A 72,089-nucleotide genomic window follows, 5' to 3' on the forward strand; every position below is an offset into this window, starting at 1 on the left:
TCCCCTTACATACAGTAACTGATTAGAAGCAGATGCCAGTCAGGGATGCTGTTCATCAAAGAATTGAGCAACACGGGTTAATAAAAAGGCCATGAGCATTCAGAAATGAGGGACTAGAACTTCTGGAAAAGAAGCCCTTTCTCCCCCCCCCCCCCCCCCACACACACACACATAGGAAATGCTAGTGGCAGGAAAGGGAAGAGTCTGCTTGTTTACCTTGTAGATTCAGACACACTACAGAGCAGGTTATGGGGAGGGCAGGAGGGAGAGATAACATTCCATGACAGTCAAATTAGGATTTATTTGATAGATGTTGTTTATACTAAAGCAGACCCACTTTGGGAAAGCTGCTAGTAGGCCCATGCCACTTTGTTTAGCTAAAGGGTCTGTAGTCATGAAGCTTCAAAGCTCCCATTCACTCGGGTACACCATTTTCAGCCGGGGGAGTCATGGGAAACAGTGTGGGCCCAGGCCGCCACTTCCAGCAGCTCCCCTTGTCTGGAAAGGGCAAACCGGAGCGAATGGGAGACACAAGGCTATGTGGCTATGGACTCCTAAGGTAAAGAAAGTGGCATGGGCCTGGTAGTAGCTTTCCCAAAGTGGGCCTTTGGCCCGCTTTGAGAAATACTGTACTAAAGCATTTCAACAGTGGTAAGATGACCCATTGAAGAAACCCAGCAGGGCTGTTACCTCAGTGTAAAAATTTCTCCTTCTCTCCCTTTCACCATTTTCATCTTAAATTTACAAAACAAAATAGAATTTCTGAAGAATTCTTTCTCCTCACAGTAAAATCTAGGTAGCTGATTCTATATTAGCAACAACAGCAGCAGCCCTGTAGCCAGATGATAATGTTCTGTAACCTGAGAGTGATAAATGTTTGTTTTTTCCAGGCAAGTGTGATAATGGCTAATCAACAGTGGTTTTAGGTTGTGTGAGGCTATAAGGGATCAATAGTATGAAATGCTTTCCAGAATCACTGTTGTTTTATATTGACAGAATTAATGTCATTTTCTGTCTCACTGGCATGAACATATTGCAGATGAGTGTCAGTGTGTGCACGCAGGATACCATGTTGTGAGTTTGTTTGGAAAGAATTTGCAAATGTTCACTTTATTCCTTTATTGCTTTCAGATTGCTGTAGAAAAAAAATCAACCCTTGGTTGCAGAGGATGGTGATCCAATGAGAAGACCAGGCAGCTAGATGTCTGGATATGTGGTTTCTACTTTGAATTTGACCATGATTTACTCTATGGTGCTTGGTAAAGCTCCCTACTTTACACATCAGCTGAAAGTCTACTCAACATGCCCACTTTGATTGACAGACTGGTCTCCTGCGATTTTGAAAGAGATATCCCTGTTCCTTTAAAGAGGGAGGTAGTGTAGTGGAGGTTCATGATCTGTGGCAAGTGAAGTCCCACGTATGACTTTCTCATCCTCATTGGTCACCAACTGTCCAGTGTCAAGAGGAGTGGTTTATTTAATTGGCTATTGTTTTTCCCCTGAAATGAACTGGGAAATGGTGCTCTTTTTTTTGGTCTCATGTAAATGGCTGCTCTCGCTCTACTCTCACCATTGTTGTTTTGCACAGTTTGCATATGGTGTTTGCTGAAGGATCACATGAATTGCTGTGATGTTTGGTTGAATTGCCATTTGGGGTTAGAAGGGCATTTTCATACCAGGCTCACTTGTCAGAAGACCCATATGGATTTTTTAGACTTGCTCGCCTCTCCCAGAAGGGCCTGCTTGTTAATTGCAAATTTTGCTTTATGAAATTCTGGCATGAGTTCATTGCCAACTGGGGTTCTGAGTCCCAGCCTGCAGACCTTTAGTGAAAGTGATCAGGAGGATTGAGAGTTGGGTTGTAATTCTATGCACAGCACAGCACTTCATTTCATATATATTAGATTTCCTTTCATTCCTTTCCAACTCTACCCTTCATAGTACCTCCTTCTTACTGCCAGCATATACCAAGCCGAAAGGTCATTTTGCTTCCTTTTGGCTTTGTTCCTCTTCCCTCAGTATCTTGTGCACCCAGAAGCTCAGCTGTAATTAGTAAAACTGGGAATTATTAACAGAGAAGACTCACTGAAGAATACAAACTTGTGGCTGCATTTGTGATGGCACTGTCATTGTAGACCAGATTGGTAGACAGGCAGTTGGTCATAGTGTATGTTCTGTAATCAGGAGGGTAAGGTAGGACTGTGGTCTGTGCTATAATCAGGAGGATAAGGTAGTACTGTCAATTCAGAACAGAAACATTCACACCTTTGCTAATTGTTCTGTTTTCTAAAAACAATTGAGTAATGATGCATTTGTTCTCTTTAGGAACCTCACTTCATTTGCTACAGATAAAAGGTCTTTCCACTACAAAAGTATACTTGGTTTGTTCCTTGTGTGTTTAAATTCCACTTAACTCAGGGTCTAGGTGTGTTTTCATCTTAATTAACCTACATAATCTGTTTTTACATAATTTATCTCTTCATTTACATTTTAATTAGAGGGTGCAAAATGTCACGTTTTAATTGGCTCAGGAGCACTCAGTACAACAAAGCTCTGTGCTCAATGTAGCAGAGGGCTTTGCACCGAACAGCTGGCTCAACATTTAGATTAGGGCTACAATAAATATGAAGGACATTCCCCATGTAGGCTCCTATAGCTAAATGTATCAATACTAAGATACTCGCTGAGAATGAAAATGGAAGGATTCATCGACCGTCTGTCATAGCAATAGAATAGCATTCACCCATTTGCTCTTGCACTCTTAGTTATCAAATGCAAGCATGCCGCAAATATGGGGTCTAGAGGTCCTCATTCAGTTTTTAACACAGCCCATTCTCAGACAAAGTACCATTAATAAGCCTGGAACAGACGGAGAAGGAGAGAAGCAACTTGGTAGATTCCCTATAAAGTATTGGCAAACAATAAATTATCCTTTCCCTTCTGCCTGACAGATGGCATTCAGGAATTCTCGCTTGGGACTGCTGGCTTTGGGCCATGCTGACCCGTTCAACCTCCCCAGTTGTCATTCTCTGAGAAGACACCTACTCCCACTCACACATGTCATCTGCTAGCATCTCTGATGCCATATATAGCAATCACAATGGAAGGGTCATGGTCTTCACTCTCTTGGGTGGTGGTGGCAGAGGAAGCAGTTGCATAGGAACTACATTAATGTCCTGGGGGAGAGAAGGTCTTTTGTCACTAAAGAGCTGCAGGTCTGGAATTATTAGTTCTTAGTTCTCATTAAGATTTTTTTCATAGCTCATTAAAACACACAAATAAGTTAATAAACAAACCTGTATGCATCTAATTCAGGAGTCAGCCTGGTTATGTTTGTCTCTTTCCCACCCATCCAGTTCACTACTTTTTTTTTCGTTCTTCATTTTTTTTTCATTTGCTATTTTTGACATCCAAAATGAAAAACTTGTCATAGCTTCGAGTACATGTTGGAATAGAGCCATCCTTTCAACTCAGGTATGGCAAACACAGAGGGATTGAAAGATATGAAGTCTTCAGAATACAGCAGTGAAAATATGTCGTGGATTTCTTTCTGCTAGACGTCTCTCAGATGTCCAGAATGAAACATTCTGAGTGTAGCTGAGAAGTACAGACACATTTAGTCAAAGACAGCTGCTCTCTTTTTTGCTGTTAAAACATTTCATTGAAGGCTGTTCAGGCTGAAAAGCCAGCCTGACACCCACTTATCAATACAGTATTGAGTCAGAGTTTTGTTTTGCAATGTTTTCTCTTTAGAATATATTGTTACCTGGTGAGAGCAAATTAGAAAATAAGCTATAATACCGCCAATATTTCAACTCAACCTTCAGTCTCACTGTATTGCATTTTACAATTTTAAAAATTAAGGGATAGATTTGCATCTCAGTGTGAGGATAAAACTCCTATAAGACTTCAAGGGAAGTTATATATATTTAGAGAGATCTGCCTGGTCACTGACTTTACTCCCTGGTGAGCAAGCTATGTAGTCCCTATCAATGAATACTAATACTGTAGAAGCAGATAGGAATGTATGTACAAGCCTTATATCATCATTGAATTAACCCATTAGTACATGTCACTGAAAATACACAGATTAAATGTCATTGGCCTGTTGATAAAATATAAATTGAAGGCTAGATAAGGTACAATGCTGTGGGCCAGATTCTATCTCGTGGTCTGATTAGTAACTTTCCTCTACTTTTATAATCAAGTGTAGTGTGGCAGAGTTGCATTCAACTGAGTCAGATGAGGAGGGACCACTCTCTGAACCAAGGTGGGCAGAGCTTGGTCATGTTCACCCCTCCCACTAGAAGAAAGGATGCTGGACAGGAAGGATAAAAGGCAGGTGCAGGAGCTTAATTGGTCTGCAGCTGTCAGAGGAGACAAATGCCTTCAGGCCACTCCTGAGACAGGAGACTAAAGGGGAGCTCCACTGAGCTGAGGACTGGTCAGAGAAGCTGAGGTCTCCAGCAAACCAAGACACTGAGGAGTTGCTCGGGCTACCACTAGTTACCTAGCCTGAGGAACAGGAGGATACCCCAAAGATAAAGGTACACCCTGAGGGGAGTATTAGAAAGTGGATCAGAGTATCTGAATTCAGTATGGCTACATCACTGCCTAAAAAGCAGTTAGCTTCTTGTGGCTGGATTCCCTGTTGACACAGTGCTGGGAAGTCCCCCTACCTCCTGCTACCCCACCTCTGGTTGTCAGCTTCCACTCTATAAACCTGTGTTTATACAACTGCCAGAGCTAGGATGACAGATCCTTTTATTGCTCTGCTCTGACTGTGGGTCTAGACTCACAGGACGTTTACTGCCATGCCCTGATTGCACACCCAAAACACCCAGCTGTTTGCTTCTCTGCCCTCACTGTTGGCCAAAGATATAGACTCTTTGATGCCCTGTCCTGCCTGAGGGCCTGTGCTCAGAGATTCTTTAGCAGCTTGGCCATGACTGCAGGACAGAGCCATAGATTGTTCAGTGCTCTGTTCACTGTGGGTGATGTCCACTGATTTAATGAGGTGGAGTGGCCTCCCATTGAGCCAGAATGGGAGAGACCACCACCAACCCACTGTATGAAGCATCAGTGATACAGAATGCACTCATCATAAAAAATATAATTCAGATCATTTTGTAGCTTCAAAGCCGCAGGTTGGATATTTTATTTACTTACAAAGGAACTAATGTAATATCAATGTTTTAACCGCTTGCTACTCTTTCTTAGTAACCTTCATAATGATTAGTGTTTTTCCCCTTATCCTAAGAAATGCTTGTAAATAAACACAATAGCATAGTTACCAAGTTTAGAAGATAATTATCTGATTTATAATAACCTGTCTCTGGAGTACACTCTGGGTTATTTTCCTTGGATTGAATGGAAGGAAAGAACATAGGTGCAAAAAAATACATTGTATTTAAAATACAAACCCTCCTGGTTTTGAGAGAGAGAGAGATCTAGTCTCAGACAGTTGGATGCAGCCCATTAAATATAAATTGTGGCTGAGAAAACATATTACTGGTCAAAGTTAATTTGTCTCCTTGATACCTATTTATTTGATAATTATGTTTTATTCATGACATAAGAGTGGTATTGCTAGTAGTTACAGATTGTAACAGAGCTGCTATGATTATAGTTAATGCCATTTAAAATAGGCAACAAATTAGTTTTCACAAAATAATCTTTCTTTAGTAAACAGCTGTATCGTAAGAACATAAGAATGGCCATGTTGGGTTAAACCAAAGGTCCATCTAGTCTGATATCCTGATTCTGACAGTAGCCAATGCCCCAGAGGGAATGAGCAGAAGAGGCAATTATCAAGTGATCCATTCTCTGTTGTCCATTCCCAACCCTGACAAACAGAGACTAGGGACACCATTCCTGCTCATCCTGGTTAATAGCCATTGAAGGACCCATCCTCCTTGAACTTCTCTGGTTCTTTTTTTTAAAAAACCATCTTATAGTCTTGGCCTTCACAACATCCTCTGGCAAGCAGTTCCATAGGTTGACTATGCATTGTGTGAATAAAAGCTTCCTTTTGTTTGTTTTACATCTGCTGCCTATTGATATCATTTGGTGACCCCCAGCTCTTGTGCTATCAAAAGGAGGAAATAATACTTCCATATTAAGTTTCTCTCCAGTAGTCATGACTTTGTAGAACTCTAGCATGTCCCTTTTTAGTCATTTCATTTCTGAGCTAAATAGTCCCAATCCTATTAATCTCTTGTCATATGGACGCTATATCATACCCCTAATAATTTTTGTTCCCCTTTTCTGAATCTTTTCTAATGCCAATATATCTTTTTTTAGATAGAGTGACTACATCTGCACACAGTATTCAAGATGAGGGCATAATAAGGATTTATATAGCAGCAATATGATATTATCTATCCATTTCTTAATGATTCCCAACAATCTGTTCACTTTTTTGACTGCTACTGAGCATGCTGTGGATGTTTTCAGAAGACTATACATAATAACTCCAAGATCTCTTTATTGAGGGATAACAGCTAATTTAGACATCATCATTTTATATACATAATTGGGATTATATTTTCCAGTATGCATTAGTTTGCATTTATCAACATCAAAATTCATCTGCTATTTTGTTGCCCAGTCACCTAGTTTTGTAAGATCCTTTTGAAGCCCTTCACAGTCTGCTTTGGACTTAATTATCTTGAGCAGTTTAGTATCATCTGTAAATTTTGCCAACTCACTGTATGCCTTTCTCCAGATCATTTATGAATATATTGAATAGAATTGGTCCCAGTGTGGATCCCTGTGTTAGACCAGGACTGAATCCTGCTTATTGGGACACAAGTTCTACACCTGCACCATATCTGCATCATCATGCATTAATCAAGCCAAACAGAAATGGCTGAAACAGCAACTGTTTTATTTAACAACATACTAAATTTAGAAAGCAAACATAAAATCTGGTTGTCACAAATGAAGCCTGGCATGAGGCCAGAACCCAAAATAGGAATGGTTTAAACAGTCTGTCTTGATGTCTGGAGAAAAGAGATAGGTGAACGTCTTCAGGCTGAGAAAAAGGAGCAAGCAGAGACAGGACAGAGTTGCAGTGACCCAGGTAAGTAGACAGTCTTCCTGCTTATGGTCTTCTTTCTTCCTTTCTTCTATACTTGACACAGGGTATGTCTAGACTACCGCGTTTTGTCGATGGAAGTTTTGTTGACAGATACTGTCGACAAAACTTCCGTCGACAAAGAGCGTCCAGACACATTGAGTTCTGTCGACAAAGCAAGCTGCTTTGTCGACAGAACTCCGTAGTCTGGATGCAGTGTTACAGGCAATAACAACTTCTGTCAACAGAGTTCTGTCGACAGAAGGTGTTATGCCTCGTAAAATGAGGTATACCAGCGTCGACAAAACTGCTGAGTTCTGTTGACGTTATGTCGACAGAACTCAGCGGTAGTGTAGACGCTGGTATAGTTTTGTCGACAAAAGTCCACTTTTGTCGACAAAACTAGGTAGTCTAGACACACCCACAATGTCCTGAGTGCTGTGTGTGAGCTGGAGGACAAGATGGTACATATGAGTGTGTGGATAACTGGCCCTGCTGCAGACTCCTAACTAAACAAAATAAACCCTGCACTAGCAGTTGTTTCAGCTATGAAACTGGATTGCTGCACCACAAAGGGCTGTCAGCAACCAGACTGGCTTCTTCCCAGACGGCCTACAAAGCCAAATAGCCTGCTAGCTAACGCCCTAGTACTGCTGGGTTGTGCTGATGACATGCACGCAGAGAGCCCTGAGAGGAGGATGAACTCCCCTTAAAAACCCTCTGGTTACTGGGCAAATTAGTCATGTGACCCACCTTTTCTCTTTCTCGCCTTTCCTCTTTTTCCTACTCTTTTCTGACTGGAGATGGTGACCAGAAGCCTGGACTCCATCTTAAAGAGGAAAACAAAATGGATGACTTAAAAAATGGTGCCCCTCCCCCAACATCTGATGGACACCACTAGTTACCTCTCTCCATTCTGAAAACTGGCCGTTTATTCCTACGCTTTGTTTCCTATGTTTTAACTAGTTATTGATTCATGAGAGGAACTTCCTTTTTTATCTCATGACAGTTTATTTTACTTAAAAAGAACTTTTGGTGCTGGACCTTGTCAAAGACTTTCTGACAATCTAAGTACACTATATCATCCACTGGATCCCCCTTATCTGCATGCCTTTTTACCCCCTCAAAAAATCCTAGTATAATAATGAGCTATGATTTCCCTTTACAAAAAAATATTGACTTTTACCTATCTATATGTCTGACAGTTTTGTTCTTTATTATATTTTCAACCCATTTACCTAGTACCAAAGTCAGGTATACCAGCCTGAGTTTCTGGGATCACTTCTGAAGCCCTTTTTAAAAACTGGTGTCACATTAGCTATCCTCCAGTCATTTGTTCCAGAAGCTGATTTAAGTGTGATAGGTTACAAACCACAATGAGTAGTTATAGCCTTCAGATTTTTCTTGTCACAAACATGTGGAAGGAAGAACATCACAGACATTGTCAATAGCTGGAGGGTTAAAATGTACTGGAGGATTTTCCTTAAATATATTCTCTCTTCTTTTGTAGTGCAGGGAGACTTAGGCAGTTGCTAATTTCAAAGGAATGTCACAAGTGACCTCTCCAACAGCTTTAGAGCTGTATAGGTCCATATGTTTTTATGATCTAATGCAAGCAACCGAATCAAAATGAAGTGTTTGTGTCATCTTTGGTCATGGATATTAATCTTAGCTGAATAGGGCTTTCTTAAGGCTACAGTCTTTCACTTGCTATATTTAGAGACTACCAGCTGGGGACTGGCAGACAGCTCCTTGCTGCACTGAGCCTTCAGGTCTAGGCCTGGTGCTTGCTAACACATAGAAACTGGTCTGAAATTCATTTTGTGGGGCTTGAATCATTTGCCCTTTTCTTATTGATGATAGAATTCCTTCACTGAAAAGGTTAAGCTATTGTAACAAATGCTGATATTTGTTACATCTGTCAAAATCCAGAACAACTCCAGTGAAGTAAATAATTTGATGGAATTATTCTGGATTTATAGTTGGATGAGTCCAATATCTTTAGAGTTAACATTGCCAATAATCAATGTAGTTCAACTGTAGACAGAATGCAGCTTTATTTAAATGTGAAATGGCCATAATGGTAGAAACCACTCTGATACTTGGCTGTAAATGAGAGTGGTTTTTACTAGTATAAATCTGTATGCAAAAGCAAAACTAATTCATGGAAAATCTGAACATCCACCAGGGAGAGAATGTACAGATTCTATGGATCCAGAAATATTAAGAAACATTCTCTTACTCATTCCTTAGATTCTGGGTAACAATCTATTTCCACCATTGTCTGCTGCTGTTCAAATAGGTTTGAAAAATAAAACTGTTTGTTGCAGTGCTGTTACTGATGATCATGTTTTGCCATTTGTATGGTTGAATAGACTTTGACAATTCACAATAAGTACTATAAAAAAATGATATACTTCTCCTACATGTTAGCTACATTTATGAAATACACTTATGTAGCAGTAGGCAGGGTTATTGGAATGGATGTGTAGCTTGATAATACAATTTCTACAGCTGTCATTATTGAAAGAGTCTCATTTTGAAGCTAACTGGGCAAAAATCCCCCCTCCCCCCACCTTTATTTCTTTCCTTTCTGAGAGCTACAGAAAATTTTGTAGCATTTGCCTCCTACAGCACATTTTCAGCAACCACAAGAGATCCATCAAGTATCTTTGCCATTTCTGCAGTGTCAGCCCAACTGAGTTCCTAGTTTCTGTACGGCTAACAGTAAAAAAAGTAACTGGTTTGTTCTGTCAAATTCCTTCTTGTTATTTAAATCTAGTTCAGACTGGCAATCAGATGACATGTTTTTTTTCTTTTTTACATGGCAGTTTCTCAAATGCCACCACAGGTAAAATGATGATAAAAGTTTTCATATGGTAGAATGAGATGCTAGCTTTTAAAGACAAGAGATTATTGTCAGAGAATCACAGGAATTTATGCTACTAAAGATAAGGTCATCACTGAAAGATAATGAATCCAAATATTATAGAGATGCTTGGTAGTTTTCCTAAGACTGTTTCCTTCATACTTCCTTCCCTTTCCTTTCCATCAGTTCTTATATCCATTTTTGGTCTTGACAGAATGTATGGTCATCAGGGTTGGAACATGACATCTTGTGATTGATGGTATTGTACAAAATGTGGCACTACTCCCCTGGGTCCTTCTGAGTTTCAATAATTGGATAATAATAATACCTCATAGAAGGAGTTACAGTCTATGTCCAATAAATAAATTAACTTGGTCTATAAAGTCTTCCACAGTGTTCTACCTCTAAAACTTTAAAATATTTACATTTAAAAAAATCTTTATTTGAAATGTTGGCAACAACATATGATTATTTTTTAGGTACTTTGCATAGATACAAACATTCTGAAAAACTACGGTATAACAACTCTAATAATTTCTACTATTAATTATATTATTGTTTATTCATTGATAGGCTACACATAAAGCCATCTGTTATGTAAACATTTGCTCAGTGACATGTACCTTTTTCAATGTGATCAACTTATGTTAATTTTTCCCCAGCGATCTGTAAGTTTCAGTATTAGGTACTGAAATAATAGATGCAGATCCTCAGTATAAATTAGCAGTATCCCTTTTCACTTGCTAATGATCCTGACGCCCCTATGTTTTGCATGCTGGATGTAAACATTATTCATCTGCTAAATTTTGCATTTGAGTAAAATATTATTTGACAGTTTGAAATTTTAATAAAAAATCAATACACAGGAAAGAAATTAACATCAACATTTTTAGATTGAGAATTAGGGATAATTATCAAACTTTCATTTTACATGATTGATATTCTTGCTACAGTAGCACAGGTATGTATTAAACAGATACAAAAATGTTTGTATAGTGGTTGTTCTTTCTTTCTTTCTTTCTTTCTTTCTTTCTTTCTTTCTTTCTTTCTTTCTTTCTTTCTTTCTTTCTTTCTTTCTTTCTTTCTTTCTTTCTTTCTTTCTTTCTGTTGTATTCTCTATATCCTTTGCTGCCTCAGTGGACCTCCTGTCCTGTTTCTGTGATTTTTTTCTATTCCATGAGATGTGCCATCTTTTTTCACAATCATGCCCCATTTCCTTTCTGATGCTCCCCATGCTAATTTACAAGTTCTTCATACCCACACTGTCTAATAATTCATCTCCTCTGGAACAGATTTATTCCTGCTGAGCTCAAGAGATAGGCGAACTATGGAGCGCTGTCAGAATGTGCAGACACTATGATCACTTAAATCTTTAGAACCTAGGACAGGTGAAGGTGACCAGCATCAAAAGAAGGGGGGAAATGAAGGCAGGAGACTTTGAAATAAGAGACAGTCAGCTGAAGCAGTCACTTCACACTAATGCAGCAGCTGCATAGACAACAGCATGCTTTAATGGACGCTTGGTTAGAATAAATACAGTCAGTGGTGTAGGTTATCCCACTCATGGCTGTTTTGTGCTGCTCAGACAGTGCATAACAACTGTAAAACATCCTTAAGAGGGCAGGCTGAAGAATGCCACAATGGTATATTACAGATAAAACTAGCTTCAGGCCATGACTTCTTTCCTTCAGTGAATTGGCTGTACCATTTCTGAGATATTAGAGAGAGTCCTATTTTTGGTTGCATCACATCTCAGAAACCCTTTAATCTAGAACCTTCAAATGTTGTACACGTTAACTTGACCTATTGCCTTCCAGAGACAGTTTTATACATTTTTGAAGATATTCACTGTGTCATTAGGAGTCAGGCACCTCATTTGTATGCTATGGACTTCTAGGCTGTGTCTAGACTACATGTCTCTGTCGTCAGAGGCATGTAGATTAGACACATAGGCAAAGTCAAATGAAGCCGCGATTTAAATGATCGCAGCTTCATTTAAATTTACATGGCTGCCGCACTGAGCCGACAAACAGCTGATCATTTAAATCGCGGCTTCATTTGACTTTGCCAAAACAGCAAGTCTACATGGCTCCGCTGACGGAGCCATGTAGTTTAGACGTACCCCTAATGTCTAACCACCCTGGAGAAGTTTGCAAATGGTCTAATATCTGGGCTTTGTCAATTGTTTAATCAGCAATACATCTACTGTGAAATTTTGCAAGTACTCTAGAGAATATAAGAAGCCATATTTAAACTGTCTAGACATATTTAGACATATTTACACTTGCTCGATGTGGGGATGGGAAAACCTGCAGAACACAAGTATTTAAAAAATTAGAAAATTAAAGGTTAGAGTATTTACTTGTAAGGGTACATGTAGGCTATTTACTTGTAAGGGTATATGTAGGCTTCATTTGCATAATCTCATCATGATTAAAAAATGAGGTTTACAGGATCTTTCGAAAAAGTCTGCCATTTTTGAAAGAACTGCATCTAGACCGTGGTTTTACTTTTGAAATGGAGCTTGTTTGAAAGAGCGTCATGACGCGATTATGCAAATAAAGCATGAGATATTTAAATCCCGCTTCATTTGCACTTTCGAAATGCTTCATTGTCAACGGAGGGATATAATCTAGACATAGCCCTAGACTGGAGTGCTATTTCAGTATACCAGAAGTATCCTGAAATAGCAACCCTGTGTTTTTAAAAACGCCCACTATTTCCCAAAATTGCGGGCGCGCTATTCTGGCATCCCTGCAACTCTCATTCCACATGTACACAGCACCAAATTTCAAAATAAGGTCTTTCAATTTAGACTTGGAATAAGCTATGCAATTTGTGTAGTGCATGTTGTGTAGCTTATTCTAACAGAAGGCTGCTGTCCCTATCTATGAAAAACTGTTCTTTTTTATGTATTCTCTAGTCTGCTTTAAATAGGGCCAGCAGAACTATTTCAGGAATACCTCAAGGTTTTGCCCTTTTCTAGGAAGTAAGCAGGCTCTGAAATGTCTGTTTTTTTTTTCTTTCTTTCATTATCATTCTCTTTTTTTTGCATTTCTGGATTCTACAGCTTTGGAATGGAAAGTGATGTGATTTTTCAAGAAAGGCAGTTGTAGTATTTTCATTCTATCTGGAAGTAGGAGTTCCTTGATATAATTCAGACCCTGAGCACTTAAGAACATGATTAAGTTTAAAGCGATGAGTAATCCCATTGAGGTCTCTGCAAGCCTGCTCTAGGTTACACTGATGATATTGTCCCCATGGAACTTGCTCTGCCTATGTGATCTTGCTGCAACCTTGGTGCAATGGCTCCAGTACTCCCAGGGACATCCACTAACCATTCATGAATGGGAGCAAGAGATACAAAGGCTCTAGTCCAAAGAACCTGAGACTTCTTTTTCAATTTTAAACATCTTTAGAGAATGAACTTCTACCATTTGTCTCCAAGGACACACTACATCACAGTGTAATGTATCTTATTAGTATTTGTCCCTGATATTCAGTTTAAATTTCTCTTTGCTTTTTTCATCCTATTATTCCTTGCTACAGTGAACACTCTTGTCTTGTCTATGAAGAAACAAGTGTTTGTGAAGGAAGGCTAGTATGTAATCTATGCTGACATTCCAGCTGTAAATAGCATTGCATTGACAAACACATCATGCAGCAACAATTCTTTTAAGTTCTGCTGTCTTCTTTAAAAGATATTTCTCTTTCTGCATTTTTCTGTACAATGCGCTACCCACACATGTTGACAAGAAAACCTTCAGTGACTACAGATAAGAAAAATCCTGTTGCCACTACTGTAGGCTTTGAGGTATCTCTTGCCAAGACAAGAATTAAATAAGGATAGAAATATGTGCAAATAAAAAGGCTCCCTCTCAACTCCCCCCATATTCTGTGCCCTTTTTCCAGAACAACTACTGCTTATAACAGATGCACTGTCTTAAATCTCAGTGTCTTACAGGAAACACCTGCAAGGCTTCCCAGTGAGAGTCAAGTCATTACCAGAGTGTGTTAGAATTAAAATGCCAATGCCAGCACAATTAAGCAATTTTCATGGGCAAAGCATAAAATCATTTAACACATACCAAGTTGTTTATATTCAATACATTATGTTTTCCTGCTTAAATTCCTTGTTTCTTCTACCGTAACTGCATATACAGGCTGAACCTTTGTAGTTCGGTACACTCAGGACATAACTGGTGCTGAACAAGAGAATTTGCCAGAGAATGGGAGATCAATATTGTCCAACAGCATCACCAACACTTCCACAGCTTACTGGGCTCTTAGAAGACATGTAGTGGAAAATTAGAGCTAAATAACAGCACAGAACACTGAAAGCCAGGACTGGTAGCAGCAAACAAACAGTATGGGACCATGGGAACCTTGGCTACACCCATGATAAGTGGACACCTAGCTAATTAAAATCATGCCAGATAATGGGTGTGGCCGGACCAGAGTGTGCCAGATTAGAGACATTCAACTTGTACTTCAGAGCTTTTTTTTTTTCTTTTTTTTTTTTTGACTTGTTACAAATATAGCTTGACCTGATAGTGAGAACCTGGAACATGGGAGACACTGGAACTAATTCTCATTGATGCATTTAATTTTTTCCCCCCACTTTAAGTTCTCTACACTGTCAGAGCACTTTAAAGTGGCCTTAGTGAAATTAGTGAAATTAGAGAATTAGCCTACTGCATTTTGGAGAAACATCTGGAAATAGGTATGTATAAAATAAATGGTAACTTTCCCACAAAATGATTTAACAAATTCATCGTGCATCCTAGAACCCAGTTTCTACTTATCTTTTACCTACATGATCAAATTATCATGGATTATATATTGGAATGTTTGTGAACTGGTACCTTGATTTTTTTTCATTTTGATTGTTTGATGGAAACCTTCCATACCTTAAGTACATTCTATCATCAGGACTTTATCTACTGTCTTCATTTTTTTTTCTGGCACAGTGAAAAATTTGCACATCACTGGCATAGTATCAAACAGAACCACAAGTAGAATTCAGTGTCCGTATTTATCTTTTCAGATTAAGTAGTCATCTTCATTTGTATTTATATTTATTGCACAAGTGTCATATGTCAGAGAAGATTTGCTGCATATTTATAATGAATGCAATAAAAACATAATGTGTTTCTCCCATGCCCAAGTGCCTTCATTCATGCCAGAGAAGGAATTTCCTAATAAAGGAGAGGGAACTGAGATGGAGGGGGAAGCAGAAGAGATCCATTATAAGCAGGGCTTGACAAACGGCGGCAAAACCTACTCGTCAGCCCCACACTGTGCATGCAAAAGACCCACATTGCGCATGCATGCACCGCCGGTGAATGGTGCGACCGGCTGAAATCTACTCGCCATGGGCGAGTAGATTCAGTGATTTGTCGAGCCCTGATTATAAGCATGTGGCAGGTATCCTGATTGAAAACTTAAGGTAGGAAAAAGTTACCATTTGCCCATTTGTTGTAGCCTTTCTTTGAAAAACAATGGTGCAAGCCCATTCTCTAAATCAGTGTTTCCCAAATGGGGTTCCGCGAAACCATGGGGTTCGGCGAAGTGAAAATAAGGGTTCTGTGAGAAAATTCCATGACAATAACATTTTATGATTTCAAAAAATAATAATATTTAAGAATTTCTGAATTTTATTGAAAACAATTTTCATTTGGGTTTGCCACAATAAGTGTCCCTGTGTAATGCCAGCTTAGCCAGAAAGTGGGAACAATGATGTCACTACTCAGCGCTGCGCACGCAGTCAGTCAATGGTCTGATCACCTGTTATATATCATATATAAGACTCTTATCAGAGGTTCCGCAAAATTCCTTTGAATTTAAAAGGGTTCCATGGCCAAATAAAATTGGGAAACACTTCTCTAAATACCTTTAAAATTGAAATAGGCAAATCTTATACACATATATACTTTGGCTCTACTTACATGAGTAAAGTTACACACTCATTTAAGAATTTTCAGGAGAAGGAACATGCCTGAAAGGAACCTTGCAAATCCAGAGGCATCATTAATAATCCAAAATAGAAAAGCAAGAATTCAGGACCCCTGGGTTCTATTTCTAGCTTTGCCAGTAATTTGTCCTTTTGATCTTGGGCAAATCACTTACAGTATTTTAATTAAAAAACACATAAGTCTCATTTTGAAAAAAAAATGACCTGGACATTGGCACAGAAATTAAACATTTAGAGCTGGCCTGACATGTGCTTCCTGGGCTTGTGCTATGGTGCTGCTTACGGGCAGTATAGACTTTTGGGATCTTTCCACCTCCCGATGCAGGCCTGTGCTTGAATGTCTGCACTACAGTGGAACATCCTTATGGGCTGTACTTGTAGAAAAGTAGGGACTGATAAGGGCCACTGGTAGATGGAGCCCAGGTGGTAGAGGAACTGGAGATAGGTTTATAAAGAGAGGAGATTAAGAGATATTAAAAGGAGGGACTATAGGCAGGGCCGGATTAAGAGGGGGGGGACTAGATGGGCAGCTGCCTGGGGCAAAACCTATGGGGGGCACCTGATTGAAGTGGTAACCATGCATACGCCATGCTCCCGGGTGCATGGCCCCCCTTACCAGTTAAATCAGGTGCCCCCCATAGGTTGGCACTGTGACGTAGTGGGGGTGCCTTGTTCATTGCTATGCTGGGCAGGGGGCGACCTCTGCTGTCTGAACCATGACCCAGCAGGGCAGGGGGTGAGTCATTATGCAAAGGGAGCTGACCAGCCACCCCCCAGGGAGAGAAACAAAGAAAGGGGGAATGCCTTGGCTGGGGGCAGGGCTGGAAGAGGGTTGGTTAGTTTCTGTCTGGGATCATGGAGGAGACAGCCTAGGGAAGGGGGCTGGAATTTAGGGGCCCAGTATCCCCCATCTCAAGGGGGGCTGAGGCATCCTAGGCCTGCCTTGGAACCAGATTACATCTATGCTGTGCTGTATCCTGGAGAAGCAATAAACTCCCTCTGGTCTACTGGCTGGTGGAGAGAGTTCGTGCCATTTCGGGGGTGCAGGAGGCGAGGGAACCCCAACGCATCGTCACAGGTGCATGGCCCCCCTTACCACTTCAATCAGGTGCCCCCCATAGGTTGGCACCCGAGGGCAGGGCCACAGCCATGCATGTGCCACTCGCCTGGAAGCGCGGCGCCCCTTACCATGTCAATCAGGCACCACATGCCTGGGGGAGGGGCCGCGCATCCACCGCGTGCCTGCTGCCCGGGACATAAATATGGCTCGGTCTGGCACTGACTATAGGGAAGGCCTTTACAATTACTCCCTACAGAGAAAGGGAGTTGGCTAGGTCTAAGGGATATTCTGAAGTGGGGGAGGGGGGGCGAGGGAGAGGAGGGGAGGGGAGGAAGTGTGTGATTAAAGATATAATTACATAGTTCAAGAACCCTTTTATTGAAATGAAAAGCTCACAGGTGAACATTCAGTATTTTCAGATAATCTATGATTGTTAGACCATAAGCCCGTTATCCTCTGGATAAAGTTACTACTTTAGCTAGAATTCCAGCCATTGAGTAGTGTCCATTTACTGCTTAGTTCTTTCTGACTGCTAAAGAACAACTATAGTACACTTCTAGCTAATGAATAATAAATACAACATAAATGTTGCCTTTTAGTCATATAATTATTCATAAAAATACCTAGTTGTGATAAGCAACAATCTCCTATTGGAGCAAAAAAATATTACAAATAATGAGGGACTGTCTTAAACACGCAAAATCTGGGAAGGACTCGAGTACTGTACTTTTATCTCACTTTATCTCATCTCATTGTGTTGGGCTATTAGTGCCTCTAGAATGATATATAAGTTTGCCCACAGTTTTGAATAAAGCCTGAACATAAGCTATAATTTCTTACCTTGATGATTTTTTCAGTATGACTGTTCTTGACCATTTAAAACAAATACATAATATTAAACCGTCAAAATACAGATGATTTACACCTGCAGAGCCTTCATGAAAATCTGGTAATTGCATGCACAAGTACTATTTGCATTTGTAATTACACGATTTGCTACAAATGCAGTTTGTTTGCATGCATCACGTGAATAGACAGATTTTGCAGATGCCACATAAGCGCTTGCATTTGGCCTTTGTGCAGCGGAAAAATGTCAAACTTTCCCAGGATTAGGAACAAAAAGCAGATGCTGAAATATCAGTGATATTCAGAGAGAATCCATTTTATTGTAACATTGGGACATCTGTCTTTGGAGAGTACATGAAGGAGTAAGAATTGAAGAATCAATTTCAGAGGTTGGTAGTTTGACCCAACTCTCCGCAGCTGATTGTGCATATCGTTACATATCTTTCAGTGATAAGTTTATCAGGGAAAATAGAGAAAGGGGTAAACAGTGAGCTGGCAAATTTGCAGATGATATCAACTGTTCAAGATAGTTAAGACCAAAGCAGACTGTGAAGAGCTTCAAAAAGATCTCACCAAATTAAGAGATTGCACAACAAAACAAATGAAATTTAATGTTGGTAAATGTAAAGTAATGCACTTCGGAGAAAATAATCCCAACTATACGTAAAATATGACAGGGACTAAGTTAGCTACAACTACTCATTCTTATCACTCTTATGAGCTGAGACTGAGGTCAAACTTGTTTACCGGTTAGTGATAAAGCCCAGCTGCTGTTTGCATTTGCAGACTCCAATGATGTGTGCTGCTAGGATGGAAACTTCCATCCTGGGCCTGCTAATCTACATGCCGCACATATGAGTTTTTTATGTGACATTTTCCAGGAGAGTATGTGAGAGTGGTGGCTCTGTCTGAGTACTCTGACCAGTGGCTAACGTCCAACTCAAGGGAGACAGATTTAGGAACCAGGCGTTAGTGGCTATACAGGATTTGATTCTTACTGATATCTTGGTGGAGGTTTACAAAGTGGATGTGCCTGGCCAGGTTAATGTGATAACCAGATCACAAAAGGAATATGGGTCTGAGGCTTATATAAAGGAAGCCTCCTCCCTTGCCCCCCCCCCCCGCCTGCAAAGGAGGATGCACTCACAATCAAAAATTCACAGACAGCTAGTGATACCTGAAGCTTATTGCAATGAATTGTTGAAATTGGCTCATGATGGTCCATTTGCAGGACATCTGGGTGAATGCAAAACTTGTGGCAGGCTAAAGCAGAACTTCTACTGGCCCCACATATTCAGGTCAGTGAGGGTATGTCTACACTACCACTCTAGTTCGAACTAGGGTGGTAATGTAGGCAACCGGAGTTGCAAATGAAGCCCGGGATTTGAATTTCCCGGGCTTCATTTGCATATTGCCGGGCGCCGCCATTTTTAAATGTCCATTAGTACGGACTCCGTGCCCCACGGCTACACGCGGCACGGACTAGGTAGTTCAGATTAGGAATGAGGAGTAATGGTAGTTCGGAATAGGAAGCATAATCCGAACTACCTAGTCCGTGCCGCGTGTAGCCGCGGGGCACAGAGTCCACACTAGCGGACATTTAAAAATGGCGGCGCCCGGAAACATGCAAATGAAGCCCGGGAAATTCAAATCCTGGGCTTCATTTGCAACTCTGGTTGCCTACATTACCACCCTAGTTCGAACTAGGGTGGTAGTGTAGACATACCCTGAGAGAGTATTGCAGAAACTGTGAATTGTGCCAGAAGCATAACGCATTTTGCTTGTGAGTCTTGCAGGTCAGAGTGGCAGTTGAAGTGATCTGTGTGATTAGTTTGGTGTCTTATAGGGAAGGAACCCAGTCTTGGGCTGTAAGTAGCCCAGGTTCTAAGCAATTTGCCCAGATCTGACACACTCAGAAGTGCCCAGACTGACCCGGTATATTACAGCCCTCCCTATATCTCTTTCCACCCTGCAGGCACCAGTTTCCTATGTTGCAAAATGGCCTTTGGTTGCTTTTTCATTTAAAAGAAGGCAGAACTTGCTCATGGAAAATGTTGAGAACTTGTAGAAAGCTGATTTCAATGGTGACTGAAGCCAATCATCCCATGCATGATGGGGCTCAATGGATGGGTAAATTGATAGGCCTTTGTGGCGCACCAAAGGCCTTTTTAATAGAACAGAGAGAACCTCTTGTGACTTTAATTTTCTTTGCACTTGTACTATGACAGTTACTTGCTTGGGAGGTGGCCTTCTGTTCTTCTATAAGACATTATTCCACAGTGCTGTGGTGTATTCACTGTAACTTTAACTAACTCAGGCCAGTGTTACAAAGTTCCTACACTGGCAAATCTTTGCAGGTAGACCTGAAATCTAATAGCTGACAAAATTAATTATTTTTGCCTCATGGATGGTTGTAAGGGGAGGAAGATGTTGTGTATGACTGAAATTTGGTTTTACCCTGGTAAAATTAGTTCACTGTCTATTGGCTCTGTTCAGTCAATCTGCCAGTTGTTCATTAGCTGTGTCTATAGGCTTTCACAATGTTTTTCCTTCAAACTCTACTTTCTGTTCTTCATTGTTATTTAAAGTGCCTTGCTGCAGCCTTAATCCTTTAACAATAATAATCTGCACATAAGGTACAATATTTGTATATTGTCAAATTGATATAATTCATTGATGCGCTTCTCTGAAACAGCTAGAGCAGGAATTCACAACTCCTGTATTGCTTCTGGGTTTGCCAATAATGCTGAATTACTTGTATTTGGAAGCAGTTACCGCCATGTACCATTGTTCTAGGCTTGCTGTTTTAGTAGCACTGCCTTAAAAACAAACCACCCAACCCAATTTATTGTTTCTAATACTGGAATAAGCCCTTGTGTTGAGAACTGATTTGTCAGATAATCTCATACTAAAAATATGCTGTGGGGAAGAGCACATCTGACAAGTTATATAATAGAAAGTAGGTAAAATTTTATTTTCTGATACAATGGGGTAATCTAGTGGAACTCCATAGACTTCAGAGAATTGCACTGGATCACCTCTAGTCTGAATTGGAGCAGAATTTGGCCAGGTCTTCTTCACCTCCACCATTTGCCTGTCATCCATTTTTATCAGTTTCACCAAAGGATCACGGAACATTACCATCCACATTCTGCTAAAGTCTTAATACACTACAAGTATTTGTGGTTTGTTTCCTTTATAACATCATAGGTTAGCTGATCTTAATACCAATGTTATGCCATTATGGGTACGTCTAAACTACATGGCTCCATCGACGGAGCCATGTAGATTTGTTTGTTTGGCAAAGGGAAATGAAGCCGCGATTTAAATAATTGCAGCTTCATTTAAATTTATATGGCTGCCGCGCTGAGCCGACAAACAGCTGATCAACTGGACTGGACGCTCCCCTGTCGAAATGAAAGCCTTTTATCGACATCTCAGGTAAACCTCATCCTACGAGGCATCACGGGGATGTTGATAAAAGGCTTTCAGGTCGGCACGGAGCGTCTAGACTAGCGCGCTGAGCTGACAAACAGCTGATCAGCTGTTTGTTGGCTCAGCGCGGCAGCCATGTAAATTTAAATGAAGCTGCGATTATTTAAATCGCAGCTTTATTTCCCTTTGCCGATCTGTCTAATCTACATGGCTCCATCGATGGAGCCATGTAGTCTAGACACACCATATGATACCATCTATATAACCTGATCATTTTCACCAAACTGCAACAATGTGATTGTTTGTGCTTGGTTTGCTACCTCATCTGATTTATCTTGAAACACCAAAGTTCTTCAGAGAAAATATTCAGACCACGCTTACCCATGTGAACTCATGAGGAAAGGATGCCACATGGCTGAGACTTTTCAGCTATTAAATCACCATTATACTTCCACCCTTGGGCCTTTTTGCAACAGATGTTATTCTGAGTCTTTTGCCTTTTTAACCATCAATCAGTGAGCTCAACTCAGGGTTACCAATCACATTTTTTTTCTTTTGTTTTGTCTCTCATGCCCAATAACATGTAAAACTAATGAAAAGTAATTGGTGTTAAAATAAATTATGGGAGATCTTTAAGCAATAGAACTACATCAACTTCTCCTGGTTTTTGGATACATCAATCGTACTCTGCATAAGCTCAGTTCATTGTATTCTGATCACTGTCTGCATTATGACTCCTGTGTACAAATAGAGTGAAATGTTGGGTGGTAACCTATATTACATAAGATAATGAAAGACCCTCTGTAAAAGCTGAGCTATTCAGTGAAGTGTGAGGGCAAAATCGAGCCAAATACAGTATAATATAAAACTACAGAAATGTAGGCTAGAAAGGGCCTTGAGAGGTCATCTAGTCCATTCCCCTTGCTGAGGCACAATCAAGTAAACCAAGACCAGTGTTTTTCTTAACCTTTTTATGTAAAGTACCTCTTTAAAAAAATTATAAATACCCCTAGTACCTACAGTTTTGGGGTGTAAAAAGTATAAAAATAATAAAATGCTGTAAAACGTAAAACAACTTAAAACAAAAATTTAGTTTTCTCCAAATTTCAGTTGTATTGACGTACCCCCCGCCCCCAGACTTCTTTTGAGTACCTCTAAGGGTACTCGTACCGCTGGTTGAGAAACACTGACCTAGACCATCTCTGACAGTAATTTGTCTGACCTTTTCTCAGAAACCTCCAGTGTGATGGGAATTCTGCAATTTCACAATTAGCTATTTTAGTAGAGGTTGTACTTCAGAAAACCCAGCACTGGACCAGAGTGCCCAGAAGCCTAAGGGCACAAGGTCAGCTAGAGCCAGCACAACAGGATCAGCGGCCTGGCTCAGAGGAGGGCAGGACCGTGGCTGGAATCCCACAGCACCTCCAGCAGACCATGGCAGTGTGGGGCCAGGTCCATAGTGTCTTGGCAGCCCGGGACAGCATGGGGCTAGTGCCCTGAGGTAGCTCCTGGGAATGCAGGACTGAGGCTAGAGCTCCATGGCAGCACAGGACTGTAGTATCCTGACAATCTCTAGGAGCAGGGGGCTGGGGCCAGCGCTGGAGTCTCCCGGCAGCCTCATGGCATGTGGGATTGGAGTACCTCGGCAGCCCCTGGGATCATGGGGCTGGAGTTGGAGCAGTGTGGCAGTGCAGGCCCAGAGTACCGCGGCAGTATCTTGGAGTGTGGGGCCAAGCTGGAGCCTCCTAGAGTGCCGGGCTGGGGCCAGAGCCCTGTGACTTGCCCCCAGATGTGTGGGCCCAAGCCCTGTGACGGGAGCCAGAGCTAGTGCTACCCAGGGAGCTGGCAGCATCTGGGCCAGTAGCTCAGTGAGGTTGGGGGCAGGGCTCACAGCAGGCAGGGGGTTTGGGTGCCAGAGGCAGGAGACCTCCTCTGGTCCAGCAAATTCCCTCATTCAGGACTAGTCAGATCCCAATTATGCCAGACCAGGGAGGTTCAACTAGTAGTTAACAATCCTTATAGTGAGAAATATTCTTCTAACATCTAATCTAAATCTCCCTTGCTTCAGATCATTTGATTGTTCATCTTCCTAGCTTCAATGACTATATCTAGAGAGATGGCATGATGAAACTCTTTATAGGTCTACATTAACTTATTACCCTTTTGCCAATTTAAATTAGCAGGGATTTCATGAACTTTATTTATAATTACATATGCTGTTACTACTGCTATTTCAGTTGTTCTCTATCTTAATCCTTTCCTTTTTACTCTCGTGTAAAAGCCATTTGTATTCTAGAAGATCCATTGTATTTGCACAAACGAAAGGAAGTGAAGCTTAAACAAACACTAATTAAAGAAAAAATAAACAATGTTCGAATCCAGAGACAATTTCCCTCTTGCAATGTGGATTGAATAAGATTGAGATAATGTCACCACTAGTGTTAATTCATTTCATTTCTAATTGCAGAGGCTCACAAGATTGAAGGCTGGGTCTTCTTCATACTCTATATCACTTTGTTTGACTTAGATTGTAAGGTCCTTGGGGGCAGAGAGAATGTTTTCCTTTTGCTATGTCTGGAGGGCACTCATTAAATACAGTGTTTTCCAAGTAGGGGTAAGTTTGTTTCATGACAACTTGTTTTATACACCTGAATTATCTCAGCAAGTGGTTTAAAGATATCATCTGCACTCAAATAAGGATACACTAAGAGGAAACATCTGTACTCAGTTTTTAATGACTAAGGTCTGATCCTCTTTTCCATATCTGTACCCAACCATTTTCTTATCTAATTGATGTGTGTGGAGCAAATGGAATGAACACTAACATATTCAAATTGCATATGCTCAGAAGCTCACTATCACTTTCACTCCATAGTCCTGAGCCAGAAATGCATAACACAAAATACCTTGTTTCATGTGTAATTGGAGTGAAATGCACAGTTTTCCATGTGTGGTGGTGTTCTACAGGAAATGCAAAAATCAAGGCACCTTACTTTTTTCTGTTAATTCAGTAAAAATATTTCTATCCTGAAGAATGAAGGTTTTTTGACAATTCTTCTCTGCCTCCCTTTTTGTCTGTGTTCTGGAGTGGCATGAACTGATATTCCAGATTCAATAGAACCAATGAGTAAAGCACCTGTAGGTTAGTATTGATAGCTTGCTTCTACATGCCTGTAAAAATCGGTTATATGGCCAAGTTTCTTGTGAAACCTGTTGTTCTATTTTGTACTCCTTAAACAAAATTCCCTTCAAGTCATTTTATCTAATGTATCTCTAGAGTCCCCAGTGCTATAGTATCTGAGCACCTCACATCTCCCCAGGGAGATAGGAAGGTGCTGCTATCCCCATTTTATGGATGGGGAACAGAAGCTCAAAGAGATTAATGATACTTCAAAAGTATGAAAGCCCAGCTACCAAAAGGCACATAAAATACATTTGAGGATGTGTCCATAAATGGCATAGGCACAAGCAGACTGACTCTTTCTTCTTAGTGACATTTAGGATAACATTTTCAAAAGTGCTCATGTCCCGTTTTCTAAAGTGCCTGTCTCATTCAAAGTCAGTGGGAATTTGGTGCCTCAGAAGTTTCTCGATAAGTTTTTAAAATGAGATTGAGCCAGTTTTCAAAATTTTACCCTAGGTAGTTTGCTGAAAGCCACACAGGACGTTAATAGTAGAACACCTATATTTTCTGTATCCTGGGCTAGTGCTTTCACCTTTCTTTGGGGGTTTTGCTTGACCAAAAAATGTCAAATTGGGTCCTTTATTGTTAGAATACTCATTCAAAGCAGTTGCCCAGGAGGATGCAGACATGTGGACACAGGGTGATGATACACATCTTTTGACCTCTGCCTTATTTTGGAGCTATGAGAGGGGAACCCTGTGCTGGTATGAAGCTGTGTTCACTTTATATGGGACAAACTTTAGCACTGGGTTATTTGTTTCTACTCAGTGCACAAACAAGTGCAGAACCTGTGGTGGAAAGGGCAAAAGGTGGGGGGAGAGTGAAACTAAAAATATTAAAAAAAGGTTTTTTTTTTCTGGAGACCAAATGAAATCTGAGGATTTTTTTTGTTTGTATTTCTTATAAAACATTTTACACTACTTTATTTGTAATAACAGGTAAAGAAACACAGTAAATATCCATTCAAATATCAGAATAATATCATCCCCGACAAAATGCATTGATAATAGCAACTTTTTTCAGATAGCTGCCTACAATGGGCTTGGCAATAATTGAGGATTCTGAAAGGCTTGTCAAAGCCTGCATGATGCGTGTCTGTATTGTGATGATTTTAAAGGCTCTTTGCCCATGTATCTTTGTCTTTAAGCCACTTTGTTGACTTCCAGTGGAAATTGAAGATGTGGGTAGAGACACTAAGACCTGATTTAAGCTCATGAGGATTTGGTAAAAGCTAGAAGCTCATTATCGTCTGTAATGTGTTGCGGTTTATATCACTGTCTTGCAAAGTAAAATTGAAATCACTGAGTAAGAGCAGCCCCCTCCCCCAGCCCGTGTAAGTGCCTCTTTTCTAATTGAAGACTCAAACTCATTTGAGGAATTGCTTAAATATTCTAGAAAAATATACATCTTCCAGAGCTCAGACTTTTTATAAAAAACAGCTGATCTGCAACTTCTAATCAAAATGGGTCATTCCTGCAATAATTAAAATCACTTTATTATAAATGTTGAATTCATTTTTTTTAGAAAATAAGACCAATTACTTCCCAGCATAAGAAATGCTTCTTTTTTTATTAAGACACATACGTCTAATAGTTTTTGTCATGGAGCCTTTTCTCATGGAGTGCAATGACAGAAGTGCTTACACGGAATAGTAAAGCAAATTAGCATTTATAAGGCACCTATTGACTAGGAATCTGCTACTAATCAGTCTTGTTGAACTGCCACTAACTTGCTTTGTAACCATGGGCAAGTCATCTAGAGCTAGATTGATTCATGAAGGTTAGGTCCATCAATGGCTATTAGCCAGTATGGGTAGGAATGGTATCCCTAGCCTCTGTTTCTCTGGAGGTGGGTGACAGGGAGGGATCTCTTGAGGATTACCTATTGTGATCCCTCCCTCTGGGGCCTCTGGCATTGGCCACTGTGGGAAATGAGATACTGGGCTAGATTGACCTTTGCTCTGACCCAGTATGGCCGTTCTTATGGTCTTACATTCTAATTATGCTGACCCAGATCCTCAAAGATATGTAGTCTTCTAACTTCCATTGCACTTAAATATCTTTGAAGATCTGTGCCTCAGATACCCCAGCTGTGAAGTGGGAATAATATGCATGTTTGCCCTTGAAAATTACTTATTATTTTATCTATATCTATATCTATATCTATATCTATATCTATATCTATATCTATATCTATAGCGAGAGAGAGAGATACCTATCTCATAGAACTGGAAGAGACCTTAGGTCATCGAATCCAGTCCCCTACCCTCATAGCAGGGCCAAGTACCATCCCTGACAGATTTTGCCCCAAATTCCTAAATGACTCCCTCAAGGATTAGAAATAAAGATTAGACATTTTAATTGATTTGGTTTGTATGTGGAGGCTCAATGCTCTTATTTCTTCAGAACTTTTATCTCTAGAGTTTGAACCCATTGGAAAGCACAGAGACACAATTTCAGGCATCAGTTCTTCAGTATTACTTTGAATGGGACTCTACATTTAAAGCAGGATTTTGGAGGAATAGGTTCTTTTGTTTTGTTCTGAAGATTTCTTGCTACAGCTGACAGTTTCTGCTACATCTCTGTTTATTTTATAACTAGTGACTCAGATATTTTCTTGTTTGGATGCTTATTGAACTTGTGCCTGATGCTTTCTAGTGAACTCTTAAATGTTCAGCATAATAATACCCACTTTGCAGTCATAGTTCATTCTGTACTCTACATAAGTGGCATTTTTTTCTCTTAATTTGTGGAGGTTAAGAAAGGGCCCATCTTTCTTTGGCAGCAAAATTTGATTTTTTTCATCTCATGTCCTTCCTGAAACCTGCTTCACTAATATATACACTAGAAGGACCTGATTCACCTCTATACTACTGCTTTTTTACACCATTGTGACCTTACTGAAATCAGCGGAATTATGCAAATGTAAATCTGAGTAATGTAGTGATAGAACAAGCACCTAAATGATAAGCTGAAAATAGAAGTTTTTTAGTCTGGTTTTGATTTTTTTCTGTTTTTTGCATAAGTGTGTAAAATGCAATTGATACTAGCCATGTTGCTGAAAGTTTTTGTAGCCCCTGGTTTTTTTACTGCACATATGTTTGATTATCACTAGAGGTGATTCAGAACCAGAAGTTCAAACTGAAACCTCACCACACTGAATTTCAGTAAAGACATTTGAATGTGTGTGATTCAGGTCCCCAGCTCCAGTTCCAAGCTAAGAGCCAGGTTAAATGAGGATTAACCTTGGTGAATCCTTCTTACCAGATTTTAGTATGAAAGATCAGAAACTTCAGGCAATCACATAAATTAGCAGGTGTAACCTTTCTAAAGGGGTTGGAAAATGGCAACGCGATAGCAGCCTCTGGCTTAGTACTTCTGTGCCAGAATGCAGCGCATGTGGGGTAGAGAAGGGTGTATTCTCCAACACTTCATGGGGAGGGAAAGGTATATTCCTGCTGTAGTGTGTGCTCACCCAATAGGAATGCTTAATGAATCCAGAGGAGTTCCTTCAGGGAATCTCATCCTTTCAAACACAGGGCTGTACCTTTATGACATAATACAGACATAACCATCATTTATAAAGCACTTAGAATATTAAATGAGGGTGGATCGCATTTAAAGACTGTGGGACAGATAATGAAGTTGTGTTTTTTTGAATCAAGAATGAAATAGTAGCCTGGTGCTGGTGATATACAACAATGGCTTTATGCCACTCTTGAGTTTCTACAATCCTGGGGCTACTAGTCACCGAGCAAGTCTCCCAGTGTAACTCAAACTGAGCACCATCTCTGTTACAGCTAAGGTTGAGCATCACTTTCTGTACAGTTGGGGACTATTCAAAGTGCTCTAAAATCCATGTTTGCTTGGGTTGTGTTAACACTGGCTGTATCTCATGAGGGTGCTGACTGGTGTTTTGGATTAATATTGGCTGCTTTTTCAACTAGCCACATCCCATAAATTATACTGAGATAATTTTCCACCAGATCTTTAAAATAGGGCTCCTTTGTATTGAAGGAATGGTCGAAAATGCCCTTAGCAGGAGCCAGGAACTAGCCCTTCTGTCAAAAAAGGGTATTTCTGATACATTAAAATTTAAAGCTTGTATTATATTCACTAAGAGAATTGATAAAATAGTCAAGAGCAAACTATTAATATGATTTGCTTGATAAGCATTCTAAACTTGGACCATAAGTAACTCTGTTCTTGGCTTGGAATTTTTCCCCCACGCTGTGAACTCGGCTAATTACAATCAAGACAATGTATTACTCTTCATGTGACCAATATTTACAGATCTGATAAGTACTTTAGAAATGCTAAAGGAAAATATTAGAGGCCAACTTTTATTCTCATATAGAATTTAGCCCTTTGTATTAGTACAGGAATACAACTGTTTAATTTCCTATCTAACCAATCCATGAGGAGAGTTTATGCTGGGCTTCAGTGGCTGTGACTTCATTATGAAAAAAAGCTATGCCCATTACTCAAGGTAGCTGACTTGAGTAAACTAAGTCAAAGTAAAATCCATCTGAAGCTAAAGCAGTTTGCAGTTTTACTTTACTTAGCAGATCAACTTAAAGACTAAACTTCATTTTAGGAAGGCTGCTGGTCAATATAACTGGCCCCAGGTTCCCTAAAGAAAGATTAAACTCAAACTGAGAGGCCATATCATCTGCATGATAATAAGCAGTTGATATGCACCAGTAGAGTACTCAGTCTAAGGACTTGTCTAGATGGGACATTACTACATGGCAAGTCAGTGTGCAACTCTCCAGTACACCAGCTTGCTGTCAATAACGTCCTGTGTAGGCACTGCTACAACAAATTAAAATCTTGCTTTAAGAGACTTAGTGACTTTTATTATGCTGAAGCAATATTTTGCAAATGATTGCATTGTAGAAGGTCCCATGTGGATACTACTACAGTGAACTAAAAGCCCCAGAATGCATTTTGGCTATTACTTGTAAAGCCCCCAGTAAGCCAAATCACAGTCTGGGTGTTTCACTGCACAGTAGCAGTGTCCACATAGGATGTTACTGTACTGTAAACTCATGTGCTGTAGATTCATATATTAGGGTACGTTTACACTTGCCCCCTAGTTCGAACAAGGGAGGCAAATGAAGGTGACCGAAGTTGCTAATGAAGCACAGGGTACCAGTGAGGAGTACCAGTTAATTTGAGTTAAGGGGTTTTTCTCGGAGTACCACGTCTATACAAGGCAAGTTAAATCGGGATAGTCAATTTCCAAAATGGCGACCGGCTGTGACTATGCTAATCAAGCGTGGGATATTTAAATCGCGCGCTTCATTAGCAATTTCAGTCGCCTTCATTTGCCTCCCTAGTTCAAACTGGGGGCAAGTGTAGACATACCTTTAGTTGCTGAGCAACTATGTCCCATGTACACAAGTTTCAAGAGTGGCAAAACCGCAAGATTCTACCCTGATGGGGTACTCTCAGACCCCAGAAGGGTCCCGGGGTACAGCTGGGCCTGTAATTGTTTCAGTAAACCATATAAGCAACTACTTTGAGGACTTCAAAGTGTCTTGAAATTAAAAGGATATCCTGATCTCCAGCAATTAATCAGGAGGAGAGAGATTGCTGTGTATTGCCTCTATACCTCCCTTTTCTGGCAGCTTAATTTCCACCCTTTGATTGATACTCACAAATCATCCACAAACACTGCCAAAGCCAGGATCTCCATTGGCCACCATCTTAAATGCCTCTGCCAATGTATTTATTTATTTAAGACAGTAACATTTGATATGACATAAACGAAATTTTATATAGGCATGAATGTTTAACCATTCTATAATCATTTACATTAAATACAGTTTATTAGAAACATTCATATTTGACACTATATTTAATACACGATGGCCAAATTGCTGTAATGTTTTGCTTCACTTAGAATGCAATTGATAACTCATTCACAGCTCTGATGTTCATGAAGCACTGCAAGAAACAGCAGGGTTAGCTTTAAAGATGGGATGTTATTGTCAAACTGCAAATAACATATATTTTACAATAACTAGATACTGATGCTAGCATTAGGCTTGAAAAGTCATTTTTGTTCCAAGCTCATGATTTTAGGCACTTATAACTTTCTGAAATAATTTTTATTTCCAGCTCATTTTTTAAAGGTGAGGAACATTCTGTTCGTCCATTTGTAACTTATACAAGAATGAATCCCTGGCATGTTTTAGCTCTCTCTGTGTGTGCATGCATGCTGTAAGTTAAAAAAATGATTTGATTATTAACCTTTAAACTCTGATGCATGTAGTTTGTTTGACGTACTTATCTGAATGTCATCTCATTGGGGAAAGCAATCCTGTATTCCTTGTACATCTGAAATGCCAGTTAGTGCAACTATTTTCTGTGCTATCAATGTTCTCAATGCCGAGTCACATGAGGAGAAAGCTGCCTGAGTGGAAGACAGAAGACTGAGACGAGAAGGGATTGGGTAGTAGGAGAGATGCAGCTACATAATACAACAGAATGTTTAAAAGTCTCAGAGCCATAGCCGTGTTAATCTGTAATTTAAAAAAAAAGAGTAGCTCTGTAGCACCTTAGACACTAACAAATATATATTTATAATATCATGAGATTTCGTGGGCAAAATCCACTTCCTCATCTGCTATATATATTTGTTAGTGTCTAAGGGTATGTCTACACTTGCCCCCTAGTTCGGGCCAGGGAGGCAAATGAAGTATACTAAAGTTGCTAACGAAGTGCAGGATTTAAATATCCCGCGCTTGATTAGCATATTTGTGGCCGGTCGCCATTTTAAAAAGCTGGTAGCCCGAATTAACTCACCGCATGTAGACGTGGTAGTCTGATCCAAAACCCTTCCCTCGAATTAACTGTTACTCCTCGTACAATGACAGTAACAGTTAATTTGAGGGAAGAGTTGTGGATCGGACTGCCGCATCTACACGCAGTGAGTTAATTCGGGCTATTAGCTTTTTAAAATGGCAACTGGCCGCGAATATGCTTCAATAGCAACTTCGGTATGTTTCATTTGCCTCCCTAGTCCGATCTAGGGGGAAAGTGTAGACATTCCCTAAGGGTGCAGCTACACAGCAGGGCTTAACTCAAAATAAACTACCCAAATTGAGCTATGTCAATTATATAGCTTATTTCAAAATTGGAAGCATCTACACAGCACTTATTTCGAAATAGAGCTCTCTTCCTCTGACTTTCCTTACTCCTCGTATAATGAGGGTTACTGGAGTCAGAGTAAAAAGTCCTTCAGTTTGACAGTATTTTTACATTATTTTGGAATAACTGCCTGCTGTGTAGACATGGACTAAGTTATTTCAAACTAATGCTAGTTATTTCAAAATAATGTTGCCGTGTAGACGTACCTTAAGATGCTACAGGACTGCTCATTACATGACAGTATAGGGATGTAAGGGAGTATAACTTTGTGTGTGGATGTGAGTGTCAAGTTTCTTGATTGTGACTTTTTGGCCTTACCTGGTGAGCCTTATTTACAATTTTCTAATGTATAATTATCATAGACTAAGTACAGAAACATGTAAATGGGATCATTGCAATCAAAATACAGCTAATGACCATTTGGAAACAAGAGCAGTATGGTCTTGGGTTTCTCCACCTGAAATAACATTGAGTATATCATTCATTCTGGTACATACTCTTATTTTAAATGAGTAGAAATCAACAATGAACTCCATTAGATTAATTTACGTTTCACTGATTAATGCAGCTAGTTGTCAGCAGTAGTGATTTATTGGAACTGGCATAATTCAGACCTATTTGTAAATGCTGAAGTTCCTGGACTGAAAGAGTGTGTGTAAATTTAGTGTCTGTATTTCACCAAAACCAGTGCTGCCAAGTAATTTGCTCTTTCATATGACCAATGGCATTTGTGCTGCTGTTCTGTTGGAAAATCAATTAACATGATTGTAATAACTAGCACAATGCTGCCAGTCAGCAGTGGGAGCAAGAGATAGATCATCTAAAGGAGCAGAAACCATCATTTAATTTGGATGCTTTCACGGGAGATGTCTCATCATTGCTGTGGTGGCTAGATTACCTCTCATATTTCAGTAAACACAAATAGGATATCAGGGATCATCAAAACACTGAAAAAAATGACCCGAACAAAACTAGCTTGTTGATTCTAAGGATGCAGAAAGTTGTTGCTGTGTGAAGTCAAGTGGCGTTACTGTAGAGTCTGAGCTACTAGAGGAAGTACAGACCATTTACTTTGGACATGAATTGTATCTAGTCAGCAGGGTCCCAGTCTGCTCTCTTTCCCTTGCCCTGGGGATCCTTTTGGAGTCCCCACTGTTAAGCACGCTCACTGTTCACGTCAGGAGTGGGGCTCAACTCTCAGGGTTCTTTCTGAATCTAATGATCTCTTGTCCCTGGTGTTGCTCCTCAGACAGGCTGCAGCTATGCTGATGGGTTTAACTTGAAATAAACTATGCAAATTGAGCTTCGCCCATTGCGTAGCTTATTTTGAAACAGGAAGTGTCTACAGAGCACTTATTTCAAAACAGAGCACTCTTCCTTCAACTTCCCTGACTCCTCATACAAAGAGGGCTACAGGAATCAGAGTAAGTAGTCCTCCAGCTTGACAGTATTTCGACATTATTTCTAAATAACTGCCTGCTGCGTAGATGTGGACTATGTTATTTCAAAATAACAAACCCATACTGTCCTTCAGAACGCTGATGGAGAGCAAATGTCCAGAGCCCTTCTCTCACCTACAGTTTCTGTCTGTCCTAAGAAAAGGGACTGGGAAGACTACGCACTGCGTTGGGCTGGGCTTCCCTGGTCAGTTGTCTCCCTCACAGTCTCTGGCAGCCTTCTTGGGCAAACTCTCTCCCTGCTCTGTGGCTAGCTTCACCCTTTTAACTTCTCTTCGGGCAGCACATTTTCTGCAGGTGCACCTAACTAGAGCTACTTGAGTGCAGGGATACTGTTTGTGCTGGTTGTGAGTGGGATGGGGGTTTCCTTTATTTAGTACAGTGATTCTCAACCTTTTGCTTACCAGGAACCCCTTTCCAGTCTCTGTTACTACTTTTTCCCGTGACAGCAAGTGGCAGTATGCCTATGCGAGCTGGGAAACTCCTAATGTAGATGAAACCACAGTTTCTGATGACAGTTTCAGGTTTTTTTTTAGTCTTTTTCTCTTTGGTAAAGACTTCCAGCATTTTCTCTTTTGCATCTTCTCTACCAGCTTCTTTCCCCTGACTCTGTCTTCTTTCATACCTTGAAACTAGGGCTAGAAAATGTTTGACTGTTTACTATTTTGACAGAAGACTGGCCATTCAACAACATTTTTATGGAAAGACTCTGCTTTCTAGAATTTTTTTTCATCCAAAATTGTAAACTCAAACAGTTTTAAGATTTTCTTTTTCTTTTTTTTTTTTCGATGAAGCTGATTTTCTTTTTCATTTTTTAGAAAAAATTTTCCCTACAGGAAAAGAAAACATTTTCTGAAAGCCACTGTTTGTAACAGCTGACTGATTGCTATACAAACATCTTGCTTTCTCCATCTCACATTGAAAACTGTTCCTAGTATCTGCAACCTTTATCTTGCCTTTCATTATTGATTGACTGATATACTGCCTGCTCCCACTCTTCTATCTCTTACACTAATTGTTTGTACCATGACTGAGTATCAGGAGATCTGTGAGAAGGGAATTAATAAATTAACCATTTTTTCATTAACACAGTGAGACACTAACCTCCTATAAAAATAATAATGGGCTTCTATGTCAGTAATGCAGTCTGGAACCAGAAAAACCTCTATTTCATATTGTTCATTCAAAAGTCTGAATAATCATTACCATATGGACATCTGCCTTTTTTCTGTATATTGCAGTGTTCTGTTATCTTGAGATTTTTAACAGTTGCAATGAACTCTTTAATGAGCAGTAGCAGAGGGATCCTCCAGTTCAACTTGTTAATTAGTAGTACAGCTTCTGGCTAGTGTTAGGTCGAAAATAATTGATTTGTATTTCAAAGATGTACAACATACGTGTTATCACACAGAGATGATGTACTGAGCTATTTTAATCACAAAGAGGTTTTCCTAGAGTATTCTCAAAATTCACAGCAACTAAAATAATGGTAAAAGATTGTTTACATTTTAGCAATTTGAAAGAGTAAACTACAGGTTGAACTTCTCTAGTTCTAACCAATGCCAAACCAGAGAGTTTACCAAACCATGGGAGGTCAAAACAGCCTCTCCCCGACTTACAAACTGGTTACAGACCAAGCAATTGGTCCGGAACTCGGTTTGTTCGTAAGTCGGACCCCATTGAATTACACGCAACCACGCTGTTCGTAAGCGCAGATCGCATTCTTAACTCGGGGTCTGCCATTTACGACAGCTTCAGTCGTAAATGCGAATGATCGTAAGTTGACCGATCGCAACTTGGGACTGGCTGTATCGTGTAGCAGCATTACCAACACTTCCATTGCTTACTGGGATCTTGGAAGACATGTAGGGATAAATTAGAACTAGATAACAGCACAGAACTCTGATAGCTAGGACTGGTGGTTGTAAACAAATTTATGGGACCATGGGAAACTTGACCACACCCATGAAAAGTGGACATCCGGCTAACTAAAATCTAGCTGGACAATGGATGTTGCTGGACCAGAGAGTGCTGGAGTAGAGAGGTTCGACCGGCATATATCTGTATCCTAATAGTATATACCTCTAAGGAGAGTTTTAAATACAAAAGGTTTTCTGTGCATTGTGCTACTGTGTTTGTTTTACACGGAAATGCTTTTCAGGAAGGCTATGCTATCTGTACTTAATCTGGAAATTAATTGTTTTAAAAATTGTGGTTTTGCTATGATTTAATTATCTTTCAAAGAACATTGTTAAAGTCAGATGATCAAATCAGTTTCCATTGGTCATTTTTCTTTACCCTCTCTATGCTGCCCTATTGCTTTGCTTGGAAGACAGAGAATATTAACTTCCAACAACTTTCTGGCAAGCACAGACACTACTGAAAGGGACCAGCCTATCATGATAGAGAAGTATAAGTTTATACTAAGTATGAAAAATGCACTGTTTCCCTTAATGAGTACTCTTTAGCACCTAATTCTTTTCCAGTTGAAATCAATGGAAGTTTTGACTTTGATTTCATTGGGATCAGGACTATACTTACTCATTATTTTAATTGCAACAGTTCTTCAGGACCCACAGAAGATAGACATTCATTGTGTTTAGTACTGTACAATGATCTTCTATCCCAAAGAGCTTACAAACTAAGTATACAAGATGGGAACAAAACAGGCCTCTGTTGTGTTTATTCCATTTTATGTTAGGGTCCCATATCCAAACCAGAGGCATCAATTGGGTTAGTTATCACTATGTAGGTTAAATCATTGTCATAATCATTGAAATTAATAGGTTTAGTGATTAGCCCAAGCTTAATCATTCTCATCAGTTAATAAGGTGCTATCTGATGTGTGTCCAAATACTGGATTTAGTCAATTACTTCCTGCTTTTAGATCTTATTCCTGAAATAATAATTATTTTCATACATCCCATTACAGAGTATCTATGCAGGTGAGCTCAAAAGCAGTAATTAAAGAGCAAATATGATTTTGTACAGCATTCAGGAAAATAAGTGAAGTTCTGAAAAGTACCAGCAAATAAAAGCATTAGTACTGTAAATGGAAGATGAGTATGAGCTCAGCGGAGCTTATAGACACACTATAGTCTTTGAGGCTGCTCCAGAATCCATTGAAGTCAATCAGAAGACTTCCACTGACTTCAGAGCAATTTGGATCAAGCCTTCAATGTGTATTGCAGAATTAGTGGACCCTGTGAAGGTGATTTTAAAAGAAGAAGGACTGATGAGCCCTTTTTTATATGTCATTTTGAATATGTTTGGTGAGGGAAGAATAAATACATTTAAAATAACTAGGTTTACCTTTTTAGCATTGTTCTTGCCCATGTGTGAAGAGATAACTTACATGCAGTATAATGGGTATTTGGTGTTTAAGCCATACATTCAAGTGCAACTGACCTACTATACTACAAAACTCGTAAATGATGTTTGGTTCAAAGCTCTGAAGAATGAACAGTTGTGTGTTTGGTCATTTCTCACTAGAGATGAAATCAGACTTTACCTCACTCACTTGGTCTATAGGCCTCAGAGGGTTTGCCTACACTGCAGCTGGAAGCAAACCTCAATGCAGTCAAGGAGTTTAAGGCCAGAAGAGAACACAGATAATTTAATCTGGCCTTCTGTATGTCACAGGTCACCATTGCACCCAGAATCCACACACTAAACCCAACAGCAGAAGTGAGACCGAAGTATTACAATGCAGGCAGACTCACACTAGCAGGGTTCAAGCTAGCAAGTTAAAAATAGCAGTGTGGTCATTGTGGTGTAGGTGGTAACTCAGGTTCTTAAATCTACCTGGTCTCCAGTGTCTGAACTATAGCCCAAGTCTCTGTGACATCCATGTGGCTCTTTTTAGCAAGTTAGCTCAAGGACCATTAGCATGAGTCTCTGCCCAGGCTGGGAGGCTTGCTCCTTGCTACAGTGTAGACATACTTCTTATTGGCACAGGGCTAAATGTAGTTCTATATATGTTATTTACCTGAACCTTATTGTGACTATGGTTAAATATTTGCATAGAAAAGGGGATACTTGTATTAACACCTACTTAATGGTTCCAAACATTGAGAGAGAGATGTTTTTAATCATGTTCTATACATTTAATGAAATCATGTGAAGGCTGGGACTAGGGCTGAGTCAATCACTGTGAACAAGAGACAAGCTCTGGTGGTGTTTTTGACAAGAAAAGCAACTGATTTTCTCACAGATTTAGGACTGAGTGTACTGGAGCTCATTCTCCTTGTTCAATGCTCAGAAGAAGCACAGCAGTAATGTGAGCTTCCTCAAGTGGTGCTGTCATATTGCTCTCAGGCTTGCACTGGAGGGACACTTCTACTGGGGAGTGTTATTCATTTTCTTTGCTCATTCAGTCTTTGGCATCTTGTCTAGATCTGTCAGCAAGGATGCCAATTAGTGCCATAGATTTTTTCAGTGTTACTTGTCTCCACTTTGAGATTACTGATTTATTTTGCGTTGGTTGAACAGTGATCAAACAATGATGCCTTTGGCCACAACTGGCCTGAATCAAACCAACAGCCAGCAGAGGAAATGTCCTTTGTTTCCTTATAGATTCTGTAAAGTCACTTAGAAATTAGGGCATATTTTGCTAGGATTCTTACTTTTTCTTTTGGGGGGGGGGGGCATTCAAAAAAGATTCTGATATTGGAAAAATAGATGAATGAAAAAATTACATGAATAACAACAACACAAAGCGTCTCAGAAAAAATACGAAAATCTTTATTTCTGCATAGTAATTCTACTTTTGCAGACAAATGGTCACCTGAATTTCTGGAATCTTTGAAATAACCCTATGAACCAATCCTTGCTGAAGAAAAATATCCTAGGAAGTTGAAGTTTGCTGCATTTGTCAATTTAGGTGTGTTATCTGTTGCATTGAAAAGTGAGCACTCAATTCTAAACCACGTGCTTTCCATCTATGACTGAGACAGCAGCTATCATACTTTGAAGTAAACTTGTAGCAACACTAACTGGCACAAAAAAGGTCTATAAAGGACACTAGGGTAGGGTTTTGTATCAGAGGGAAGACTTGTATTTAATTCTCTTTGTCATCTTCAAGTCTGATCTCTATACTGCATAGAACAGTACAAATCACACTCAATTTATCTTCTGTCCAGATTGCAGTCTGTGCTGAAAAGTATAAAAAGTTTAAAAAAATACATTGGAGGTAAATTAAATGCCTTGAGTCTGTGAACAGCTGAACAACCTAATAACATCAAAGAAAGTTGTGCTGTACTAGGTTTGGAAAATTGAATCTTAGTCAGAGAAAATTAAGTTAAAAGATCAATAAAGATAGATTATTTTAGACTGAAAACATGGATTTATGTTGGTTCTCACGCTACTTACAGGAATGTTCATTACCCAGCTTTGGCTGGGGCATTAGCATTCATTTATTTTAGTATCCTTTTATGCAGAATGGTTGGAATTAGCATATCTCTTCCCCTCAGGCTTTTAAGCTTTATGTATGGAGTTTACTACACAATAGTGGGTGGGGTCACCTCCTCCCATACCAAAACCTGGAGGAGAGAATCTCCTTGTGTGAGTCTCCTTTTAATTTATGTGGGGACTGAGAATAGAAAGAGAGGAAGGAAAAGTGGGAGTTTGTTGGTTTGCTTTCACATTAAATATATTTCTATGATCTCCTGTGTCATGTGCAATTTCTGGGGACCCAGAAGATTTGAGGACTAAGTCCTATTAACATGTTTTTGGGAAAGGTGGGAGGAAAACAGATTTGGTATCTAATGTTTGCATTAAAAATTTTGAGTGGTTCCATGCAGGCATTATAATATCCTTCTGATTCCCTCCTGAGGGTAGACGAATGCTCATGAAAATGTAACAGTCATAGAGCTAAGAGCTTTTCTTGATGGGATAGAAGGTAATGTGCTGATTCACTGCCACCTGTGTTTATGATGTTCACAATGTGATGTTCACAAGTTGCACTCTTGTTCTTTCACATTGTCTTAACCATCAACTCTGTCAACAACACTAGGTTCAACCTTCCTGTTTTCCTGTAGCCATATTTGTTCTCTCTTCTGGGCTGCCCCTATTCATAGAATGTCTCTCTGCGACTACTGTGTATAGCCCTAGCATTTCCTCCTTCAAATCGTACCCTGGAAAATGTACTAAGATTCTGATTCAGGAGCACTTTAACTGCCTGTGCTCAAATACAAACTCTGTTCAGGAAAACACTTTAAGTCCATGAGTTTCTTTAAGCACATCAGTTAGCTTGATTGCCTTGTGCTTATATGCATTGTGGAAAAGGGATGCTTTTAAATAGGCAAAGGGGAAGAGCAAGCAGCCCTGGTATGACTCTCAGGGAGGGGCCTTAGCCTTCCCACCTACTTACCTACACACACTTAGGCTATGTCCACTCTGTACCCTGAGCTCAAAATAAGCTACACTACACAATTTACACTACACTTCGCTGTCTGCTATCTTGAATTATTTTGTATTGTCTACAAATTTTGCCACATCACTGTTTAACCCCTTTTTCCATAATATTTATGAATATGTTGAAGAGCTCTGGTCCCAGCACACATCCCTGGGGAATGCCACAATTTACCTTTCTTCATCCTAAAAACTGACCATTTATTGCTGCCTTTTGTTTCCTGTTTCTTAACCAGTCGCTGATCTTCCCTCTGAGCCCTGACAGCTTACTTTAAGAGGCTTTGGTGAGGGACTTTGTCAAAGGCTTTCTGAAAGTCCAAGTACACTATATTTACTGAATGACCCTTGTTTCACATGTTCACTGATGCCCACTAAGCATTCTAAGATCAGTGAAGCATGTTTTCCCTTTACAAAAGTCATGTTGACACTTCTGGAAAAAAAATCATATCCAGTATTTGTGTGGCATTGACTTTAGCTTACTGTCCTAGAATTGCCCACCAGTTGGTGTCACATTACCTAACCTACAGTCATCTAGTACAGAAGGTGGTACATGAAATGTTAAAACCACAGTTAGTAGTTGCAATTTCATATTTGATTTCCTTTAGATCTCTCGGCACAGGCAACTGATGCCTGTGGAGGGTGTAAGGAGGGCCACCCAGAGGAATAGGAAGAGGACATGAGGGGGCAATTAAAGTTTTGGTGGAGGCACAGGAGGGCAGTTCAACTCCTAAGAGCTACCACAAATCACCTAAGACGTGGGTAAATGCCATCTGGTCCTGGTGATTTATTACTATTTAATCTATCAATTTGGTTCAAATCTTCCTGTATAAACACCTCCACTGGGACAGCTCCTCAGAGTCATCAGTTAAAAAGAGTGGCTCAGTTGTGGCCAACTCCCACACATTCTTTGTAGTGAAGACTGATGCAAAGAATTCATTAGCTTTTCTGCAAAGGCCATATCTGCCTTGAGTGCTTCTCTAGTAACCCAGACTTTCAGTGGACCCACAGATTATTTGACAGGCTTCTGACTTCTCATGTACTTAAAAACTAACAGCAATTTTTTGAGTCTTCTGCTGATGTACTTCAAATTCTTTTTTGGCCTACCTAATTGTACTTTTTGACTTGCCAGAGTTTGTACTTATTTTCATTTTGCTCCATTCAGCATTGCAGTGGTCACAATTAACACATCAAAAGTTGTAGATCAGCATATCATATATATAGTAGCCCAATGTCTGAGAGTCTGTAACGCCGAAATGCTAGCTGTTCCCTCTGGGGGTCGCTGTTGCCTGAAATGCTGGCTGTTCCCTCTGGTGGGCGCTGTTGCCTGAAATGCTGGCTGTTCCCTCTGGGTGGCCCATGCTGCATGGGGAGTGCGGGGCCCAAATGGCTGCTTGTGCCACTTGCTCTCCTGCGGCAGCCCAGCTAAGCAGCGCGGAAGTTAGCTGAGTGCCACGGCGGGAGGCGAAGGGGGGCAGGGCAGTGACGTGCAGCATGACAGCGGCTCCAGGCCCTGCCCCCTGGCCATGAACATCACTGCTCCACCCCCCTTCGCCTCCCGCTGTGGCGCTTGGCTGACTTCTGCACAGCCACCGCATGGGAGCAAGTGGTGCAAGCGACTGTTTGGGCTCCACACCCCTCATGCAGCACGGGGAGTGTGGTGCCCAAACGGCCATTTGAGCTTCGCGGTCCCCCAAATGAGAGGCAGGAGAGAGAGGAGAAGAGAAAGAGACAGACAGGGAGAGAGGCAGGAGGTGGAGGAGAGCTGAGAGAGAGGGGGGAGAGGCAGCAGGAGGAGAGAGAGAAATAGTGAGAGAGAGAGGGAGAGAGAGACCGGAGGCTCAGGAGAGAAGACCGACGTGGAGGAGAGACCTGAAAATCCCGTGTTATGATGGGCTAATTGGCTAGTTAAATGAAGATTGACTATACCAGTCCTAGACTTTTCTAGCTTTGTCAGGAGCAGCCCTAGACTAGCTGCCAGCAACTGGCGCCCTAGGCGAACCATGCAATCGGCGCCCCCACCTCCAAACCCCTCAATGATATTGCGCCACCATTTGGTGCCTCATGGCGCCCCATTTAACTTGGCGCCCTAGGCGACCACCTAGTTCACCTATATGGACGGGCCGCCCCTGAGCTTTGTATGGGATATACCACTTCCTTTCCAGAAATAGATGTGCTGAAAGTAGTGTCAGTGCAAAAGACTGCTCGGCAACCATGCCATGGAAATAACACTGTCTATCATGCTAGCCACTTTATCTGCATCAGGACAGAATGCAATTTTCTTTGTAAAGTGCTTTGGGTTCATTTTCAATGGAAGTATAAAATAAAATGGATAAACAGAAAAGTATTCATTCATAAAATTTTTGCAAGAAAAACATCAGCTAGTAATTGAGTATATTCTCTCTCTCTCTCTCTCTCTCTCTCTCTCTCTCTCACGCGCGCACATGCATTCTACTGAAGTTTTGAGTAGCAAATAAAATGTCTCCTGTATGCATTTCAATGCAGATATATTCTTGCCACCATTAAATTATGTATCAAATGAGGTGCTTTATCAGATGAAAAGGCAAAAAATGGAAAAAAGGTATAATTATTGGTGCTAATTATAGGGCAATTCATCCAAGGCTTTGCTTCTTTAAATGTAGTGATATTTTCAAAGACACAATGGATTTGGACACCCAATTCTCAATTAAAATTGGGCATCTAAATCTCATAGAAAATGGTGAATATAGGAATTTTGATTACCTTCCAGAAGCACTAGCAGTTGTGACTGAAATGCAGCAGGTTCAAGAATAAATTCCTGTCGCATCTTTGGTTTTCCTTAGCAGTCTTTTGTCAAAATATTAACCTGGCTGAATGCTGTGTAGTTGGAGGTCCAATGACATCATAGATTGAACAGAGATTTTGTTGCAAAGAAAAATAAGTGCTTTAAATAATATTCTTTTAAAAGAAAATTTCAGGTATGTTTGGCTTTTGGGCTTTTGTTTCCTTATTAAAAAAAATGGTAGAATACGACCCAATTCTGACTTCAAAATGTAAGTGTTCATTCCTGCAGTTCTTACACAGTATGGGTATATCTACACTACCACCCTAGTTCGAACTAGGGTGGTTAATGTAGGCAACCAGAGTTGCAAATGAAGCCCGGGATTTGAATTTCCCGGGCTTCATTTGCATGTTTCCGGGCGCTGCCATTTTTAAATGTCCGCTAGTTCGGACTCCGTGCCTGCGGCTACATGCGGCACGAACTAGGTAGTTCGGATTAGGCTTCCTATTCCGAACTACCGGTACACAACGTTCCACGAGTAAAGATTGATAGGAGTTGGATCACTTTTCTTCTTGTATCTTTATTTATTTACGCATTACATTAATACCTGATATGTGTGATATATTGTGCGGTGTTAGAGATTGAACCTCCCTGGTGCAGCACCGTTGGGACCTGACCAGTCCCTAATGAGGGAATTTGACAGACCATGAGAGGTTCCTTGCCATCAGACCCTCAGGCCACCGCCCCTCTCCACTGCCTGTTCTGCTTCAGGCCAGGCACCCCTGCCTCTGTCCCAGCTGAGCAGCTGACCAGGCCAGACTCTGTCTGGGCTTGCTACTGATGCTTGACCCAAGGCTCTCTGGTCCAGGAACATCCATGCTCCTAGCAGATCACAAAAGTTGATGGACCAGAGAGTTCTGGTTTAAAGAGGTAGAGCCTGTAGTATATTTCAGACTTAAATCCACCTTTATTCAGGTAACTCAGTTCATCTGATGAGTGAATGCTGAGAAGGAGGGACCACACTGCAGGGTTTTACTCTCTTTCAGTTAGCGGAAAGAAGAGGAGCTTACAATTCTGTCCATCTGGGTGTGTCTAAACTACACCCCTCTGCCGACAGAGGGATGTAGATTAGGCACATCGCTATTGCAAATGAAGCGGGGATTTAAATATCCCACGCTTCATTTGAATAGACATGGCAGCCACTTTTTGCCACCGTGGCATTTTGCTGGCAAAAAGTGACAGTCTAGACGGGGATCGGTCGACAAGGAAAGCCTTTTCCAACTGATCCTGTAAACGTCGTTGCATAAGGCATAAAGGATCGGTCGGAAGAAGCTTTCTTTGTCAACCGATCCCCGTCTAGACTGCCACTTTTTGCCAGCAAAGTGCTCAGACACACCCTCTGAAAACGGGTAGAAAATTAGATTTTCCTACTATAAGCCTATTCATGTAGAATAAATGAAACCAAAGAGGCCCATCAGTGGTGCTTATACCCTGCTCTAAAGACTTCTGCTGATGAATATGGTGCCTTTAATGCACACCTCCAGGCAAAAAGGGAATCATGGGTCAACTCACACCATCAGTAATGGAGGATTCTACTTTGAAACTTATGTTGTGATCTAGCCCAATGTTTTACGTTTCAGAAATATTAATATTGGAATGGAAAAATAAACACTGCCAAAGTTGCTGCTAATTTACATTGACTCAGCACTACTCTAGCTAAATTGCAGTTTGACTCACCCATAACCCTGTGTTTAAACTGCATCTCAGTATATATATGTGTTAATTTATTGGCACGTAATTCCGTAACAATCAAGAGTTATGTGGAAAATTTTATATTTACTGCTCATAGCTATACTTAAGTAAAAAATGATTTCATGGGCATTGTGCCTTATAGTTCTCACTGTATCTATTATGTGTTATGATAGCTATGTGACTACCCTCTGATGCTTTGAATTTCACTATTTGCAAAAGATTAACAGTCAGTTCATGTATCTAAGGTAAAATCTAGACGAAAATGAAACGATCATCTTAGAGCTCTCCTATATGTTGGCTAGAATTTAATATGTGGGACCCCAGTATAAACTTTTCACAACAGGCACGTAACGTCTACACATATGAAATTGGAAGGTATGTCATGAATGAGTCAGGGGATTACAGGAAGCAAAAAACGGTAATTTTATGTTTAAGACAACAGAACACTGCACTGGAGAATTGGAGAGTTCCTTCAAGAGGCAAGTTGCTTAAATCAAATTTTCACAAGTAGCCACAATTTGAGATCCTGGTCCAGGTTTAACAGAATGCTATTAGCTGCCACTGAAATCAACAGGAGTTCTATGAACCTATATAAGAACATATATAATGCTCAAAACTCCCAAATATAAGGCCCTGGGCTTCCTCAGACTGTATACCCAAGATCTATCTATATATTTTAGAAATGTGCATCTACCTGTATGTTTGTCCATCCGTCTGTGAGTCTGTTTCTTCAATGAACTCCTCCTAAACGGCAAGAGCTAGGACCACTAAATTTGGTATGCAACTTCCTTTTGTCACAACTTAAAGAGAAATTAAGGTTTGTTTGTGCCAGGATAATGGGATATATGTGAAATGCAATTGTTTCATATCAAAAGGAAAGGGAAGAGTGTGATGGTAGGGACAGTTACACTCACTCAAAATCACAGGGGGCAGCAATGAAAACAGAGAGGCAGCAAGTGCCCCTGCAAGAACCACAGGCTGGCAACACCTGCCATCTTGGTGTGCCCCAGGGAGTAGCTGCTGGTTACTGTGCAGGCCCCCAAGCCCAGAATAAGCCTGAGGCAAAGCCAGCAGTTGGGATACAACCCCTTTCTGCAAGGCAGACCCGAGGAGAAGCCAGTGTCCCAGGGAGCACTGCTGGTAGGACAACACATCCCTCTGCTGACCTTGGGGCTCTACTCAGCCCCCCATGCTTCCCAACACTCTGTCCTGAATCCCCCACACCTGCCTTGAGCCCTCCCGCCACACATCTCACAATCCCCTAAATAAACCAGTTATGGACTCAAGCAATACTAGGTACATTTGTTAGTTAGTAGATATTTTAACCTTTATCTTTTGGTGCATCTGTTTCCTGTCTCACAGGGCTATTGTGAAAATATATTCATTCACATTTGTGAAGCCCTCAGACACCCTAGTGATGGGTTCCATAGAAAAACCCATGAGGGAATTAATAATTCAGTGCAGTGTTTGAATAAAGTGCAGTAAAAAAAGGCCACACAATGAACAATGCAAAGAAAATAACTGATTGAATAGCTGTTCATAGGGTGAGCACTCCTGTCTGGCTCTCGTGTGTGGACTGGTCCAGGCTGAGATTGATAATGGGGTGGAAATTGTTGAAAAAATCCCAGTGGAATTCTTTAAGGGCCTCCTTTCCATGGATCCAGAAGATGATGATGTCATCAAAGTAGCATAAGTAGAGGAGGGACAATTGGGGATGGGAGCCGAGGATGAGTTGTTCTAAATCAGCCATAAAAATGTTGGCATCACGTGGGATCATGCGGGTACCCGTGGCAGTGCCTCTGACCTCAAGAAATAAATCATTCCTAAATCTGAATTGGATGTGGATCAGAAAAAAGTCACACAATTCAGTAAACAGCTGTGCTGTGACATCATTGGGAATAAGTTCCTGATGGCCTGTAGTCCATTCTTGTATGGAAAGTTGGTGTAGTGAGCTTCTACATCCGCAGTAAGTCAGGTTTTTGTTTTTTTTTTTCAGAAAGATCACCAACACACCCATTTTTAAACTTCCTCACAGAGCATGTTTCCTAATTCTTTTATCATTTTTGTTGCTCTCATCTGGACGGACTCTCCAATTTCTTTCTTTCTTTCTTTCTTTCTTTCTTTCTTTCTTTCTTTCTTTCTTTCTTTCTTTCTTTCTTTCTTTCTTTCTTTCTTTCTTTCTTTCTTTCTTTCTTTCTTTCTTTCTTTCTTTCTGTATAATACTCAGAACTGGACATAGTACTCCAGCTGAGGCCCCACCAGTGCCAGCTAGATTGGAGTATTTACATCCCATATAATATATACTCCTGTTAATACACTCCACAATGATATTAGCCTTTTTTACAATTGTGTCACATTGTTGACTTCTGTTCCGTTTGTGATCCACTATAATCCCCAGATTTTGTTCAACAGTACTACAGCCTAGCCCATTAGTTTGTCTTTGTATTTGTGCATTTGACATTTCCTTCCTAAAAGTAGTATTTTATATGTGACTTTATTGAATTATATCTTGTTATTTTCAGACCATTCACCCAATTTGTCAGATTGTTTTGAATTGTAATCCTGTCTCCAAAATGCTTGTAAACCTTCTTGGATTAGAATAATCTGCTCATTTTACAAAAATACACTCCATTCCATTATCCAAGCTATTGATGAAAATGTTGAATAGTACCAGAGCCAGGACAGCCCCCCGTTGGACCCCACTCGCTACATGCCACCTATTGATAACTACACTTTGAGTGTTTTTTCTCAACCAGTTTTAAACGCACTTTACAATAATTTAATCTAAAGCACATTTTCCTGGTTTGCTTATGAATTGTGAGTTATGTAGGACTGTGTCAAAAGCCCTACTAAAATCAAGATATATCATTTTCTACACTTTTCCTCCATCCACTAGGCCAGTAACCCTGTCAAAGAAGTAAATTAGATTAGTTTGGCATTATTCTGTGTTAGTTATTGCTTATAACTCTGTTATCATCTGGGTGCTTACAACTTGATTGCTTAATCATTTGCTGTAGTATCTTTCCAGGTATCCAGGTTAGGCCCACAGATGTGTAATTCCTTGGGTTCTTTTTGTTCCCCTTTCTATATTTTGTTTCTCTGTCCCTCTGGAACCTAACTCATCCTCAGTGATTTGTGAAGAGAAATATTAACAGTTCCATCACTGCTTCAGGTAGTTTCTTAAATATTGGAGGATAAATTTCATCTGACTCTGCTGACACAAATACATTTAATGTAACTAAAATTTATGAAATATAATTAAAGGCTGTATCATAATGAATATGCATAAAAGAGCCAAGTAAAGTTTGTTCAAGCATCTTTCATTCTAGTGTTTCTTCACTTTCGAGTGCTTATTTTTTTCAACAGCTGCATGAATAATTGATTTTTTGGTTCCCTAAATGATCCATAGAAAAAATATTTTGGAATTAACACTAATTTACAGAACAATTTCTGTAACACACACACAGACATACAAATTCAGGCTAGATTCTAGGCACCCTTCATGGAAGCCTAGGCACCCTTCATGGAGAATCTGTTGTCCCTCCCATAATCTAAAGTCCTGTAGCTAACACCCCACTTGGATTGGGGAGAACCAGGTCTAAATCCCTACTGCTTGATGAGGAAAAAGTCAAAAGCAGGACAGGCATGCTAGATACTAGGCTGTCTGATCCTCCAAACACCCTGTCACAGCCCTTGTGACTCTAGCTCCACCAGATTGCTTTTGACCAAAACTATTAGTGTTAAATTTACAATATTTTGAGGTCAAGCTGAAACTGAATAATTGACCAGACAATCCTTGCTAGCTCACCACTCTGCAACCTTTATTTGTGTGTAAATTTACGTGCATATTGACATGTTCAACTGTTAATAAAAAGCTCATAAAATCCATTAAAATAATGGAATGTTAATACAGTCATTACATCTTTCGACCATAATTAGCTATGTAGGCAATTATATAACCTATAGAATCTCAGGAACTCACAATTATTATTTAACATATTCTCATAACAGCTTGTGAGGTAGAGAAGTATTGCCATTCTGCTCTTGTAGATGGCTGATGAGCCACAGACAAATTAAATTCAGTGCCTGGGGGAGTCTGAGACAGTACAGGGAATGGAACACAGATCTCCAGAGTCCCAGGCCAATGGTTTCATCTCAAAACCAACCCTTCCCCCTTAGTTGTCAGGGCTAGTAAAAATAGTAGGGAATTACCATCTATTTTGATCCAGTTCTCTTTATAAAGCCATAGGTTTCCAAGGAATCAAAATGTTTTAGAATCATAGAAGACTAAAAGTGAAAGGGACCTCAAGAGGTCATCAAGTTCAGTCCCCTGCCTTCATGGCAGGACCAAACACCGTCTAGACCATTATGTTAAAATTTTCAGAATAAATATTTATTTTACCTGACAACTTTATAATTCCTGTTGCTAATAAATAAAGTGGATTTTTTACCTTTTGAAACAGAATTCCCTTTTATGTAGTACTGTGAATTTGTTCACAGGCTAATACCCGAGTTCTGCTTTGGCAGTAGCATGATGGTCATAGAAAAGTGCAGCTAATATTCTTCTTATGAAAATTATTAATTATGAAAGCTGAGGCTAATAGTTAGTCTGCATAAATAAATTCACAAACACATACATTTTTGGTTTTACATTGAATCCCAGCATAATTTTCAAGCAACAAAAATCACATAGATAATCAGATACAACCTAAGGCAATAAAAAGAATTGTATTTCATATTCTGGAAATAAAATTGTGTGGCATCTCTATCTTCCTTTTTCCAGCATGCAAAATAGTAGGACTTAGCTCCTTAAGAAGTGATGTTAAAGATGATTATTCCATTTACATAAGAATGGCCATACTGGGACAGACCAAAGTTCCATTTAGCCCAGTATCCAGTCTTCCAATAGTGGCCAATGTCAGGTGCTTCCGGGGGAATGAACTGAACAGGTACTCATCAAATGATCTATCTAATTATTATGAAATTAAACTCCTTTACAGTTACCCTACTAATATGTGCAATGTATTCTTTCCTATGGCTTATTTACCCTACAATACAATTTTCATTCATGCCACTTACTCTCAGCTGCTGTTGGTTGCATTTTATTTTCATTGACAAAGAAAAATCCCATGGCCTCCATTGTCAAGAACATTTCTCTTCTTTCATTCCACAGGGACCTAAGTAAGATATCCCGTTCCTCTCCATGTGTTCTTTTGTCAGAGAGGTGACCTAAGTTTGGCTTGCTTTTGCTACTTTCTTGCACTTACAGACTCTGGTTGACACATTATCATCATGCATGCAGAATCTTGTTCTTTTGATGTCTAAAGAGTTAACTAAAGAATAAAAACTTCCAAACAATCCTTCCACCACAAGAGTTGAAAAATATAATTGAATGATGGGCAGACATTCTACTCCTTCTGTAACTGTTATAATAAAAAATATAGTTACATGGTAAGCAACGGATTAGCCTTGCATAAGCTTTTTATATAGGTTACCATGTCCACATCATACTAGAACTATCCTAGAAATGATGTATTTATTTATATTTGATTTATACATATCAGTCATTGGATGCTTTGGATGTTGAACACTGAAATGCTGCAAAGTCAAGCACTTCACAGATGAATATCTTCCCCCCACCACCACATCCTATTTTTCATTATAATTTCAGACACTTCTATACAAACCAAAACACCTCTGGCCAAAGTCCAGATCTACACATACATCATCTTCCCATTCAACACCAATGCCAAACTCTCAAGTATCTCTCTAATTCTCCTGGACAGGTCTAAGAAAACAGATTAATCTTTTAGCATTTCCTGAGGTAATCAGATCTAATCTCTGAGGGGCCAAGGAAGAAAGCTTGATCCAAAGTCAAAGACCTCATGCAGGGAACACTCTGCCACCAGTCTCCTCCTATTTATTTGTACCATGAAGGGGCTTTTAGCACAGGCATATCACAAGATTTCAGTTGTCAAGGAACCACAGACATGGGAAGGGTGTGTGTGTGAAGAGGCAGTCTCTTGACTAGCTGGGCCCCATAACATTTTAAAAGTGGTTTAAAAGGTCAAAACAAACTGCTTTCCACATGAAACACCACTTAACAAGTGGGCCGGGATGTTCTATGCTATCTACAGTTTCTATGTAGTTTGAAGATACAGTCCCCGGGGCTCGTCTACACTGGCCCCTTTTCCGAAAGGGGCATGTTAATTTCACAGGTCGTAATAGGGAAATCCGCGGGGGATTTAAATATCCCCCGCGGCATTTAAATAAAGATGTCCGCCGCTTTTTTCCGGCTTTTAGAAAAGCCGGAAAAGAGCGTCTACACTGGCCCCGATCCTCCGGAAAAAAAAGCCCTTTTCCGGAGGATCTTATTCCTACTTCAAAGCCGGAAAAAAGCGGCGGACATCTTTATTTAAATGCCGCGGGGGATATTTAAATCCCCCGCGGATTTCCCTATTACGACCTGGAAAAATAGCATGCCTCTTTCGGAAAAGGGGCCAGTGTAGACGTAGCCATACTGAGTTCTTATTCAGAGGTTAAAATCACAATTTCCTTTCTAAGTGCAGGTGATAAGAAGCCCCTTTAACAACTGCTGCTATCTGAGTATCTGGCAGCAGGAGACCCAATATATCTTCCAAGTTATGAACTTTAAAAATAATCCTACATCACTAAGCACTGCAATGACATATGAAGAAATCAAAGTAACATTCTTCCATGAAAGCAGTATCCTTTTCATCTTTTTTCATCATAATATAATCCTAAAACTGCCTTCATCATGTGCATCTTCTACTTACTGTTGTTAAACCTTCTGTTTCTTTCCATTTGGATTTCTATTTAATTTTAGTTTGTTCAGTTTCCTATTACTGTTTATTTGTAATTCCTTTGTCATAAATCTTAGTTTAGTCCCCTCCCATCTTGCTTTCTGTTGCCTGCAAGTTTCTTCGGGTAGTTCGAACTAGGGTGGTTAATGTAGTCAATCGAAGTTGCAAATGAAGCCCGGGATTTAAATATCCCGGGCTTCATTTGCATCTTGCCGGGTGCTGCCATTTTTAAATCCCCGGTAGTTTGGACTCCGTGCCAGCAGCTACACGCGGCACGGAGTAGGTGGTTCGAATTAGGCTTTCTAATTCGAACTACCGTTACACCTCATTCCACTACCTAATTCGAACTACCTACTCCAAGCCGCGTGTAGCCACGGGCACAGAGTCCGAACTACTGGGGATTTAAAAATGGCGGCGCCCAGCAAGATGCAAATGAAGCCCGGGATATTTAAATCCCGGGCTTCATTTGCAACTTCGATTGATTACATTAACCACCCTAGTTCGAACTAGGGTGGTAGTGTAGACATACCCTTCCTTATTATCTTATTTCTCTGTGCCCAGTATATCACTTTCCCTTTTCCTAACATAATCTCTTATTTCCCTTTTGTAGTTTAGTGTCATCTTACTTCTAGTCTCAGCTCATGCACTTCATACTCTTCTCTACCCATTCAACCATTTCTGTTTAATAGTTCAACCCAAAATTCTCATTTTCATTCCCACCCAGGTTTATTCATAATGAAAAATGCACTTCTTTGTCATCTGAGATATCACCAATTTTAGTTTACTCTCAGGTATTTGGGGTTGACCTAGAAAAAGAGAGAAATTAACTGCACTGAACTGGAATCAGAAGACAAGCAACTGAGCAGAATTTATCAGTGAAAAGTAACAAAAATTGAACGAAATTAGATGATGGGCAAGAGACTGGAGAATGGCAGTGGATGAAGTTGAGGACATACAAGGAGTTACTCAGATATTTTCCATGGTGGTTGAACTGGAAAAGATTGGGAATTGAAATCTTAATGAACTAGAAAGAGACATGAGTAAACTAAAAAGAGAAGATGAAGTTACAATAAGAACAGGAGGTGAGGCATAAACAATGAAGAGAGACAAAAAGGGCTAAATAATATTCTGGAGCTATTCAGTGTTTTAATTCACTTGCATAAGTATATCCTGCAACCAGTAGCTCAACACTTAATAACGATCCCTAGGAATAATTCCAGTCAGAGAGAAAATATTTAACAGATTGATACATTCAACTTACAAATAGAATTGTTCCACTGCTAACAATAAATATTGTTAAGATATAACTATTGATACAGTCAGTGAAAGAGAACTTGTAATACTCTTGTAGTGCCATCCCAAAGTTTCACTCTAGAAAACGTAAATTACATTTATATTTCAGTATTCAAAACATTTTATCCAGCTCTAGAGTTGGAATATTCCCAGCAATATATCTACAATAATTCTCAGAACATTGCAAACAAAATTCCTCTTATATTACCAAAAAATGTAGAGGAAAAAAATAACATCTCATACACATTATCCCAAACATGAAGGGCTCGTCTACACTGGCCCCTTTTCCGAAAGGGGCATGTTAATTTCACAGGTCGTAATAGGGAAATCCGCGGGGGATTTAAATATCCCCCGTGGCATTTAAATAAAAATGTCCGCCGCTTTTTTCCGGCTTTTAGAAAAGCCGGAAAAGAGCGTCTACACTGGCCCCGATCCTCCGGAAAAAAGCCCTTTTCCGGAGGATCTCTTATTCCTACTTTGAAGTCTTTAGTGGATTTCCCTATTACGACCTGTGAAATTAACATGCCCCTTTCGGAAAAGGGGCCAGTGTAGATGTAGCCGAAAAGTTTTCTGGGAGTAATGAATGAATCTCTCTTTGCAACAATGCTGCAGGAGTGGAAAGCACTCCTTTGCTCCCCATCTCAGCAAGCCATGTTGAGCAGTGATTTAGTGAAACCCCATAAACCTTAGCACAGTTGCTAGGAAACTACCAAGAACATAATTTTAAATATTGTGAAAAGATTATTGAATAATCTCTCCTACCCAACCTTGTACTAGTGCAGTATTGTATTTTGCTAAGCTGATGTTTCTGCTTCAGAGTTGTTTTCAAATGCAACATAGAAATAACCAGCGAATAAGGATAAGATAGAAGTGAAGTTATCCTTGGAAATGCAAAGAGCTAGGGGCGACTAGATGACCCTGTCTTGACTAAACTCCACTATGTCTGCTTTATCCAAAGTACTGATCTCTAATAAAGCCAAACTCAGGCCTGTCTCAAGTCTGATGCACCTAGCATGCAGGCAAGTCTGGGGCTTTGAATGGCAGAAATATTTTTGCACAATTTTTGCGTATACAGCATAGTATAGCATGATAATACCAAGAAAACTGGAAGTAAACTGGTACATTTTATATATGATAAGCAAAAAAGCAGAGACAGCCATAGAACTGTTAACTAAGCATATAGTTTTTCAACATCCCGAGTAGCAGGATTTATCCTCAAATAAGGGTATAATAGGTATCTTACACTATGTAATTAATTGGTAGATATTATAAGAACAACCAAGTCTCGCTTTGCTATAAAATGGGCTTAGTAAGAAGAATCTATGGGAGGTAGTGATCAGGATTCACACACACGTCCTGCTTGTTGTAACTAGAAGTAAAAGATCCTTCACACTGGCTATGGCAGTGCACAGCATCCCGAAGCTTGGGAGTCAAAGGGACCACGAACTTCCTGCCTGCTACTGTAGGTGGCATATGGATGAAGTGTAAATGAACTAGGTTTAATTATTGTTTTATAATAAATCTTTTATTAATTGCTTTTGTATTGTTTTGTGTTGTACTAATTGTTTTTGAAATATATAGTATTTAAGGTTTAAATTGTGTAGTAATTGTTTTTAAGGCTTGTAAAACTTAAACAACTATTTTAACTGCTTAAAGCTTGCAATAAATAAAAAAAGTGGTTGTCTCTTTCGAGCATCCTGGTTTCCCTCAGATCTAAAATAAATTCAATAGTCAAAGGACTCAAGAATATAATTTCACATTCAAAATATTTTTGTCCAAACACTGTAAATTCTTTAAGACATTATTCACAGCACGGTAGGAGACAAGCAAACTTTCCATCATGTATTGGGCAGCTACTTTAACTTTTATAAGGACTAGTCAAAGACTGAATGGTATCACTGAGACTATTTTGACTATCAGAAGCAGAATTGAATTTCTCTTATTTGTTTATCTCTGTCACCTTCTACTGAATATTAAATTATCAGAGAGGCTGTTGGTTTGTTTGTTTATTTATTTATTATTATTTGAGAAACAAAAGCAAAACCATAAACCTTACAGTGGAAGTTAGGGGTAGTCAGAAATTGCAGGACTGGAGCTTGTTTAATGTATTTGATAGATTAATATAATTTAACCAGTGCTTCAAGAGAAATGACTGAATAACTGGGTAGAAGTGAGCTAGACCTACTGATCAAATTTCTGCAAATAGATATGCTTTTTAAAGTCTATGGACATTAAATCAATGAAAAGTGAAATATTCTGAATCATTCTTATGGCCCCCCATGACATCAGATGTTCAGCTCAGATCAGTGGCAATGACCAGCAAGTGTCCCAAAATCTGCCCATAGTTATGCTGGTACAGCTTTCATTGAAGTCATGGATGTATCTGAGAATGTGGAATTTAGTATTATGTAATTTTAATTCACAAAAGATATTTTGCCCACAGCAGCGGTGTTCTCATTTTGAACATATAGGGTACGTCTAAACTACATGCCTCCGTCGACGGAGGCATGTAGATTAGCCAGATCGGCAGAGGGAAATGAAGCCGCGATTAAAATAATCGCGGCTTCATTTAAATTTAAATGGCTGCCCCGCTCTGCCGATCAGCTGTTTGTCAGCAGATCGGGGCAGTCTGGACGCGACGCGCCGACAAAGAAGCATTTCTTGATCGGCACAGGTAAACCTGGTTTCACGAGGCATACCTGTGCCGATCAAGAAAGGGTTCTTTGTCGGCGCGTCGCGTCCAGACTGCCCTGATCTGCCGACAAACAGCTGATCGTCAGAGCAGGGCAGCCATTTAAATTTAAATGAAGCCGCGATTATTTTAATCGCGGCTTCATTTCCCTCTGCCGATCTGGCTAATCTACATGCCTCCGTCGACGGAGGCATGTAGTCTAGACACACCCATAGTGGCCTCAGATTATGATCTCCTATGATAGTTAGCCCTTCACACAACACTGTTCCTGATTCTCTGGGAGAAATTCTACCTAGTGAAATTGAAGATTGGAAAGTTTTACATCACTTTCCAGAAAAGCTGTTGTCTATATAGCAGCTACTCATAGTTAGTTGTGTGCTTCCAGCTGACAACCTGGATTTGTATATTGTGAGACAGCTCTTTTCATGAGTTTAACAAAAATAAGTATAAACATTTCCATTCTGAGAATTTGGAAGAAAGCTGCATTCCATTTTATTGCTGGTAAATGGAGTCAAAACAGAGGGAGCACCAGTATTTTTGCTGCAGTAAATCTGAGACACAATTCAAACGAGGATTTTTTATATTTTCTTTTCCTATATTTTTATTTTAATTAAATATTCTTTTTAACTTTTGATCAGTAGTAGGTGTGTCATAGTCAGGTTTAATTATGTAATCAATTCCTCCACGTTATGTTACTTGATTTATCTAAATATTAATCTTTTACATATAACTTTGCATCATATCTAATTACATTACCTTCCCACTCACTCCTTCTAAAGACACTGTGGAATTCATTAATGTTTTAGAATCCATTTATGCAGTTTTGCAGATGACTTCTTGTTAAAAATCTGGATTATAATATTTCTCGTTATTAAATCCCATTTATAATATCCTGTCAACTTACTACTACACTCATTCAAGGATCCTATAAAGCAAAAATGCGAGGCCATGTATATTTGCAATTAAATATATATATAGTATCTTTATTAAAAAGCAAAAAATCACATTACCTCACCAATATTGGGATACCAGGGGTTTTTTTATGTATTTTTGAACGAAAAATATGGTATCTCATATGAGTGTCTGGCAGCTGATGTAAATGCTGCCTTTAATGGCAGTCAGTCATTCCCATGTATGATAGATGCTGTATTGTTAAAAGAATACCCGTTAAAAAAGCAAGTGGGGACTTATCCACAAAAATATGATACCAAATTAAACTTATATGAAAGTACCTGAGACTCAGTGTAGAACTCCTTTACAGTTTCTCTCAATTACACAGTTCTTGCATTTTGATAGTTCTGAGCTAGACCATAGATGTATTCTAACATTATGACTGGGTGGCAGACATTATTAGCCTGGATGAGAAGTGATGGCTAATCAATACCTGTGATGTGACTATGCAATTTTCTCTGCTGTGATTTGCCAATATAATCCCTATGCTGTGAATGTCTCTCAGAATTTTCAACCTGTTTGTCAGCCACAGATGTTGTTTTAGTCTTTACTACCCCATAGCTAAAACAAAATAAATACATAAATACATAATGAAGTAATAACCTATAATGTTGCATGAAAGTGAAGGAAAAACATTTCCTTTTCCAAAAAAAGCCTGTCAAATTGATGAGATTGTTGTGTTCTTCCCACCTTCAACATTTAAGAGCATTAATTCATTGATTCACCTCATTCCAGTTCAGTTCTGAGCCATTGAAGTCAGTGGACATTTTGCCATGGGCTGCATTACAATCTAGATTAGTTTATCTCTCTTGTCCTTCTCTCTCTCTATAGACTTGTGAGGCAACTGTACCAACACTATCTGTCACATTTGTGTTTATATCATTTATGTTGAGAAAACCTTGTCTCATCCGTAACTCAGAAATTAAATATATCACTTGTTCTGCAGGGAGGAAAGGGACAAATCATAGAAAGTATGTAACATTGACAGGAGAAGGAAGTCTTGGAATGGAGATAAAATAATGAGGGAAGAAAGTATCAGACAAGTTTTAAAACTTTCCAATAAGTAATTTACCTTTCAGAAGATTGATGATCCAATTTGGTTTGTGTAGTCTCCTCCTTCCCCCCTTCTCATTCATACAGGGTTTGAATACATAAATAAACTGTTCATCTTAAAAGCTAGCTAAGCAGATCTTTGTCTGGATTAAACCAACATAGCTTTGTTTATTCCAATGTCTCTGTGTCAATTTACACCAGAAGGGGAGCTTGCCCAGTAATTTTAGGATACTTTTTAAAATTTCATATTAATAAAATTTTCAGTTTCTCAGGGTTGAGATAGCGGTCTTATGACTTGCAAACTAGACAAAATTCTTTGTAAGCCATTTCAAGGAAGAGCTTCTGGGCAAATGAACTCTGAATGACACCTCCAGATCAGCTGCTAGAAGTGGGCCTCATCCTCCTTGATTGGATCCACCTGGTCATCTCCAGCCTGATCCTGGCCTGCATATTTATTCCTGCCTCTGGAAATTTCCACTACATGCATCTGACGAAGTGGGTCTTTGCCCACGAAAGCTTATGCTCCTACACTTCAGTTAGTCTATAAGGTGCCACAGGACTCTTCGTCGCTTTTGCAGATTCAGACTAACACGGCTACCCCTCTGATATCTGAAACCAATGTTATACCTAAGATCATAACAATGATAATTTCATCCCCTGGACTGATGATCTGAATTCCCTCATAGATTTCCTCTACAACTTCAACAACCACCATCCACCCCATCAAAATCCCTTTTGAACAATCCCACACTAGCCTCAACTTCCTAGACTTCATGATCAACCATGGCACCCTACAAACTGCTATATATAAGAAATCTATAGATCACCACACTTACCTTCACGGATCCAGTAACCACCCCAAACATGCCATTAAGTCTCATATCTACAGAGTATAGTTCAAGAAGAAAGTCTGTGTTACATGTTTCAATATACTTAAAGCCACCTTTACTAACACTCCACCAGAGAAGTAGATTGCATCATGAAATGGATCACACGAGTACCCTGAGATAACTTGTTTCAATATAGCGTGAAAACCATTTGATCACACACCCCTTATTTTCACCTACCAGTCCACACTGGAACCCATACTTTTTAGACAGTACATTTAAAACTGAGGCTTTCCTGAGGTCTATCTTCTGGACTTCAAATACAGCCCCTCACCCCCATGTTCATCTGCAGAAGCAAGATCCTCACAGACCAGAACGCATCAACTCAAAGCAACACCAGACCCTGCTAGGACAACAGATGCAAAACCTACAGACCATATCTTCACTTCTACAATGACCAATAACTCCACAATATGCATTTCGAGATCCATGGATCCTACACATGCCTATGACACTAGTGTACCTCATCCAGTGCACTAAATTCCCCAAAACAATTTATGCAGAAAAGTGATAAAACACAGAAACACCATATCACCTATGAGAACACACTTTTCACAAAAGGTTTACTCCATATTGACTTTGCTGTGTTTGGCCTCCAAACATGCCTGCACAATACCCGCAAAACATGACCGTGGGAAATTAAGTCCAGAACTCTGCTAATCAGCAAAAATGATAGATTCAACAGAGACACTGGTTTTATGGCTCATTACAAAAGCTGTAACCCACTAACCTTCATTTGCCATGCAACTCCAGTGGTGTTAACTGTTCACTTTACTTTAGATAGTCTCTTGCAATGAATTAACTCCTTATCTCTTCCATCCTGTATTTAGCTGTGAGCTCTGAGTTCTATTCCCATATCTGAGGTAGATCTCTCAGAGTACATCTACACGGTAGGGCTAAAGTCAAATTAAGCTACACACCTTGAGCTATTGCGTAGCTTAAGTCAAAATAGCTTAGTTCAGCTTTTGGCGCTGTCTGCACAAGCAGGAAGTTGAGGGAAGAACACTCTCCCTTCGACTTCCATTATTTTTGTGAAATGAAGGTTGCCAGGAGTCAGAGTAATAATCCTCCAGCTCACCATTATTTCAAAATAATGGCTTGCAGTGTAGACATGCTTTTTGTTATTTCAAAATAACATCAGTTGTTCCGAAATAATGCTGCTGTGTAGACGTAGCCTGAGTAAGCTAATTAGTAATCTCATTTAATTGCCAGAAGTTGCTTCAATAGAATATATGACCTCACCCACCTTGTCTCTCTGTTATCAATATTGAATGTTTCAATGTTTTAAAATAGATTCAGCAGGAAATTTCAGCCTCATTCACAAAACCAGAGCATATTTTTACTGTCCCCCAGAGCATTTGTGAGACTCAGGCTTGATATAGGAATTTAAACCCTGGTTGTTCAATCCAAAATGAAACGTTTCCAATATTTTGTTTGTCATATATTCCGTATTTGGGTCAATGTTAATAAAAAATTTTTCAGAACTAAATAATTGGTTATTTGTTCAATCCTACTCAGAATATGTGGATGGGGTGGAGGGTGCAATTATGCTATGAATTCTGTGACATGTCACAGTCTGCATCTGATGGACTGGTGTATTGCTTTTGATAATCTTTAAGATCACAGTAGTCAACAAAGATTTGGTCTTCTGCAGGCTACAACAGCAGGAATATAAAACGGGACACCCTCGATGTACATGAGAAGCAATTTCAGTTTATTAAAAGTCCTTTTATTAAATTCACTAGTCAGGTAAACAATCCCACAAACACTAAAACATAATGGTAGAAGACACAGGGAAAGTAAAATATTGAGTCTTATGACTGACATGTACACTGCACATTTCATATATCTTGTTGGAGATGGTGTCACTCATTTGCCTCTTTCTCTTCATCATCATCACCTGTGATTGCCCTCCTGGCATCAACCTCCAAGTACAGTGGCTGACTAACACATGTTTGGGCAGGAGAGGAGGGGGAGTTATGTTTATGCCAACAAAATCTCATACATATACATAATGGTATTAACGCCTTTTTCTCTCTCTGCACTGCCACACCTCATAGATTTTAGGCTGCCTATTTCAAATAGTCTGCCCTTCTTTGTTTTCCTTTGTCTCATCAATGTCAATGAAGCTATTACAAAATTCCCCAAAATGATATTCTCCAGTATTTTATAGTATAAAATGGTACATTGTGGCATATTTCCAGTCTATTGCTTCCTAGTTTCCATCAGAACTTAACGTATCGTTTACTGTGATCTTACACTTTTCTGGTATATAATTATCTATCAATCAACTAGCTATGCTAACCTTTTTCAGGCCTGAGGCCTTCTATAGCCAAGCTATATGTTTTACAGAACTAAAGTCTGCAGGTCTTGCATTACAGTATTCTCTTAGTTTACATCTACACATTCATCAGTGACACATACTTATTAGTCCTATACACCTATGTTGTAATCGCATTTATACTTTGCCACAACTCAAATACAATCTATTTTGCATACATTACATAATTGTATACATATATAATTAGCTGCAACATCTTACAGAACAAGAGGATGTTCATTCTTCCCTAACACAAAAGGCAGTAGGAGGATAAATTAATTAAGTCAGGTGATCAGACATTATGTTGATGGGTATCATTGTAAAGCCTGCAAATGAATAATCATTCATCTCTGCTGTTTATGGAAACCACCATATGGTTGTCAGATCTGATCAATATTTTCAAAAATTGATTTTTGATTAATTTTTTAATGAAAAAGCTCTCATGAAAAACAGCACTGCTTCTAAATGAATGCCTTTTAAAAGGACTATATCATCGCTTGCTGTATGGCTCAGGTAATCAGCAAAATCTTTGTTGTTTTAAAAATGGCTTTAATAATGGAACCATGGCAGCCTTGGGGAATGAAGTGTTGTATTTATTCACAGCAGAGGTACAATGTAGGCAGCTGTAGTGTGAGTTTCCATACATGACCCCTCTAGAGAGCCTGAACCCTGACCTGGAGAGACCACCTAAAGAATTGACAAGGTAGTATGATCTTCCCATTTGGTCTTTGATGTCTCTTCTAAGACTGTCAACAAAGATGTCTGGTCAGATAGGACAGTGATATATTTCTTTATACAGACTCCTGTCCTAGAAACTGTCCTGAGATCACTGATTGATTATCACCTTCCAAATTGGTTCACCTTCCAAAACCCTAACAGTAGGTGGCGCTTTAAATTTCAGAGCAGCAATGTAATGACTGGAAGCTTGAATTCTCAGAGGAGCTTGAGAAAGAGTCCCCTCCTTTTGAATTTCAGGGGGAGTGTGTGTGTAGGGGGGGAGGCGGGTACGTTAGGTACAACCTTCCTTAGGTTCCTTTGAAGAATCCCAGCTAGAATAATTGGCTTTTTTTTTCTGACTGTGTCACAGAGAAAAAAAAATCAAAGAGAAGTAAACATAAGAGCTCTGCATTTTACACCTAGCTAGCTTGTTGTTTGAACCTGACCTCTCTTTCTGCAAGACATCAAGAACTCTGCAAGTTATCTTGTTTTTCATTACACCTTCATCAATAGTTGCCGGATGAGTGCATACTAAAGCATTTCTTCACAAATAGAAGGGGATTTTCCATCTGAAAGCATACATTTGCTGGAATAACACAACAGAGGTAATGCTAGTAATATTTGATAATATTCTGATCTTGTCTATTATACTGTTATTGTATAATTTTGTTTCATGGGTTCTCCACCTCCCAGTTCCTTCCTTTTCTGCTTCCCCCAAATACTTGCCTTATTTCTTTGTTAGTCTGTGAAATGGAGCATGCTTATGTATCCCTGTGGAACATTCCCTGCTCCCCACCCCCACCCAGCCAACAGTAATCTATTGCTACATTAAATGAATTCCATTATTTTTCCATTGTGTTAACGCCAAGTGCCTTAAGCAGAGTTTTCGTATCATGGGACAAAAATGGTTAGAGTTTCTGAAAGTGAACTTATCATCAAGGCTATATATCTATAATTTAATAGATTTCATAGTCATTCAGGTACCTAAAAGATTTCCCAAGGAATTTTACACGTTATGCCATTTTAATGAAACCTATCACATCTAATGTTCATGGGAAAAATAAACTGGATTCTATTTGGAACAATCAGTGGCAACAAACACTGAAAGAATGGAAAGCTTTAAAATGGATAACAAGTCAGGGATTTAAAAAAATGATCTGGGCTTTAGATTCCCTTATTACAGTTTCTTTGACCTCAATTTCTCCCCTTTATTTCATCTTTTGAATCTTCTCAACCTTTTTTTCAGCTGCTTTCTTCCATTTTGAGATCAGTAAACAATTTACAAATAGTTAAAAATTCCAATTCAGTGAATACAAAGTGTTTTTTTTAAGATAATGTGGTTTACAAACATGATGAAGCTCACAGTAAACTCTAATTTCTCATGTACATATTTGAAATGCATATCTGTAACCGTAATACTATGGCACATGATTTTATAATTTAGGGCTGTAATTCAAGAACACCAATAAATAAGACTGTCAATTAATTACAGCTAACTCCTTTAATTAACTTAAAACTGAATTGTGATTAATCTCACTGTTAAACAATATATCAACTGAACTCTAAAATATTTGTGGATGTTTTTCTACATTTTCAATAATTATTTCAATTACAACACAGAATGCAAAATGTACAGAGCTCACTTTATTATTTTTATTACAAATTATAAAATACTGTAAAATAATAAACAAAAGTAATAATATTTTTGATTCACCTCAAACTAGTACTGAAGTTCAATGTCTTTACCATGAAAGTATAACTTACAAATGTAGATTTATTTATTTTTGGTTACATAACTGCACGCAAAAACAAAACCATGTAAAATTTTAGCACTCAAAAGTCTACTCAGCCCTACTTCTTGTTCTGCCAATCACAAATACAAGACATTATCAGAAGATGCTGCTGCCTGCATCTTATTTACAATGTCACCAGAAAGTGAGACCAGGTGATTGCATGGCACTTTTGAAGCCAGCATTGCCAGGTATTTATGTGCCAGATATGCTAAACATTTGTTTGCCCCTCCATGCTTTGGCCACTTTCCAGAATACATGCATGCATGTTGTTGATGCTCATTAAAAATGTGTTAATTAAATTTGTGACTGAACCTCTTAAAGGAGACTTGTATGTCTCCTGTTCTATTTTACCTGCATTCTGTCATATATTTCATGTTATAGCAGTCTTGGACAATGACCCATGTTCATTTTAAGAATGCTTTCATGGCAGATTTGACAAAACATAAAGAAGGTACCAGTGTGAGATTTCCAAAGTTAGCTACAACACCCAACCAAGGCTTAAGGAATCTGCAGTGCCTTCCAAAATCTAAGGACAAGGTGTGGCACATATTTCAGAAGTCTTAAAGGAGCAGCACTCTGATCTGGAGACCTTCAGAACCTGAACCACCAAAAAGGAAAATCAACTTTCTACTGGTGGCATCTGACTAAGATGATGAAAATGAATATTCATCATTCTGCCCTGTATTGGATCTTTAAGAACCAATGATCTTTAAGGTAATTAAGAACTGATGATCAGCATAGATGTATCTTTTATGGAATTGTAGTGGAAGTATGAAGGAATACATGAATCTTTCGTGCAGCCATGGCCAACCTGTGGCTCGTGAGCCGCATGCGGCTCTTTCCCCCCACCCCCGGGTGCAGCTCGCGAAGCCCCCCCCATGGCTTGTAAAGCCACCCCTGCACCCATGTCATGGATCTTTCCCACTCTGGCATGATAAATGCAGAAGTGGGGGCCAGCAAAAGTACCCCAAAGCCTTATCTACTGGGATTTGGTATAAAGCTTCCCCCCAAAATCCTAACCTAGATTTTGGGGATAAAATCTGCTGCAACCACCCAAATAATGCTAAAGAAACCAGAGAGAGACTACTTGGGAAATCTCACCCCTAAAGTACAAACCAGGACACAAAAATTAACCAATACCAAGTTAATAAAAAGAAAGGAGGAAGAACTTTTATTATCCCCACAATATTCTTGTTGCAAGCATAATGACTAGATGGAAAAGTCATAAGTAATACTCATGGGGAAACTCCACTATGGGCCAGAACTTAGTTACAAAGGAAAGCAAAAACATTTTTAAAAAGTGCACAGACATCAGATTCCATTTCCCAACCCATAAAACAATAAAACCTAACGGGTTTATCTAAACTTTACCCTACTTACAGAAGAATGAAGAGTCTATTCTTGGAGGGAGACATTCTGTCTGTGTCCCTCAGTAGCTGGAGAGAGAACTGCCCCAGAGACAAAGGAGGGAAACCCCAAAATTCCTTTGCCCTAGTTTGAAATTCCTACCTTCCTTCCTATTGGCTGAATCTACCTGACTTAGGTAGGGTTAACCCCTTAGTGCCCAGGCTGCTGGCTAACCTTCATGATCAGGACAGCCTCTGAAACCAGCCTTCTCCTCTTTGCTCCCTGTGGATTGGCTGGCAGGAGCCTCTAAAAGTGTTTTCTTAAAGGGGCAGTCCTTTTTTTCTGCTCAACAACTTCACTCTGGTTCTTTGTGCTGGATCGAATGATATCATGGCTCTTTGCCCGAAATGGGTTGACCACCCCTGCTTTAGTGTACCTGGCATGTAACTATTTTCAATGGCACCTATAACAGTGCCATGTGATTGTGCAGAAAGGCTGATGACTTGCTGGTGGTTCTCGAGATGCAGATTCCTGTAATATCATGCTCTGGTGACAAAGGGTGCACCAGTGGTAGGTGTGCACCATAACTGAGAGTTACCATATCACATCCAAAGACTGATTTCTCTTTCAATGTTCTTATTATTTCTGTTGTGATAGGACCTAGATACCTCAGAACATAGTTTTCATAGGTACTGTACAAAATAGCAAGAGAAAGTCCATGTCGGTCACAGCTGGAATATGGATGATCTGATATAATACTTAGAGTAAAAGTTGCAAGTCAGGCTGGGTCACATGCTGGGGCAAACCAAGAGTCAGGGTTCAGGAGCCAAGCAGAGTCTGGTTACCTGGAAATGAACATCAAACTGTTGGGACAGGTCTTACAAAGGAAGTGCCCTGAGCTGGGAGACCAAAGCTACATGGACATTCCTGTGCTTGAGGCTGGAGACCAGTCAACACCCCTAGGCTATGTCTAGACTGGCCAGTTTTTCCGGAAAATCAGCCGCTTTTCCAGAAAAACTTGCCGGCTGTCTACACAGGCCGCTTGAATTTCCGCAAAAGCACTGACTTCCTACTGTAAGAAATCAGTGCTTCTTGCAGAAATACTATGCTGCTCCCGTTCGGGCAAAAGTCCCTTTTGCGCAAAACTTTTGTGCAAAAGGGCCAGTGTAGACAGCTGAGATTTGTTTTGCGCAAAAAAGCTCCGATCCCGAAAATGGGCAAAAGCGCGTCTAGATTGGCATGGATGCTTTTCCGCAAAAAGTGCTTTTGTTCAAAAGCGTCCATGCCAATCTAGACACTCTGTTCCGAAAATGCTTTTAACGGAAATCTTTTCCGTTAAAAGCATTTTCGGAAAATCATGCCAGTCTAGACATAGCCCTGGGGTTTTACCAATTAGATCCCAGGACTAGAATCATAAAGAAATGGAATAGCCAAGAAATGAACACAGATCTCCTGAGTTCTAGTCCAGCCCTTAAAACAAACATCCTTTCTTTCTGTGTTTGTTTGCCTTTCTTAGTTTTTATTTGATTTGTAATTGAAAGTAAACAGAGGGGAATCTGAACTCCCACAAATATATCTAGTTTCACATACTCCCTTAGGGTATGTCTACACTACCACGCTAGTTCGAACTAGGGTGGTAATGTAGGCAACCAGAGTTGCAAATGAAGCCCGGGATTTGAATTTCCTGGGCTTCATTTGCATAAAGCCGGGCGCCACCATTTTTAAATGTCCGCTAGTGCGGACTCCGTGCCGCGCGGCTACACGCGGCACGGTCTAGGTAGTTCGGACTAGGCTTTTATGGTCAATTGCAACACACTGTAACCCATTCACCTTGTATGATCCTCTACAATGGGGGTAAACTGCTTATGGAAAACAATCTGTTAAACCTTGAATTCAGCTAGGAATTTAGCTATGAGGGCACAGCTACTCTAGAGAGTTTACAGCAGTGCAACTTCACTGATTCCACCATGTCACTTTTAGCTATCTAATAGCTTGCCCATCAGCAATGGTGTCAACAGTCTTACCAGCTCCCTGAGTAAGGCAGTGAAAGTGATCCCATTAAACACCCTAGAAGTGGCAGGACCTCAGGCAAAAGGGGTTGGGTTGTGGCTAGTCTCACCTAGGACTCCTAGTTGTTCCTGGATGTAGGTAGCCTTTCATATTCTCTGAATTTCCATTAAATAATCTGGTATATCAATAATTAAATGGTTACTAGCATCAATTAACAATAAGAAATTCATTTCTATTCAATATACCTGTTTAGGTACAAAGTTTTTTTAAAAGGTGCCATTCTTTTTTAATTTTTTTCAGAGTCTGCATTTTCCATCCTCTAAAGAGCTTGAATATAATGCATATAAATAAGTCAAGTGACATATCCCTAAAGGGGAAAAATCTAGGGATTTTTTTTGGCTCTGAACTAATGAAGAGAACATTATTAAATCAAAATTTCACATTCTATGCCCCAGACTAATATTGCACAGGCATCCACTTGGGATTGGTTACACACAGAAGCTTAGCTATTATGGAAGTAGTAAAGAATCCAGTCTTTTATTATTTCTCCTCTTACTATTTTCCTTTTTTTTTCAAAATGAACCTCCAAAGAATTAAAAACATACAATTCTGTGCCATTTGCAAAACACCAAAACTTATTACTGAACAGAACTACATGTATTACTCACTTGGGCATATTTTCACATTTTCCTTGAACAAACCAGATTTTTCTAAGCTACAATGTATATATGTGTGTGTTTATGTGCTAGAGAGGCCATGGCAAAGTTGTACTCCATGCACTATTAACAATGTAATTTTGCATTTCAGACTCTTTCTTCCCAGCCCCATTGAGGTGTCTCTGTTTTTTGCATTTGAGATTTGATTCAGTTTCTCCAAGGATTGATTGTATGCTGTAGAAAGGAAGTATACTGAAAAAAAAAAGTTAAAAATCCATCCCATGGCCCTTTGAAATGTTTGCAGAAGACCTACCTGTTTGATCAGGCTTTTAGCTGATTGCTCTATTTTGTTTGATGAACGCTTTATGCAGCCCTTGAGGATCTTTATGTAAAGAAATGTGGAATAGGTTGGCTTCCACGGTGGAGAATCTGCAGGAGGGAACAGCTGAGAGTCCAGGAACTCACAATTTTGATCTGGCTGTGATTCCACACTGTCATCTCTCAGCGCCCTTCCTTGCTAATTGAGGGTGGTCTTGGGGGTGTTGGGGAAAAGAGGAGGATTCATAGTCTCTTGATCCCATGGAACCTGAAATTAAGTGTGAAAGAATGCCCAATACCTTCCCAGATGCAAAAGTCAGTCCACAGAAAAACAGTGGATCCTCACATTTCTGATGATTTTCCTCCAGCCCTGCTACTTCTCAATGTGTCTTAATGCTGCTTCAAGTGGCAATAATGTATGAATGCATTTCCACTTGAAAACCCATAGGGTAAGTATGTGATCATACTACAGAATTTGGTTGGTCACACACAGGTGTAAAAGGGTTAATACACACCGGGAGTAGTGGAGATGAGTGCTCCAAATGGCCCAGAGAAGCTGCGAGAGGTACAATTATAGAGAAGCTGCAAGAAACATCCAATCAGATCCGTGCAGATCACAATAGAGGTCAGTCACTGCTGGGAGCTCAGGGGTGTCCCTTGTATGCTGAGGGTATGAGTGCAATGAGGAGTAACAGTTAATTTGAGGGAAGGGTTTTGGATCGGACTACCATGTCTACACGTAGCGAGTTAATTTGGGCTACTGGCTTTTTAAAATGGCGACCGACAGTGAATATGCTAATCAAGCGTGGGATATTTAAATCCCATGCTTCATTAGAAACTTCGGTATGCTTCATTTGCCTCCCTAGTTCGAACCAGGGGGCAAGCGTAGACATACCCTGAGAAAAAGCTAGCACTGCAGACAGGTCAGTTGCCAGCAGAGACTGGGGGAGCAAGAGAGCGCTCCTGGCTGGCTGCAGAGATGGAGCAGATGACTGCTCTGAGACAGGGGTGAAGAAGATACTGAGGTTGTGGGGAACAGGTGCAAGTGATTGTAGCCATAGTGAGAGAAATTAGAGGTACAATTAGAGAGGCTGGATCCAGAGAAGTGGGCAGGCCTGGATCCCACCCTCCCCTACTCACCACTGGGGAACTGGCATAGTTGTTATCCTGAGATATGAACCCTGAAAGTGGGGAACACAGATGGTGACACTGCCAAAGGAGTGAGTCATAAAGAGGGTGTTCGGGTTCCTGAGGCTACGAGAGGGGTTGCTGGCAGATGCAGTAATATTATTTCAGTTTAAAATGTGAACACTGACATTAGAAACACATTGAGAACTGCTGTGACATTTATAATGTAACCCTAATATCTACAGTAACTGAAATAGAAGTGAAAATTCCTTTCAAAACTATGCTAAATACTACTTGAAAATAAATGGTACAAGAATTCAGATAATTCAATATTCAAAATGAATTAGAAAGAATCTACTTTTCCCCTAAGAAAGTGATACAATTTATCAGTTTCCAATTTTTTCTGCTGTAGTTGGCCTTGATAAGATTGGCTGTTGCTAGGAAGTAAAAATGAAGTGTTTACACTGTCACTGTAGTGACCTAATTACACTGACAGTGATTCTGTGCTACTCAGGGTACATCTACGCTGCACTGTAACTCAAAATAAGATCTGGAAAATGAAGCTCTACCCAGAATGATACACAGTGAAGTGCCTATCATAGTAACATGTTGAATAGTAATAGAGAGGTATCCATGTTAGTCTGACTCCTTTGGTATATATGGTCATGCCAATTCTCTTCCAGAATATGATCTGAGGAAGTGGGTCTGGCCCACGAAAGCTCATCACCTTGTTAGTATCTTTGTTAGTCTTTAAAGTGCTACATAGTTTTTCCTTTTGTTTTACCATAGTAACTGTGAAACATGAAGATAATTCTTCAGGGGAAGATGTCTGTTTCTGATCAACAATCAAAGACTAACTGGCTTGATGTTTGGTCAGCAGATTTGAGGACTGTGAAGAAGAAGGATTATCCTTAGCTCTCCTGCCATTGGTGGTAAGTGTTGATGTGTTACTTATAGCAAACATTTATTTCTATCTGTATCCAAGCATTAGGACCTTTCCATAATACTAGAGAGGTATCAGTTTTCTGTTTCTCTTTGTGGATGTACTCAAAAGTCTAAATTAAACTTCTCCACAAAAGTGGAAAAAAAGAATACCACAAGGATTCAAATGCATGAAATACTGCAGTACAAATTTCAGAAGAAACAAAAAACTCAATTTTAAAGGAAAAAAATGACAATATGAGAAAATCAGAGGTTGAAGCTACTGTGAAAATAACAAAAATTGCTAAGAATGACAGATCTACTCCAACTGTCCTTATTTGATTGAACTACAGATACCAAATTGTGTACTTATTGATATAGATCTACATTCACATTTCAGTGCCACAAACATTATAGATCATATCTCATCTGAAATGTGCTGAAAGGCATTTGCGCAGATCAGGAGAATGAAGGGAAAATATCCATTACAGTTGATGAATGAACTACTTTGAGCAATGAAGCAACAGTTATAATCTATCTAATTTGTGAGACCTCAAAGGATGATGATCTTCACTTCATGTTTCTTAACCTGATTGAATTTGCAGATAAGACTGCTTCTGCTATTTTGAGCTGTGTGCAGAAATGGCTCATGAAAATTACCTCTAGCAATCTTGTGGCATTTGCAAGTAAAGGTGCTTATGTTATGCTTGGCAACTATCTGACTTAGCTGGGTATATTGTGAAGTACTCAAACTATATGTGTCACTTTTGAACCAGAGGTTGGAATTCACAGTTGTTTTGTGATAAATGAACAGCTGTAAATCACTTTGAATTCTTTTTCAATAAACTGTATATATTTTAGAGCTAGTCACTTAAAATCAAGAAAGAACTACAGCAATGTGCCAAAGATGTACATGAGCAGTTGAGAAATACTGGGCATATTTTTGGAATTCACTAGGTTTCAAATTCATATTGCACCACTTCTGCTGTCTGCGATTATTTTTAGTCATTGTGCCATCACTTTAAGGTCACATCTCATTACATGCAGAGACAGCATGTTTCTTGGACTTAGGAAAAGAATTCAGTCACCTAAATTCTGGATTGATCTTGATATAATGTGTTGTTTGAGTTGTCAAGTCTTGGTGAACTGCTGTTGCATCAAGATGCTTTGGTGGTGCATGGAGGCAAACTAATGTGAAATACTATCCACATTCTGGATACTATGAAAGAAAAACCCAGCACAAAGATGCTTAGGGCCAGAAATTCAGCTAAAAATGGAAGTTCAAGACCATCATGCTAAAACAATCTTGTAAAAATGAATGGAAAACAACTTCTGCATGTTGAAGAAATGAAATGAATGCCTCAATATTTTGCCTGTATCTCATCACATTATAGATATGATGGCATTGCTACTAAGGAACAGTCAACAGTTCTTCATTTGTTGACAAAGAGAAATGGCTGCTATATATGATTCCTTTATACAGTGAAGAGAAGGTGAAACAAATGTACAAATGGTTTGGTCTACCAGTGATGGGAATTGATACTTATTGTGACTTTGGAGGCTTGAGGAACTCTGTCTAGTCAGCTTACTGAAGAAAAGTTTGATCACTGTGTGTAGGTCTTTATCCATGAAAAAAGATATCTAAAACCTGGGAGATGGGGCAGATGTGTCTTTCATTCCTACACACAAAGGCCTAGCAAACAAGAAAAAATGACTGGAAGCTGAACACATTCAACCTTGATATAAAATACCAGCTCACCAGGCAGATGGTGAAATCAACTTTGCGTGTAGTCTTTAAAACAAGAGTAGATAGTCATCTGCCACCTTCCCTTCACTTTTATGCAGTCTGGTGCCCTCCTTTTTCATAGACCCATAGAAATGAAGGTGTGAACGGGGACCTTAAGAGTTCATCTAGTCAAGACCTCACATAATAAAGAAAAACCAAATATACCTACAGCATCTCTGATGAGTGTTTGTCTAACTTGTCTTTGAAAACTTCCAATGATAGAGACTCCATAAACTTGTTTGATAACCTAGTCCAAGATTTAACTCTCATTATATTAGATAGTTTTGCAGTTCATTATGTGGCAAAAACTGGAGGCTAAGCAAATGGCTCATCTCTGAAGGTATCCATCCTGAAAGTAGCCATGAGTACTATGGGGATTGTGATCAAATTCCCCATATGCAAGGCAATTCCCAGAATGAATGACTGACAAAAGGTTGGCTATTTTAGAAGTATCCCAAAATTCTAACTTCTCCAACTTTTTTAACATGGAATGAAAATGCGGAGTTGGGAAACATTCAGATTTTTAAAACCTGAGCAAATTCCTCATGAGTTTTCTAAAATGAGAGTGTTCTGTTCTCCTCCCTGGCCTACCTCTGTCCAAACTATCAGTAAGTTGGCCAAAAGGTATACATAAAGTATCTTCCCATTTCTTCTTGAATTGTTTGAACTCTCTGAGTGCACAACGAAGAGGGCAACACCGACATGTCAACCTCTGTGTGTATACAACATTTTTCTGTGATTAGAATAATAAAAAGTAATGGTTACCTCCTGAAGGATGGCTTCATCTAGGACAAACAGCGCATGCAAGGTTCATGTATTTGGGGCATTTACAATTAAAACAGTTCCAAACATTTATACTTCTGCCAGTTTTGGTAACTTTTAACATTTGAACTTCTTCCAATTGAGCTTTAATAATACTTTATCAGGCTTTTAAATAGCACTGAGATGATTTAAAGCAGTGACCATAATAGTAGCAATGGAAAAGAGATGTATGCTTAGACTGAACTTCTAATTAACCACAGATTTGGCTCAGTAAAATACCCAACTTAGTGCAAACTGTGTGTTAAAAATAAATCAAGTGTTTGATTTTTCTTTACATTTTCTTTGGGTCATTTTCTGCTGCCTACATACTTTAGGATGGGCTAGTGAAGTATCCATATCCTATATTTGTTTATTCTAATTTGTGAGGCACCTTGAAAAGGACTAGAGTTTCCTACCTTTAACAGTAGTCACTATACTATTACAATATGTTTTTTAATCATATTTAATGTTCTGTGGAGAGTTATTTTCATATGTTAAATTGTTGAAGGCACAAATGGCAGTTAAAAATCTCCATCTTAATTCACATACTTTTTACTGCCCCAGAGGCTCCCTGAAGCACCTCTTGGACTATCGTCATACCCTCTCTCCTA

The sequence above is a fragment of the Pelodiscus sinensis genome, chromosome 3, assembly GCF_052426305.1.
Source record: "Pelodiscus sinensis isolate ZL-2025 chromosome 3, ASM5242630v1, whole genome shotgun sequence".
Lineage (NCBI taxonomy): Eukaryota > Metazoa > Chordata > Testudines > Trionychidae > Pelodiscus > Pelodiscus sinensis.